Genomic DNA, 72,089 nt, shown 5'->3' on the forward strand with positions numbered 1-72,089 from the left:
GACGATGACCAAGCTCGGGAGGATCGGGGTCAAGACGTCGGCCACCGGCGTCGAGATACGCCAGGACTGTCGATTCCTAAACTAGTCGCTACTTAATCTCGCCGGCAGTGCTGCCGCGACGCATTGAATCCTTGGTTCTGTACCTCTTCCTGCGGTCATACCTACAACAAAACGATGTTAGTTGTACTACACACACCTCTGAATTATAGCTTTGTTATTAATCGATAACGCACCCGTGCAATTCTTGGTTGGTGGAGTAAAGCGGTGGTGGACAGCATGTCATTCTTCCAAACTGTCTATAGACCCTAATGGGCAAGTGAATCTCGACCACATGGAAGAAAATAAGAGGAACGTTACAGCGATACTCATCTGACTCGTCCCTAGTGATAGGACTGAGATAGTACTAGAGCTTCGGAGCATCCCAATGACATTAATGCACCTGAACATTTCGTAATTGAGTTAGGTTGTGATATAGTGTACATCAAACAAGACACATGTATGATAGTAAAGAGAGCGTAACCCGATGATGTGTTAGGACGTTGAGACCGTCCGTGTACTCTCTGTACTTGCGCCTCACATTCCCTCTAACTAGCTCTACTTCCGTCCAGATATACAGAGCTGTAGGGAGTGTATCCTGCCCGTTCCATTGCTGCATTGAACACGATAATGAATTAGCCATTAATAATTTCATCATATGTAACTGCCTCGAAGAATATAGTGAACCGAAGTACTTACCGGTAAACCAGTATTAAGGGGCCTCCCAACGGGCCATCGTTCCCAACACCAAACCTGGAGTAGGTAGGAGCAACCCTTAAGGTTCGCATACCCTAAGTAGGTAGTGATTTAGGATAGCTAGGGTTAGTGATTTAGGATAGTTAGGTTAGTGAATTTGTTTGTGATTTAGGTAGGTAGTTTTTAGGTTTGAGGTTGTGTTGTAGTATACCTAAATCACATCTTAGGGTATGCGAACCTTGGGGGCTGCTCCTACCTACTCCAGGTTTGGTGTTGGGAACAATGGCACGTTGGGAGGCCCCTTAATACTGGTTTACCGGTAAGTACTTCAGTTCACTATATTCTTTGAGGCAGTTACATATGATAAAATTATTAATGGCTAATTTATTATCGTGTTCAATGCAGCAATGGAACGGGCAGGATACACTCCCTACAACTCTATATATCTGGACGGAAGCAGAGCTAGTTAGAGGGAATGCGAGGCGTAAGTACAGGGAGTACACGGACGGTCTCGACATCCTGACACAGCACCAGGTTACGCTCTCTTTACTATCATACATGTGTCTTGTTCGATGTACACTATATCACAACCTAACTCATTTATGAAATGTTTAGGTGCATTGATGTCCTTGGGATGCTCCGGAGCTCCAATACTATCTCAGTCCTGTCACTAGAGACGAGTCAGACGAGTATCGCTGCAACGTCTCTCTTATTTTCTTCTATGTGGTCGAGATTCACTTGCCCATTAGGGTCTGTAGACAGTTTAGAAGAATGACAGGCTGCCCACCACCACTTTACTCCACCAAACAAGAATTGCATGGGTGCGTTATCGATTAATAACAAAGCTATAATTCAGAGGTGTGTGTGATACAACTAACATCATTTTGTTGCAGGTATGACCACAGGAAGAGGTATAGGACCAAGGATTGACGTGTGACACACAACGCGCACATCCACTTGTGGCAGAACAGGGAACGGCAGCCGATCCATGCGGGTCCTCCACATGACTAGCACACCTTCGACGAGTACCTATGGTGGCTTCACAGGTCTACATGGTGGTTAACCGTATTATGAAAGACGAAAAAGATCATTGGCTTATCAAATTCTCTATCAAGCCGTGAAAAAGATTCAACAAAAGACAGAAACAAATCCACTATTGGTTTTACGTCAAGCAATACGTAGAGTAACTACTAATATAGGAGTAAAAACAAGACGTAATAAAAAAAGATCGACGCGGAAAGTTCTGAATCAAATAGGATCTAAACCGTCCAGGTACTGCCGTGCCATGCGCCGTGACGTGTCACTGCCGCGCCAAGATCGGTGGCGTGGCAGACCCTGCCATGTCACCGGTCAGTAGCCCCGGTCGTCGCCATGTTAGCCTCCTGCCGCTCCACTATGCATGGCGCGGCATAGGTATTTTATCGCGCCATGACAATAGGCGCAGCCAAAAGTGTTAGTTTTGAAAAAAAAAACAAGGTTAGATTTAAAATTAGTTTACAAAAAGTGTTAAAAATAAAAAAATTTCTCCTCCTCTAGACCCGGCCGAACGAGCCCTGCTGCTGCTCCTCCACTCCACCCCACCGGCCGACGACACCACGCGTGTAACACCCTCGGTGCTACACTGTACAATCTTTTGCAAAAATAATGCATGTGCATCATGTTTATGTGATAATGTATGAATTATAGAATGTAAATAAATTCCTGTCACTTGAAACGTTCATCGGAAACGCGAAACGAATGTTATGTTTCATGTCGCGTTATATCGCTTAGAGTTCTAAATGAATTTTTATTGAACGAAAATGCTATAGAACGCATACCCGGTACTTTAATAAAGTTTGTAGTATGAACTTCGTAGGTGGCGGTGAAATACTTGTGATCGAGAAAGGAATTCCCTAGCTAGCATGGTTGGTAGCTTGGAAATCGAAGTTGACGCAAATCCGAGCGAGACGTAATCAAATTTCTTAAGTTAGAAAACGGTGTGATGAGGCTACATTTGGGAATTTTTATTGGAGAATCGGGTTAAGCAGTGGCATGGTCTTAGGGTTTATTTTAGTAGCTTGACATACCATCTCGAGCGCTAAATAGTTGGTTTAGCAATTGGATTATTGAGTTAGATTTTTGAGCAGCTTTAAAAATCGTGCATGGCACGTTCTGGCCGGTGTCAGCGTCTGGACGCGGTCCCTGTGTCGGTTTGGCTTGGCGTCGTGGCTCTGCCTTGCCTAGGCGTGCACCTACCCCACCGTTGTCGTGCCCTGGCGTGCACACCCGCACCACCACTTCCACGCTCATGCACGCATGCGTACGCCGCGACCGGCGACCTAGCGGCTCGGCCACCAACGCCGGCGTCGCGGCCCTGCTGCTTTGGCTCGGCCACTGCCACTGCTTCGCCATGTCGCTGACCCCGCACGTCGCGTCACTGCGGTGCTGCTAGCCACGGCCGCTTGCGCGAAGTCACCCCATCGCCATGTAGCCGTACGCGTTTGTGCACCGATTGATAGCCGCGTCCCGCCACGGCAATGCCACGCCACGCCATGCCGACCGTCCCCTGTTCCTCTGTCGCCTTGGTCATCGGTCCGCGCTTGCAATTCAACATGGTGGAGCCGCCTTGGCCCAATTAACTCTGTCCATAGCTTCGCGGCATAGTCAGCCAACCACCCGAGCCCAGCTCATAGTGAGCATTGCTGTGCCACGCTCTAATTTGGAGTTTTCCTCCCGCCGGGTCGTTAAGACCGTCGTGGCACGCGTCGAAGGCAAAGCCCCACTCCAGTGCTGCTCGTGTCCAATTCGTTGCACTGCCTGCTTCGCCTCCACCTGTTAATCACCCTACGCACCTTTGCTTAATCGCTACCACCTCCTAGTCGTCCCTGACGTAGCCTTGCCACCGCCGTGCACCGCTGCACCGTCCAAGCGTATGCGGCCAACTCGGCTTAGGCTGTCTCTGGCCGAACCACTGCGTCGTCTGTGTTCATGGTGAGTTCCTTGAGCTCACTCGCTACCCCAAGTTCTCCGACGTTGTTGTAGCTCACCGGAACGTCATCATTTCAGTGCAGGAGCTCCACCGCCATGGACTGGCCTTACTACGGTGTCCCAGCTCATGCTTCCTTCACCCAGTGCTTTGTGTTCAAGCCTAGTAAGGTATCGGCTCCATAGATAGAGCAGGGAGGGACTGGTGTGGTTGGCGTAACCGCCTAGTGCCAGTGCCGCCGCGCTGGTACGTGCGCGGGAGGGCGAGGGTGTGCGCGTTGTGTGTCACACGCCAATCCTTTGTGACCAAGGATTGGCGTGTGACACACAACGCGCACATCCACTTGTGGCAGAACATGGAACGACAGCCGATCCATGCGGGTCCTCCACATGACTAGCACACCTTCGACGAGTACCTATGGTGGCTTCACAGGTCTACATGGTGGTTAACCGTATTATGAAAGACGAAAAAGATCATTGGCTTATCAAATTCTCTATCAAGCCGTGAAAAAGATTCAACAAAAGACAGAAACAAATCCACTATTGGTTTTACGTCAAGCAATACGTAGAGTAACTACTAATATAGGAGTAAAAACAAGACGTAATAAAAAAAGATCGACGCGGAAAGTTCTGAATCAAATAGGATCTAAACCGTCCAGGTACTGCCGTGCCATGCGCCGTGACGTGTCACTGCCGCGCCAAGATCGGTGGCGTGGCAGACCCTGCCATGTCACCGGTCAGTAGCCCCGGTCGTCGCCATGTTAGCCTCCTGCCGCTCCACTATGCATGGCGCGGCATAGGTATTTTATCGCGCCATGACAATAAGCGCAGCCAAAAGTGTTAGTTTTGAAAAAAAAAACAAGGTTAGATTTAAAATTAGTTTACAAAAAGTGTTAAAAATAAAAAAAAATTCTCCTCCTCTAGATCCGGCCGAACGAGCCCTGCTGCTGCTCCTCCACTCCACCCCACCGGCCGACGACACCACGCGTGTAACACCCTCGGTGCTACACTATACAATCTTTTGCAAAAACAATGCATGTGCATCATGTTTATGCGATAATGTATGAATTATAGAATGTAAATAAATTCCTGTCACTTGAAACGTTCATCGGAAACGCGAAACGAATGTTATGTTTCATGTCGCGTTATATCGCTTAGAGTTCTAAATGAATTTTTATTGAACGAAAATGCTATAGAACGCATACCCGGTACTTTAATAAAGTTTGTAGTATGAACTTCGTAGGTGGCGGTGAAATACTTGTGATCGAGAAAGGAATTCCCTAGCTAGCATGGTTGGTAGCTTGGAAATCGAAGTTGACGCAAATCCGAGCGAGACGTAATCAAATTTCTTAAGTTAGAAAACGGTGTGATGAGGCTACGTTTGGGAATTTTTATTGGAGAATCGGGTTAAGCAGTGGCATGGTCTTAGGGTTTATTTTAGTAGCTTGACATACCATCTCGAGCGCTAAATAGTTGGTTTAGCAATTGGATTATTGAGTTAGATTTTTGAGCAGCTTTAAAAATCGTGCATGGCACGTTCTGGCTGGTGTCAGCATCTGGACACGGTCCCTGTGTCGGTTTGGCTTGGCGCCGTGGCTCTGCCTTGCCTAGGCGTGCACCTACCCCACCGTTGTGGTGCCCTGGCGTGCACACCCGCACCACCACTTCCACGCTCATGCACGCATGCGTACGCCGCGACCGGCGACCTGGCGGCTTGGCCACCAACGCCGGCATCGCGGCCCTGCTGCTTTGGCTCGGCCACTGCCACTGCTTCGCCATGTCGCTGACCCCGCACGTCGCGTCACTGCGGTGCTGCTAGCCACGGCCGCTTGCGCGAAGTCACCCCATCGCCATGTAGCCGTACGCGTTTGTGCACCGATTGATAGCCGCGTCCCGCCACGGCAATGCCACGCCACGCCATGCCGACCGTCCCCTGTTCCTCTGTCGCCTTGGTCATCGGTCCGCGCTTGCAATTCAACATGGTGGAGCCGCCTTGGCCCAATTAACTCTGTCCATAGCTTCGCGGCATAGTCAGCCAACCACCCGAGCCCAGCTCATAGTGAGCATTGCTGTGCCACGCTCTAATTTGGAGTTTTCCTCCCGCCGGGTCATTAAGACCGTCGTGGCATGCGTCGAAGGCAAAGCCCCACTCCAGTGCTGCTCGTGTCCAATTCGTTGCACTGCCTGCTTCGCCTCCACCTGTTAATCACCATGCGCACCTTTGCTTAATCGCTACCACCTCCTAGTCGTCCCTGACGTAGCCTTGCCACCGCCGTGCACCGCTGCACCGTCCACGCGTATGCGGCCAACTCGGCTTAGGCTGTCTCTGGCCGAACCACTGCGTCGTCTGTGTTCATGGTGAGTTCCTTGAGCTCACTCGCTACCCCAAGTTCTCCGACGTTGTTGTAGCTCATCGAAACGTCATCATTTTAGTGCAGGAGCTCCACCGCCATGGACCGGCCTTACTACGGTGTCCCAGCTCATGCTTCCTTCACCCAGTGCTTTGTGTTCAAGCCTGGTAAGGTATCGGCTCCATAGATAGAGCAGGGAGGGACTGGTGTGGTTGGCGTAACCGCCTGGTGCCAGTGCCGCCGCGCCGGTACGTGCGCGGGAGGGCGAGGGTATGGCCATGGTAAAGAAGAAAAGGGGGAGGGGTGGGATTGTAAGTTAGCTGACTATTAGAATAGTGCGCTTAGTGCTCATGCTATTACTGGGTAGTCCGAGGGCATTTTCGCAAGATGACCGGTGCGCGCGGGCCTCCCCGTCGCGGGCCGTCGTCGCCCGGCTGGGTCGCGACCCCGCATGGGCCACGCCGTGTGTCGCGTGTGCGTGCGCATTGCGTTGAACTGGGCCAGGCCACTCGCGTTTTGGGCCGCGCGGTCGAATTAGGTTTTTCATTTTCCAGTAAGGTAATAAATGTTTATTCAATTTGGTTTTGAGCTAAACTTTGATAATTTGTAGTAAATCTTATAGATGTCCAAAAATAGTGAAACAAAATTTGTTAGGTTCATAAAAATGCTATCTATCTATTGGTGTAGTTAGTTTACAGTTAGCTATGATCATGATAGGTTCATAAATTCAATTTAGAGAGCTTAGTAGTATTTAGCTTAATATTTGTAGGAATTTTTGTGGCAAATTGATGATAGTTTTAGCTATAAAATTTTTACAGTAGAATCATTAGATTATTATGTACTCACTGTAATTTTTGTAGCCCTAGAGTAGGTTGTTAAATAGAGTAGCTAGTACCCTTGTTTTATCATATATAGAGTAAATCGGTAAGAGTAAGAATACATTTAGTTGCTAAGATAATATATGACATGCTTCATACTTGTTAGTGATAACAGTAGGTAACTTAGCACCTTAGTCGGTAGAACTAGCTTATTAGCTTGATAGATGTATTTTATTTTAAGAGTTGCTGTTGCCGTATTACTATGTGTTGCATCATCATTTCATGCATGTAGATCACGAGTTGGTAGAGTTCGTGTCTGTGGACGAACATGACTATAAGGAGGTCATTGAGAAGTACGAGGAGGAGATTCTCATACAGGAGGGAGCCCTAGAGCCGTTCGGTGCTGACTTTGTTGACCCACCGCCTGCCCAAGGCAAGCCCCGGTGCATAACCCATATTTTTGAATGATTACTAAATATATATGATGTGTATTTACGTTACAGGCATTTTATGAAAACTACATGCATAAATATATCTACCTATGTGTCCTTCTAGTATAGGTCGAGTAGCTGCTATGCTCAGGGTATCGGTAGCGTGAGTAACCTGCCGTTACTCACGATAGGTGATAATTATGATCACTCATGATAAAGTGGTGGAAAGGAAAAATGGTGATCGAGTAGGAATATGGTTTGGGTACTGGTGGGTGTAAGAGGTTGTGTCCTGTGGCCAACAGGGTAGAGCTTGTTTACACTTTTTCCCTATCTGTGTCGGTTAAGGACCGGTCGTTGCATAAGTCTCGAGGCAAGTCACAGATTTATTATCCTAAGCACATACTTGGGTATGGACGCAGGGAAGACTTGTTGCTCTCTTATCGTGGGTTTCGGCTCTTTCCGGACCAACTGATTGGAGGCGGTGATGGTAGAGGTCCTTGCACCACACTAAGTCCAGGACTTAGGAGTGGGGGCTTGGAGTCCAAGTTTAGACGGGGACCTGGACCTCATGATAGGAGGGTGATGGGTTGGTCCTGCTTGTGCCTGGGGTACAAGCGGGGCGTGTGTTTTCGGGGTACCCAACTGGGGGCATTGATTCGTGAATCGCTGGGCAATCCAGTACGGCTTGTTTTGGGTCTAGCATCATAGTAAGAACTGAAAGATGGAAGGTGATGAAATGGAACTGATTGCTCAACTCTTGCTTAAAAGTAGAACATGTGCTTACATAGAATGGCTAGATAATAAATTAATCATGGTTACTAATAATAACATAAATAAGGACTCACTATTAGTATTGCTTTCTACAAAAAGAAACCCAGCAAACCATAAAGCTTTGCATATCCCTTGGAGTCGGGAAACTATTCTCACCAGTCGGATAAGTCTTGCGAGTACATTGTGTACTCAGGGTTTATTTACCCCTGTTGCAGGTAATGCTTGAGGAGTACCATTGTGTGAAGAATTCTTCTGGTGGACATAGACGGATCCTTGTTTCTTGTCGATAGATGTTTATTTACACTGCACTATTTAATATTCCGCACTCTGATATTTGGCAATGTAATAATAAATTTCTAAGAACTCTGGATGTGTGAAATGTATTAAGTATTGTAACTCATTCTTATTATTGGATCCTTGGGGAAAAATATGGATCTTTCGGGCTCTTCCTTAGGGTGTGCCCGACGGATACCGTCCGCTGTAGCTTGCTTTCGGGGTGCTTAGTGTCTGGTGGAAGACAAGCATCTCCATAAGTGTGTTATTTCAGGCGGTTCTGCCACAACGTGTGCGCACCAACTTCCCATCGATGCCGACCCGTCCGCCACCGCCTCCCCGTCGTTCCTCTCCGCGGCGCTCGTCGAGAAGCTTGCACCAGTTCGACCGGGTGTCCGTGCAGGCCACACAGCGGCAGAGGGAGGCTGCGGCGTCGGCGTTCGTGACAGCTGACTCGTCTGCGACGCCGTCGTCGGGCACGCAGTGGGGCGACGCGACCTACCTAGCGCCCCTGTCACCGCGCTCTGCATAGTACAACTCGCAGCTCAGGTGCATAGTAGCCCAGGTGGTGTCGCCGTGCTCGTTCGCTGGCGGAGGTGGTGTCGCGCGGCTGCCGGCTCGTGTGGAGGAGGTCTCGTGCTGACCGGTGGAGGAGGACGAATCGCCGCCTGCTGCCTTGCTCGCCGAGGGGCCTTCGACCTAAGTACTCAGAGAGCTAAACTTATCGATTGGTAGAAGAGGTGATGCTATGCAAACTAAACCAGGCAACTAAATACACTGATTCTTAGTCAGGCTTAGGTACTACAGGCAACCAAACATATGCTGCTTGCACTGGCTAAAGTTGGATAAAACTAGTCTGTCTTAGTTTTGCTAGCCAGGCTTAACGAGGAAGTGAACCAAAGACACCCCTTATCTCCCAAGCGACTCCAGAATCCAGTCAAATAGCAAGCGACAGAAGACGGGAGATCCATAACAAATGCATTTTTTCCAAATAAAAATAAAATAAAATACCACGCTACTAGAGCAAAAGATTTTCAGAGGCGGACAACAAACATATCAATGATAGGATGACCGCCTTGGTTAATGGTCTTAATCCAACTTTATATAAGAAAGTTATGGATTTTTTTTTGTACAAGTATTTTTAGAGTTGAGCCTCTTAAAATATCCATCTTTGTTGATCTATTTCCGGAGGCAGAGCCTTAGAATACTTGTCTTTGAAAATGGTTAAGAGAGGTGGGCTTTTACCCGAAGGCCACTGATAATTTACGGAGATGGTTCCTAAATTGTCCAGTTTCTCTCTTAAATTCATTTTATTCTAGTACTGCCGCATCGTCGCGTTTTGAGGTGAGCCTCCGTCGCCTTGGCCTTTTGGTACCAACTGGGGGTGGCACGCCGGAGTACTTGCCCATGGCAAGGTCGGCACACTGTGTGGGGTGTTGGCAATGACTCTTTAGAACGGAGGTTCTTCCTCCCGTGCGCCGCTCGTATGCAGTGCTCTGGCGCCGTGGTCGTGTCTCAAAGCTCGTGCCTCTCCTCCCGTTTCGTGCCGTGGCACGGTGGCAGCACCGACGCACCAGTGCTACTTCCGCCACTCACCAGTCACCTCCCTACTTGGAATCCTAAGAAAGACACCTGAAGGTTGAAAGAAGCAGAGAACAGGAAACAACACAGTTGTGTGAGCGGAACTGCGGAACGCTTCTTTCAACTTCCAAGCTCGGAGCCTGCGAGTGTTTCGCGTTTGAATTTATTTCGCTTATAAGTTATACTTTTTTCAGTTAACAAACAGTATTTTTCTTTCATACTAAATCAGCCAATAATATTTTTAGCCATAACTTATTAACCAAACAAGTTCAAACGAACATGACTTTTATCCGGGACATGAGGGGCCAAGTTCAAATTTCGCCATAATAACTAAACATACAATTTCATTTTCTGTCATGTTATCCGCATTTAATGAGGAGAGATTATTTCTCATTAGATAGTGTCGTGTCCACGCTCAGAAAAAATTATCACGCTCAAAAAAGATAGTGTCATGTCAGCGTTTTTATGACAAGGCAAAGAGAAGAAGGTGAGGCACAAAAAAAAAAGAGTGCACTTTCCACTATAGCAAAATGTTGGCCTAACATTTAGTTTCGACCTCTCGGCTAGCAAAATGATTTCAAAATCACCCCGTGCTGGTTTATTTCATCTGCGTTTTTTTCAATAATAACTGGCAACCAAGCCACATCTGTAGTGTTACAAACAGCAACAGCAGCAGATGTTAATAGGCTTTGTTGATTCCTTGCACAAGTATTACTGAATTTGTTTATTCATAGCACATCTAACTGATGAGATGATCCTACTGGTGTAGTAATGTGTGCAAACCACCAAATAAAGAATACAGTTTCATTCAGCCTTGTTTAGTTGGCGAAATTTTTTAGGAAATGGTACTGTAGCATTTTCGTTGTTATTTGGCGATTAGTGTCCGATCATAGTTTAATTAGGCTTAAAAGATTCGTCTCGTGAATTTCGTCTAAACTGTGTAAATAGTTTTATTTTTTATTTATATTTAATGCTTCATACATGCGTCCAAAGATTCGATGTGACGGAGAATCTTAAAAAATTTTGCAAAATTTTAGGAACTAAACAGGCACTCAATCAGCAAAACATGCCGAATCAACAACCTGCATGGTTGTCACACCATGAGATGAGATACCCCAAACAGTCCAATCGTCCAGCAACACTTTCAAATTCCTTGAATCCAGAAGAGACACGAGCAACACGCTCAAAGATGCGTACCCAGTATAGAGAGCTTCCGCTCTATATGGGGTCTGAGAAAGGGTGTCAATAGCAAGTCTTACCTTCGTCTGTGCAATGCGAGGAGACCACGACTCGACCCCGGAACCTTCCGATCACAGTTGTATCTTCCAACGCACTAAAAGATGCAACTGTACATATTAGTAATACAGACGAAACTACATGTTTATCCGGACGTAGATGTTTATATTAGAGACACATAAGTTATTAGACTGGTGCAACAGGGAACAGGAGGGGAAGCATGCACCAACAGGTTTGCAGTTTTGCGCAGCCAGAAAAGATTAGCACTTCTAGAAACGCAGCTGCTTGCAATGCGACGCCACAGCCCCCGAGGGGCAGTTGAAGGGCCTCGAGCTGCTTTCGACAGCTTCATGATGGACTGCTTGGAGACATAATGTCCACGAGGCATCCAATTGGCCCCGTTCGGCTTACCTCATATCTGACTTATTTGATTTTCTTTTTCAGTCGGAACAATGTTTTTCTCTCGCAATATTTCAATAAAAATAGTATTTTTCAGCTAATTTCAGCCAAGATTCAGCAAGTCAAACGGGATATTGGGGGGTTGTCGTCACTGGACTGCTCCCCGAGCGCCGGGTACACAAAGACAGTGATACTGGAATTCTGGCCTGATGTCTAGGGGACAGGGAGCTGCTTCATAATTTGCCACTCCTGCTTCTTCGCAGCCCTGACTTGCGTCAGCTTCAGCAGAGTTGGTAGAACTTGAAAACCAGGTGATACTGCAACACTCAGTGGGCTCTCCCTAGACTAGCCCAGAAGGCTACAGAATTGATGGGTGAGCTCCTCAGCTAGCTTCTCCCAATGCATGGATGACATTAAGGCTGTGTTTAGTTCCCAAAAAGTTTTTCAAAAAATGTTACAGAAGCCATCACATCGAATCTTGCGATACGTGCATGGAGCATTAAATGTAGACGAAAAAAAAATTAATTGCACAGTTTGGTCGAAAATCGCGAGACGAACGTTTTGAGTCTAATTAGTCCATGATTGAACACTAATTGTCAAATAAAAACGAAAGTGCTACAGTAATCAAATTTCTAAATTTCACGAACTAAACACAGCCTAACTCAGAACATGGGATTGATCCAGCCGGCCAACCCATAGAAGGCAAGCCATTAGCTTGTGAATTCTTCCTTGTGCACGGCTGCAAAGGGGACCAAGTGAGTTAGTCCTAGCATATAAAAGAGCCTCATCTTTGGCCTCACCCCTTCTTCCTTTGTACAGTATTTCAACAAACTGAAGCTGCTAAAGCTTGAACTACAGCATAGACCCATTCTGCAACAACTGCTCATGGTTTTTGGCAGCCCAACTGAGGACAGGCTCGAGGCTTCTTGCTTTCATGGCTTCAAGCCTGAAATGGCAGCTTCAAGGAAGCTCCACCTAATTCCCCACACTCATGCACGAACATGTCACCAAGAACAAAGAGGCCTTGGCGGTAGAAATGATTCGCTATGAGATTGTTTACTGTATGAACCTCAAAATCCACATTTCTGTATGCCTTAGATATATCTGGATTGAAAGACTTCTCAAGGAGCATGAGATATTTGCTTAGGGAAGCATTGAGCTCCTTTTGGCTGCCTTCAAGTTGGTTTTGTGGTGCCATTTCCCGAATTTTTTGTTTTTTCGCCCTTTTTTATGAATTTTTTTTCACAAATATGCTTCTAGACGTATGCTTTCAAAATCTGGACCCTTAGCTCGGTGCCATCATTAGTGGCGCCGAGCTTACACATCTCGGTGTCATAGATTTTAGCGTCTAGGTCTCAGACTCGGCGCAAACGTGGCGGTGACTTGGCAGGCACCTTGGCGCCATAGATCTTGGCGCCATGGTTATTGGCGCCAAGCTTGGCGCCGAAAACGGCGACGCCGAGGTGGTGTTTTAACCCGACGCCCAACCTTCCTACTCGAGCCTTCTTCCTCTTCTTTCTCCTCCCTCTCGGGTTTTTTTCTCTCCCCACTTCGCCCTACCTCACGAATCGGCATATTGGACCTTGGAAACTTTGATTTGATCCGTAGATCTTCGAGAGCAAGGTATCCTCGCTCTCTCCTAGTTTTTTTTTCAAATCAATTCGGTATATACTAGTCAGATTTTTTAACTTAAGAATCATCATTACTTAGGGTTTCATGCAATTTTAATATTTATATTATACAACCGTAGGATGTTAAGGCGTGAAAAAGCTACCAAACTAAGGTAAACTCAGCGCACGTTGTTATGATATTGGTGAATTGCTTTTGGTTCTTAGAACGAAAATGGCTAAATTGTAGTTATGGCCGGATGACCGAAAATTCCTTCGACCCATTGCCTCTGTCTAGTGGTGTTCCAGTGCCCATGTGCTTTTGCGGTGATCCTTGCAAGGTAGCCAAGTCCGATGAAGAGGACACGTATAGGCAGAGGCATTGGATGTGTTCCAATTTTGCATTTGAGCCTACACTTCATCAGCGCCACATTAACAAGATGGTGAGAAATTGATGTTTGTGTCATATGACATCTTGCATGATTTTTTTTGTTTTGTAACAATTGCATTTTTTTCAGACCCCTCCACCGCTCTGTGATTTTGAGCAATGGATCGACACTGAGATCAAGCCTGAAGACAAGGAATGGACGCAGAACTATTGAGGTGGGAGGCTGAGGACAAGGAGATGATGGAGAAGAGACGCGAAGAGGAGGCTGCAAAAAAGGAGCACAAGGAAGATGAGGAAAGGAGGCGTGTTGCTGGGTATAGGGAGGAGAGGGAGAAGAAGCTTGAGCGTGCACGTCGAGTGAAAACAGCGATGGAAGAGAATCCCGATGCCCTGAGGAAGGAAAAGTGGCCTCGTTGCACTCAGTAGTCTCCATTACTTACTAGTTCTATGTACTTTTCATTGTGTTGTCATGTAATGCACTTTAAGTATGGGCATGCTTAGGTCATGTACTGCGTTATTTAGTTTGTCAGCACGTACTTCTAGTATTATTGTGTTGTTTAATATGTCATAGTATTGGACTTTTTATTATGTAGTTGTTTTCATTATTTGTGGTCATAATATTCAGTTTAATATTGTGGACGTAGTGAAATGTGATCACGTGCTGTAAATAAAACCTAACGAAGTAGGGTATTATATAATTCAACACACAAAACATATGAAATAGCATGTGAGAACATGTACTAAACTAGGGTACAGAGGTCATGAACTAAATCTAACATGCCTTAGGTAATTGAAGCGAACAACAAGCACAAGAAATGGCATGTAAGAACATGTACCAACAAGGATACATAGTTCCTTCGACTAAACCTAACATGCCTTAGATAATTACACCAAACAACAAACGTATGGATGTGCCATGTGAATAAGATAGGGTCGTTCTAGTAGTGTGGCCACATAGCAAATTATGTTGCACCTTCTCCACAGTAGTCTTCCATTGTTGTTGGTGGTGGCGGGAGTGAAAGGTCCTAGTATGGCTAGAGGGGTGGTGAATAGCCTATTTAAAAATCTACAAATCAACTAGAGCAATTTGATTAGTATGACAAATAGCGAAAAACAAACTTGCTCTAGCTCTACAAGGATTGCAAGCCACCTATCCAACAATTCTAGTTACTACGATCACTAGACACACAATTTACTAAGTCACTACTCACTAAGAGCTCTCACACTTGTTACACTAAAGAGCTCCACTAGATAAACTTAAACTACAAACAAGCTCTCAATTCTAGCTACACTAAAAAGCTTGCTACAACTAGTTTGTGGGTATGTAAATGAGTATGTAAGATGATTATACCGCCGTGTAGAGGAGTGAACCAATCATAAGATGAATACTAACTCAATCACCGGGAGAATACCAAAGGGCAAGAGACAACCAATTTTTTTCCCGAGGTTCACGTGCTTGTCAACACGCTACGTCCCCGTTGTGTCGACCAACACTTGGTGGTTCGGTGGCTAAGAGGTGTTGCATAAACCTTGTTCACACAATTGGATACCGCAAAAACCTACCCACAAATAAGGTAACTCAGTGACACAAGCAATCTACTAGGTTTACCTTTTGGCGCTCCACCGGAAAAGGCACAAGTCTCCTCACAATCACCAAGAGATTGTCACGAACAATCACCAACTCATGTCAATCCTCCCCTGCTGCACCAAGCCATCTAGGTGGTGGCAACCACCAAGAGCAACAAGCGAATCCGGCAGCGAAACACAAACACCAAGTGCCTCTAGATGCAATCACTCAAGCAATGCACTTGGATTCTCTCCCAATTTCATAAAGATGATGAATCAATGATGGAGATGTGTGTGAGGGCTTTGACTAAGCTCACAAGGTTGCTATATCAATACAAATGGCCAAGAGGGTGAGCTTGAGTCGACCATGGGGCTTAAATAGAGAGCCCCCACGAATAGAGCCATTGGCTCTTTGTTCCCTGAAAAATCGGGGCGACCGGATGCGCCAGTCGTATTGACCGAATGCAAGACCCCAACGTCCGATCGCGCGATGCACGCCACATGGCCCCTACTTCAAATGCTGATCGTCGATCTCAACGGTCATCAGTACATTTAAGTTATGACCGAAAGCACTATAGTGTAGGACCGGACGCACAGTTGTCTAGCGTCCGGTCACTTCTAGTAAGGTTCCAGTCACGATCGGACACGTCCGGTCATGCCCGACCAGACTCGCCCATCATCTGATCACTCACGGTCTTCACTATGCATCGCCACATCTGTAGGACCAGACGCTGAACAATGTTCAGCCAGAGTCCGGTCGCTTGCGTCCGGTCTCAGGCCGAAAGTACCACCTTCTTTTATAATTGACCGGACGTTGCTCCCCAGAGTCCGGTCACCACGTGACCACCAGCGTCCGTTCACTGTTTGACAGTGAAAAACATCTCCTTCGATTCACTAACTTCTCCACCCTTGCTTAAATATGCTAACCACCAAGTGTATTACCTTGTGCACATGTGTTAGCATATTTTTACAAATATTTCCAAGGGTGTTAGCACTTAACACTCAACTAGATCCTAAATGCATATGCAATGAGTTAGAGCATCTAGTGGCACTTTGATAACCGTATTTCGATACGAGTTTCACTCCTCTTAATAGTACGACTATCGATTCTAAATGTGATCACACTCACTAAGTGTCTCGATCACCAAAACAAAAAATCTCCTATCAAGTTTCACCTTTGCCTTGGGCTTTTTGTTTTTTCTTTCTTCTTTTTCAAGTCCAAGCATTTGATCATCACCATGCCATCACCATCATCATCATGTCATGACCTTTATTTGCTTAAACACTTAGAGTAGTGCTACCTATCTCATAATCACTTTGATAAACTAGATTAGCACTTAGGGTTTCATCAATTTACCAAAACCAAACTAAAGCTTTCAATCTCTCCCTTTTTGGTAATTGATAACAACCCTTACATAAAGATATGAATTAAAATTTAATTGAATCCATGTAGCTTGCCCAAGCATATTTACCATATGTAAAAGGATATTGACAAGTTTCATGAATCCCATATGGTAGCCCCAGGGGATGACGGCGAGGGCCCCTTGCTCTTGTGATTAGAGCAGGTGCAATATGGATCATTGCAGAGTGCCTCATGTGAACTTGCACCATTGTTGTTGTCATCATCTTCGTCGTCCTTATAGCCACTGCTAACTTCCCTTTGTAGATCGAAGATTTGGTCCTGCAGGTAGTAGATGTACTGCTGATGTGGATAAATTGGTCTAGGATCGACCCACTTAGTGAACCCATAGTTTTCTTCAGACTTAGAAGACTACGATAAGTATGTTCTGTGAGTTATAAGAGTATTTGAGAAACATATTTAACAAACGAAATGTAATAGCAATTACCCATGCTCGCGGGCATTTGAAGAAGCGACGACCTCTGTCGACCCCCTCGGTGAACATCTACACTAAGCAGTCCTCATCATGCATGCATTTTGACCAATCTTTCTTCCTGTTATCGTATCCTCTAAGAGGGCACTCTTGAGTGAAATCACTCTCGCTCTCGGAGGGGAACTGATACCACTGAGAGGTGACATGACAAATCACTGTAAAGGTTATTTCTCCTAGATTCCATGACTGAAAAGCCTATTCGATTTTAGATATCAATCACTATTTTGAACCAAAAAACTGATGTCGCTGATTAATACGTACTTTAGGCAAAAAAATTTTGCCATAATTTCCTCTATTTTTTATGCCATCCATACACAATATGAGATGAATATTTAAGCTCAATACAACATGTACAAACATACAAATATATGCCACATTCATCTGAAACCATATACATGAGCATATTAATAGTCCACATAGTCCATAATTATAGTCCATAGTAGTTCATATTCGATAATAATAGTCCATACAGTCCACAATAGTTCATAATGAAAGTCCATAATACTACATAATAACATCTACCACAAACCCTTCCTAGTCTTACCCTTACCCTTGTGACCAAGAGCATCGGTGCCTGGAGTGTAAGGGTCAGGTTGTCCATCTGGTAGTTCAAACAAAAACTGAAATACATTTCGTTTAGTCCAAAGTTGCTGCTATATAGTACCTCTCTAATAGATACTAACCAACTATACCCTAAATAACTATGTCACTAGCTATCTAACTATATTTATCTCACTAACTAAATCAACTAGCTATCTTATAACTATATCTATGTACCTATGTCACTAGCTATCTAACTATATCTATCTCACTAACTAAATCAACTACCTATATCATCAAATTTACTAGAAAGTACCAAATAATCATAGTAGCACTACAATTCAAGCTAACTAAGTACCTACATTGCATATTCAAAAATTTTACCTGTCTAAGTCAATGCAACGATGCGACGCGGACGTGGACGCCGGGACCAGAGTAGGACGTGGACGTGGAGGACGGGATCGATGGCGAGGTCGCGACACGCTGGGAGCAAGGGCCGTATCACAGCCAGAGTCACCGGAGGGAGCGCCTATGCGTGCGGCGGACGCGGCGAGCCAGGACGGACAAGGCTGCGTGGGCCGGGACGGCCGACGCTTCGCGTGGCGAGGCGACGCGAGCGGGCTAGGGCCGTGGGCGACCGACACGGCGGGGGCCGACGTGAACGCGGTGGCCAACGCGGGCGCGGGGGTGCGACAGCGCTGGCGATGCCCTGGCTCAGGAGCAGTAGAGAGAGAGGAAGAGAGAAAGGAAGGGCCCATATGTAAAACAGGGCTTAGCGCCAATAACCACGGCGCCAAGCTCTACAACGCTAAGGTGCCTACCAAGTCACCGCCACGTCTGCGCCGAGCCCAAGACCTAGGCGCCAAATCTATGGCGCCGAGACGTGTAAGCTCAGCGCCACCAACGATGGCACCGAGTTAAGGGTCTAGATTTTGAAAGCATACCTCCAGGGGCATATTTGTGAAATTTTTTTCAAAAAAAGGGCTGAAAAACAAAAAATTTGGTGCCATTTCGTTTAGCTTAGCTTTCAGTTCTGCAAGGATGGATGGGTGGTCAACATTCCCAGCAGAATCTGTATTCATCATCTACAGCTTCACAATAGCCTGCTCAACTTCAATCACTATTTGATAGCTTCTAGAGCTTTAGCAGAAGATAATGCACGTTTCTCAGCAACTCAATCAAATCCTTCTCTGAGGCTGTCGATCTCCATTAGCAGCTACCTGGATATGACCAAAAACATCATGCAACCAATCATTTCATTGAGAAAATCACTATCAAGAACATTAGAAAGATGCATCACATGAAATCAAACTGTTAGTAGATCACTATACTTTTGAAATAAAAAATCATAGCATAGGTTCAACATTTAAGAATTACATATGATACTTGAAAAGGATCAAAATGCACATGGAGGCCAGCCCAATGCATGACTCACCTCGAGTGTATCTATAAATGTCAGCAGATAGGATAGCATACAAGAATACGGTTTGCAATTTAAACAGCAGATAAGTTTGCAAATCACATTAATGCATGAACAGGAGTGAATCAGAAACTAGAGTTATAGTGGAAGACTTTAGAGTCTAAAGGTTTTAGACCCAGTAGAACTAAAGCTGAGTATATGAGATGTGACTTCGGCACTACTACTCGGGAGGAGGAAGATATTAGTTTGGAAGGTCAAGTAGTGCCTAGGAAGGATACCTTTCGATATTTAGGATCAATGCTACAGAGAGACGGGGATATTGATGAAGATGTTAGCCATAGAATCAAAGCAGGGTGGATGAAGTGACGCCAAGCATCTAGTGTCCTATGTGACAAAAGGGTACCACAGAAGCTAAAAGGCAAAATTTATAGGACAACAATTAGACCTGCTATGTCGTATGGTGCAGAATATTGGACTACGAAAAGACGACATGTTCAACAGATAAGTGTCACAAAAATACGTATGTTGCGTTGAATTTGCGGTCATACAAGAAGGGATCGAGTTCGGAACGATGATATACGTGATAGATTAGGGGTAGCACCAATTGAAGAAAAGCTTATCCAACACCGGTTGAGACGGTTTGGACATGTCCATTGGAGACCTCTAGAGGCACCGGTGCGTAGTGGAATCCTAAGCCAGGATAGTAACGTGAAGAGAGACAGAGGAAGACCAAAGTTGACTTAGGTAGAGGCAATAAAATGAGACTTGAAAGGATAGAATATACCCAAAGACTTAGCTTTAGATAGGAGTGCTTGGAAAACAGTTATTCACGTGCCTGAACCTTGATTGGTTCTGCTAGGTTTCAACTCTAGCCTACCTCAACTTGTTTGGGACTTAAAGACTTTGTTGTTGTTGTTGTGATTAACGCAGGAACTAATATGTTTTCATGAAGAATATTTCAGAGCTACATGAATATTCCAATGGTCTTAAGGTTGGCAAAGCAAGAAATGGTAACAAATGCCTACGTGACACCATACACATCATAAGAAACAACAAAATAGAAGCAGAGGGAGGAGGAAGAGAAAGGAGAAGGAAAATTAGAAGCAGAAAAGTGAAATGGCTTGCTTGGGACTGAATGGCTTTGTTACTGCAGTAGTAAAAAGAGAAGGGGGAAGGAGAAGAGATGGGGCTGGCCCAGACAATACTGTTAACAATAATATTGTGGTGCATGAATGTGTCCAGGTTCAGCAAGTGTCTAGGTTATTTGGTATTAGTGCTACCTAGATTTCAGCTTATAGATAATGGGTAGATCATAAAGGCATTGAATGCATTAATTAGGAGATTATTATACCATACTTGAATGTAACATTCAACTCTATATAAATACAGAAGAAAACAGAAAAGCTGCAGGTATTCCACCACCAACAATCCAATGTCTGTTTGTGTCTTGTGTGAGTGTCCTGGGCATACTCTCGGAGGGCTACGTATCAAATACACCCCTTCACCTACAGTAGATATGCAGTCAGTTAGCTGGTTGGTTTCTGGGCTGATAAGCTCGACTGGTGCTGGTTTGTTATGAGAGGAAAATACTATACCATGGCTAATAAGCCCTGACTGAAACCAACAAGCAAACATGCTGATGATGTAGGCCCCGACCTTCATGCAGCGCTTTTACTACCTCAATGCCATACAGCGCCACCGCACCACCACTCCCCTCCTCACCCCGACAGTCAGACCATCACTCATTTTCCTGTCCCCCCTGCTTTGGCAAAGTATCAGGGACACACCCAGGCTTGTAGGAGAGCCTTATCGCCTAGGGAACAACACCTTTAAGAATAGTGATAAACACCAACCGATTCCTAAAATGGCCAAATAAGAGGTTGTAACAGAAATAAATTCCAAACAAATCACCGATTAGCTGTATACCCACCCAGTTAGCAGTACTTAATAGCACGGGACTAGAGATTCACTGAATAATTAGTAGGCCATTGCATGCACAACCTTCTAAAACAGAATCACTACTGAACTTTCAAAACAGAAAACTCGTAATTTTAGCGCGACTTATTTTTGCCATAACTACCAATACTTCAAAAGCTTAACTTAAGGCGTGGAAAAAAGAAAAATAAAAAAACTCACATAAGATAATGGGCATTCCTATAGTATCTGTTGATGTACCTAGCCTGCAGAAAACAATAAGTACAAAGTTAAATCTATTCAGTTATGCTTTAACTGAGGAATGCTTAACAACAGCATTGCATACCTTTACATTGTTTACATCAGGCGTGTCTGGGGTTTTCACAGGATAAAATTTGTAAAATTTGATATTCTCGAATGCCTCTTTCATCTTAGGATCCATGTCATCAATAGCTTTCTTCCTGGCTTCTTTAGCCTACATAAGTTTGTGGAAACATTGAATACTAATGCAACAAATCTCTTGTGAATAAAATAAATAGTTCCCATGATTGTGAACCTGTTTCAGCTCTCTCTTCCTTTCTCTAACCTTCTCCTTCAGGAACTCCTATCAAATAAATGTGCCAGCAAAATGTAAGTTTAAGACACAAATGTAACCAATTCCTGAAGATTAGCTTAGCCACAGATTAAGCACAAAATAAATGCAGTACCTTGAATTTTTCTTTCTCACCCTCTGGCAGGCCTTCTTGAACTTTCTGATCTGCAAAATCCTGCATTGCAAGACAAAAATCAACCCAAAAATCAACCCGGATGCACTTTTCATGGGTAGCAACTCTAGCATATTGAGCGGAACAAAACACATTTCAACACAAACCTCGTAATCATCCATTTCCCAGTCAAACTCGTCTACTATCTACAGCAAGCAGCACAAAGTAAACACAGTGATTCATGACAACAATCTACAACTATATGAAATCAAAACTCATGCATAAATTAGGAATCTTACCAGGGGTTCTAGAGGATATAAGAAATTGATAACTGTGTCATCTTCGTCTTCAAGAGGTTGCAGTGGCATATAATCTACAGAGATGATAGACAAATTTCATACATAGATGACAATACTACTCACGAAAAAAATCATAAAACCAGATAATACCATAAATATTTAAACTGACTTATTGACTTATAATTAATTAGTAGAATAGTTCGAGGATGTCTGAATCAATATTACCAAGTCGTCCGACTAATCGCGATTAGTCAAGATGATCAGTGCCATGGCGATCAGTTATGCACTAAGATTAGTCGTGATTAGTCAGACTGATCAGTGCCATGGCAACTAGAATCAATTAGACGATTTGATAATAGTGGTGTGAATATACCAGGGCATAGGTAGGGCTGTATAAGGGTTCAGTGCGAATGTTAGGTTATTTCCAATGATTGCCTGTGCTGTTTTAGAAGGTGTTGACCTCAGCCACCTAGACGGTTCCTAAGCACCACTGTCCTAGCTAGCTTATGATTTATGCCTAGGTTTAGGTGGTCATTGCGCGCTATGTGACACCTCAACGCTTGCCTAGGGATTTTTATAACAAAACATGCTTGGACACTAGACAACATGACTACAAAACGAGTACAGCACTCATGTTACAAAAGTTAATTTCAAGCCATAAACAGCACAACAATTAGGCAACTAAATAGATACTAGAGAGTTCAGAAGACACTATGTTTCTTCGCGGCCATGTTATTCAACTGCCATTCCAATGAATTAACTAACATAGAGTTGCTTTGCGGCCATTTAACTAAGATATAGCTGCAGCATCATAGAATATTATGCACAAAAGTCAATTAAGCTTACAAGGCATGCAGTAGTCAAACTTCTTGACTCTCTCAATTTTGAGATGCTTCAGTGTAGACCTACAAAAGGTATAAACCAGAGATTTTGTAACTTGAACCAGTGGTAACAAGAGTGCTTGAAAAAGAAAGGAAATATAACACTACAATGGATGAGCACAAATATGCTGTGTAAACAAATAAACAATAGAAATAAAAATATAAAGCCTAAAGCATGAAATTCCAGAACCATAAATTGGTATTACAAACCTTCGCTGCGTGCATCCGAGAGTGAATATTTTTGTTTTCAAACTGTCAATCCTGCTAAGCCTACAGACAAAGCAAAGCCAAAGTTAGAAAAATAAGTTGCAATGACTTAGGAGAAAAGGTACACATATATATATATAATGAAAACAACAAGCAGCAAATATCGTTCAACATGACAATACAGAAGTACCAGTGCTCAAGGGGAACATAAGGCACCCATGCCATCTTCATAGCCTTCATTGGCACTATTTCCTCATTTTCCCTTTGGACAGAGTTTATCCCAATTTTATCTGAAGGAGGGAAAGGACAGTCTACCTGCAAAATTGACTTCAAGTGTTAAATGAGTCCCACCACCCAGAGATAGATAGCAAAATATTTGGCCCATAAACAAATTGTTTGATCAAGCCATCATAAACTACAAATATAAAAAACACTTGTCACTTCATTTTAGAGTCAAAACACCAATGAAAAGGAAAAGATCACATGCCAAAAACCTTTATCTGGACAGCATCAATATTATTATATAAAGAACAAAATGATATAAGGTATTAAATTTGCCTACCAAAGTATAGTTACCTTGGTAATATCAATGGACAAGCTAGATTAAGTCTCTTGCCTTTTTTTTTACTTTCAAAATGTTTGTGACAACTTTTAATCTTAAAGACTGACATATTTCCAATGCTGTGCAGTTGATAGTACTAAATAAAAATTGCAAGCAACACCCACCCACCAGAGATGGTATGCATTGTTGACTGATGCAAAAGTACAGACATAATTGCTTAATTGTTTAGCTGGCATAGCCATGACCTAGATGAATAGATTTTCATGTCCAGCGGTTGTGTGGTTTGCTTCTATGGCTAGCAGCTAGCTGGTATCCCCAGCAAGTGTATGGTGAACCTTATTTGCTTTCAATAAAAGCAGAGTTATCCCAAGAGGGACATGTTTATCATAAGATGACGTGGAACTACAGGGGTTGTTTTCAATAGCGCATGTTTCCAATAACATGTTTTGGAAGTTGGAACTCAAAATCGTGGAGTAAATATACACAGGGTAATGTCGAGCCAAGAGCGTAGACAAGAACTTACAGCAACTACAATTGGGATAAGCACTATCTTTGATTCGCCATTAACATCCAATAGCTGGGCTGCATGACAACAAGAGCCAATTAGTCTTGCATGGAACAATAATCAACAGCCTCATAAAACTAGTAAACAAATGAAACAGATGGCCTATACTAAAATCCACTTTACAAATCCAGCACATAAATAGTGTTCCACATATAGAATTGTTGAATTTACTAAACAAATAGCTCTTCAAGATAAAATTGAGAATAATTAGCCCAGATAGCTCTGGTGTGAAATATTACAAGATTAACAAACATTCAAACTAGCGGAAAACGGAGTGCACATACGCTCGGTGCTTCCAAACATATAAACTGTCTTTCCATGAAGCTCTCCCCCTTCTTCTAAGGCTTTCTGTTCACCAACAACAACCACATATCATCGTGAAGGGGGAACTAAACACTCAAAAAGCAAAATGGATTAAAAGGTTAACTTTGATCACCATACCTCTAAATTTTCGAAGCTCCAGTTGAACTCCTTTACCTTATCAATGTTTTCCCACTGCACATGATATGGCAAGTCATAAGTTGTTAAGGAAAAGATGAGAGCTATGTCCAAATGTGGATCACTAGCATACACACTACTACAAATTAAAGGAGGTAGGGATGGGAGCAAACCTCAGTGCCAACAGGGAAAGCAGATAACCATAGATCCTCCTGAACATAGCAAAAAATCATTAGTCCAAATGCACATAAAGTAAATAGCAAAGTCTTCATATAAGGCAGCCAAACACAATATAAATGGTTAAGGTAATTTCAAAAATAAACCTGTTCGAGCAAACATGCAAGAAAATGCTTCTAAAGCCATCACGTTCTAATTTACCTTAAACACCTTTCCATGAGATGGGTGCTCGTGCCTTTGGCCTTTGCGTGTGCGCTCGGTGGGCTGCAGTGGCCGTTGAGGCTTCCTCGCGTAAAAATTACTCCTATCCATGAGATGTTTACACACATACATATATTATTAAATATAGACTAAAATAATTAATTACATAGATTATAACTAATTTGCTAGATGTTGATAATATGGTGCTACAGTAAACATATACTAATAACAAATTAAATAGGTTTAATAAATTCGTCTTGCGGATTACTGAGGACTTTTGTAATTTATTTTATTATTACTATCCGAACACTTTCATATAATAATTTGATGGGATACCCGATGTAACATCCTAAATTTTATTCTCTGAATTTAAACACCACCTGAATGGAACATGCACCCTAATTTTCGGCCGTCCAATGAGGCAATGACTGGTGTGGTTTGTCAAGAGGGTGCGGGATGAGGGAGACACTAGAGAGAGAGAGCACGCGTGGAGAAAATGTTTTTTTTTGGCACTGCTCGAGATTCAAATTAAGTGCGGATAACATGTGGGCTCCATCTATTACTGATCTCGATTCACCGGTTTAGATCTTACTAAAAAAATACGGCACGGCTTTGCCGCCCTTCCTGGATGTGTCAGTTGTAGGTTGGTGTTGCTCCACAACATTTGTACGGTGATAATTGGATTATGTTGAATAGAATTAATCACTGAACCATTATTTTATACAAATGGTATAGAAGTTAGTGATAAAGCTATTTTTTTGATTATATATAACCAAAAGAATAAACGGAGACAAAATGCATCGAAGGATTGCATAACTATTTTTTCTCATAGTTCACCTGCTTTTTTACTTAACACCCCGTTTTGATGTAGATATTGAAGCTGGAATTCAAAATTGGCATTGGATGTCTTCGATACCTGTTTGGATGTTCTTGGTATTGGAATTGGAAATCTCATCCAATACCGAGAGGTATTGGGCCTTCAGCCGCACCCCTCCCTCAATTCAGACCCCTTCCCCTCCGTATTCATGGGCATTAGCACTCGTCTCGTCTCCGTCTTGCATCCCCCGCTGCACCGCCGGCGAGCCATGCAGCTCCCACTGAGCAAGGGTGCAGGCCTACAACCTTGCCTTATCTCTTCGCTTCGTCCGTCGTCCCCAAGCCCAGCGCATCCCCACTGCCGCACCCGTCCTCCACTTCTCCTCAGTCCCACACGGAGGCGCCCCCCACCCTCCTCTGTTCCGCGTGTGGCACCATGGTGGAGGCCGGCGGCATTGAGGTGGAGCAGGCCGACGGCGACGCGGACTGGAGCAGAGCAGTCGAGGCGGATCGACCAGCGCGGAGGTGGAGCAGCCCGACGTCAAGGCAAATCCGGCGGCGCATCACGAGCAGGCTCCGTCCCTTCCCTTTTTCCCCATCCCCATCAAGAGCCACCGCCGCCGCTCACGGGCACCTCTGGTCGAGGAGGAGGCGCAAGCGCCGGTCGTCCGGTCGCAGCCGCGTCATGGAGGTCCGCCATCACCGGTGTTGGGAGAGGCCTCCGGCGAGGACGGGGATGGTCACGGGCTCCACGCCAGCTGCCAGGCATCTCCTCTCTCTCCATCTCGACATGCTCGCATGCACCTCCTCTTCACGTCTTCGTTCGTATCTGGATGGGGATGGAATGCCCAGGTGCTGGATCTGGATGGGGATGGAAGGAAATGGGAGGAGAGGGGAGACAGAGCATATAGGACGGGGATGGCGCTGGATCTCGACATGCTCGCCGGCGAGCCATGCAGCTCCCACGCCACGCGCCGCTCCAGTGCCCATTCGGCGAGGCGCGGGACCCACGAGTCGTGGGTGGCGCAAGAAAGCGCCGCCGCCAGTGTGGTCCCGTGTGGAGAGGAGGAGAAGATGATCAATTCTCAAATGCCATGGTATGAACATCCAAACACGAATCGGTATTCACTAGCTCCTTACGACCCCATCTAGCAATTTTATCTACATCCAAACAATGGTTTTGGTATTGTAACCCAATACCAATACTACTCTGATTTGGTATTGAAGCCAATTCAATGCCAAGGTCTCCAATATCGACATCCAAACTGAGCCTAATAGAAATTCTATTTGTTTTGATAAGCACCAAACAATTTACGCCATGTTCGCTTGACTTATAAGCCGTACTTTTTTAGCCAACGAATAATATTTTTTTCTTACAACAAATCAATCAAGTCATGGCTTATCAGCCAAGCGAACAGAGCATTAATTAGTAAGCATACGATGAGGCCGATATGTGGTTACATTTGATTCAAAGATAAATAGATATTCTATGCTTATTTAATCCAAATAAGGTGCACCAAAAAATCATCACACGATTATATGATAGCTTTAGGAAGTATAACCGTTTACAGGTATGGAAACGGACAACTTTCTCAACATATATATTCATATACATTATCATAGTTGTTTTCTCTTTTCGTTGCCGATCCAAATGGAGCTGCAATCTGTACCAAGTTAGCAATCTCCTGTTGGTGACTGTGAAATCCTAGCTTGCAATCTGTACCAAGTTAACATCGACTCTGAAAATTTATGCTGCTGTACCTTAGTAAGGTATGGGGTTGAACATCACAGGAAAATTACATGAATAATTAGTAAAAAAGTATACATAATTTTTTATTAGTTTAGCCTTACATAATGTAAATTAGACAGTGCCAAATGTTTTCAGTTGTCAGGAAAAAGGATCAAACCCTGCTATCATTAACGCATAAGCTATCAAATATAAGGTTTACAAATGTTGAGAATTGACAGTTTTCATTAGTGATGATGCCAGGAATACTACTCTTTTTAACCCCTATTACAGAAGTAGTTACAAATTAGAGCAAAGGAACTATGATGAGAGTAGAATTGTATATGTGTGGCAATAGGGTGGAAACTTATTGGTTTTAGTCCCAGGCAGCTACATAAACTCTGCAAAAATATCTTCAGGACCATTTCGTGTGTGTCCCTTATCCTATAATAGATTGACACAGCTTGACAAATAGACTGTTTGTAGAATCTAAAATATCTTCATTTGATATATCTGTTTGAACACATGGATAATGTCAACAAGGTCTATATTTGACATTTACATGGGCAGTGCAAATGAGACTAGTATAAAAAATATGAGATGAAATGGAAGAGGTGATTTTCTAACTCGAATTGTATACCACTGAGCAATAGAGGCAGACGTGGAGATAGCCTTTAAGAAGCTAAATTGGTTTCTGTAAAAATGAGGCAACAAGATTGTATTTGAGAAATTAAATTGTGCAATGTATTATAGAGAGGATATGTATTACCTTTTTGCCTCTCATGTAATGTTCCCCTGTTTAGTATAAAGAGAGACTTTGTTGGTCTTCTACTCTTCTTTTCCCTTTTTTTCTTCAGATAAGATGGTGGAGGGAGGGGAGGGGGGGGGGGGGGGGGGGGGGAGATAAGTTGAGTATCCTGTGTAAGTACAAAACAATGGCCTACAAATTATTAAGTCTTTATTACATATTAAACTAGTTAGCTTTTTTGAAGTGAGTTTACCATTGACCTTCTCGAGCAAGTTGTCATAGATTTAAATTAGTTAGTATCATGGGTTGTATACATCATTATTCTGCTATATAATTAGGATTGAGGTCATTTCCACTGAAAACGAACAGTATCCGAGCCAGAGTAATAACATGTATAACAGTCACTGAGCTCTTGATGCCACAGAACATCATGCTAATAGAGGAATTGAATCACTTTGAAACTGAATGCAGCTTAACCATGGGTTTTGCTTACACAGTAGGATATTCTTTTCTACTTTAGCATTATGCATCTCAGGGATTGCCAGACCGAAAGAAGAAATACTTGTCGAAGCATTCTGGTATGTTTTGAGCAAAACAACATGATTTTCTAGTGGTCTGAATTCTCTAAAAGGCAAAATAGTGGCATGAGACTGACTTTTTTTTGCTGTTGTATATTCAGATTTTCCATATATCTGATTGCTAAATTTCCAAATCACTTACTAAATAGGATAGTTAAAAGAAGATTTTCGGACTTGACTTGTTTCTTGTTCTTTTATACACAGGTGGACAACTAATGATAGCCACAACTCTATAACCTTGTTGCTTATATATTATCATGCATTCATATATTTGTAAGAAATGTGGAGCTAGTATAAAAATCTAGAAATGATTTTTTTGGTGGTAAAAAAATATTGAACCTCTAAATTTTGGAATTTTATAGCAGTATATAGTATTTCTAAATTTACAAATTCCTTACTAAACAAATCTAGATATCAGTGTTGATTTCAATTGGCATGGACAACCTGCACACTCATTGAAATATCCAATAAAAAAGGAATTTTAGAATTGAAACTTGCAAAAGAATCTGCAATACACATCAAGCATGCCTCTCTTTTTGTAAAGTTGCCTTGAACATGTATTGCATGTCTTTTGTCAACGTGCTGGATATCTCGTGAAGACCTTAAGAACTGTGGCGTCTCCTTTGTTGTTTGCTCGGAGGACCTACGTTCTAGCACATGGAAAAAGGAAAGCCACAGACAAACGAAAGGAGGAGTGCCTAGCAGAAGTTGCATAGCCGATGAGATCCGGCGTCTGCTCATTCTGTCGAACACATTGTTTCAGTACAACTTGTTTGAGTATGTGCTAATTAACACGGTCATGGATCCAGGCAACGGCAATAGAGAAAACCAATTGCTTAAGAACCATTATTCTCAGAGTCACAGTATCACCCTCTCGGCCTCTCCTTACGACGCAGAGGGATGGTCGTTGAGGAAGCCGAGTAGCAGGTCGTTGACCTGCTCCTGCACCAAGTGGCTCCCCTCCGGGATGTAGGTGATCTTGAGGTCCGGCATGAAGTTCTTCATGATGCCGCTGCGCATGGCGGTCTTGAACCCCGGGAACTTGAAGCAGTAGTCCTTCTCCCCCATCACCATGAACACCGGCACCTGGAACTTAGCGTCAGCTTGTTCGGTTGGCTGGTTCGTATCGTTGCTGGTTCGTGAAGAAGTGCTGCTGGCTGGTTTGTGTGAGAGAAAAAAACTATTTCGGTTGAAAATTTACGATCGTTTACGACAAGCCAAAGCCAAACGAACAGACTGCTGGTGTATAGCTCTGCCCAATCAGTTTTCCATGGAAGCAAAAAAAAAAGAAAAAGCAAGGAACATTTCAGTCTTTTCAGTCTCCAGTCTTTGTCGTTTGGCTGCCGAGAGGAGTGCGGTGGCGCGCGCCTACCTGTACGGCATCTTGAGCGGGTAGCCGAAACCGGACTTCTCGTAGAGCTTGGCGTAGGCGTCCAGGTCCTCGGTGAACCAGTCCGGGAGGGGCGTCGACAGGTCGGCCAGGTCCATGATCTCCTGCCCTTCCTTGGCGGTCGGGATCTCGGTGCCGGAGAAGAGCACGTAGACGGTGCGCACCACGCGCCTCACGTCGAACCGGCCGACGTCGGCCTCCGCCCTGCCCGGCTCCTGCGGAAGAGAAGCAAAAGGAACACCAGCTGCAGAGTGTCGTGTCGATTTCGATAAGAAGAAGAGTTCAATTGATGCGGTCAGTCAGTGCTACGCACGCGCCAGCGCCGGATGTACAAGCCTTCGGGCATGGCGTCCAAGGACATGGGCATCGGGCTCAGCGGGTGCGGTCCGGGTGCTGCAGCGCGAACTCGTACGCAGGCATGGCGCCGAAGTCTTTGCCCACCAAGAACGCCTGCATGCACGCGCGCGCGGCAATAACTCAGTTGTTGGAATTGGATGGTCCGTCCATCCTTTCGGTGAGCTGTTGCTGACCTTCGGGACGCTGAGGGCGTCGAGGATGCCGAGCACGTCGGCGACGAGGTCGTCAAGGGAGGCCGCCTCGTGCTCCGGCGGCTGGTCTGCCTGCCACGTGTCTGCTATGCCTTGGACTTGTCGTTTGGGCCCTTCCGCGGTTCCGCTGGTTGGACGTAGGAGTACATCAGCTTGCAACTTGGTGTTTTCCGAAGACGGGGCGAGGACAAACACTGGACAGGCAGGAACCATATAATCCATCGATCAGCGTCACTGCACCAGTGGCGTGCAACTCCTTTTGCACCGAGCAGGACTGAAAACCTCCGCGAAGGCAGCTGTACTTGAAAAAGATGCACGTCTCGTTTTTTTTTAAAAGCAATCAATTTTAAATTAGACTAGATTTATAAAAAAATAGTAAATAAATGTACTATACAAATATATAATATGACTAATCTAATACTATCTTTCTCGTTTGAGTTCTGATATTGATATCCCAAATATCGCTTTTGGAGCGAAAGCCCACCCACCACCAATTGAGCCCGATCTGACCTGGATGCGCGCCACGGCTACATCAGCCCGAATTTTGCATGTTCTTCTGTCAGCTAGGTTTGCTTGGGAACTGGCGACTGTCTGACTGTGCTGGTTCTGTTCGATGCAATGTCTTGAGTTTTGTTCCACAAATTGAGAATGAGACCTCGTTTAGTTCTAAAAAATTTTCCTAACGAGTGTTACAGTAGCCATCACATTGAATCTTACGATACGTGCATGGAGCATTAAATGTAGATGAAAAAAAACTAATTGCACAGTTTGGTTGGAAATCGCGAGACGAACGTTTTGAGCCTAATTAGTCCATGATTAAATACTAATTGCTAAATAAAAATGAAAGTGCTACAATAACCAAAATCCCAAATTTCGCCCAACTAAACAAGGGGATTGCAAATTTGCAATGTCTCGAGTTTCGTTCCACAAATTGAGACAATCGGCCTGTTCGTTTGTTGGTTTCTGGGCTGATTTGGGCTGGCTGGTGCTAGTTTATTGTGAGAGAAAAACACTGTTGGCTGACTGATTTGGGCTGGCTGAAACCAATAAGCGAACAGGCCGAATAATGGCTCGGGGTAGTACTGTCTACGGGAGACTAGTGCAAGTGGGTCGATCCTAAGCAGGACTGTAGGACCTACGGATGCCGGTGAAGCTGATGGCAAGAAAGAGCAGGAAGCCAAGTTTTTATTTTATTAAGGGCCGGCAGGAGTTCTGCCCGGCATATATTAGACTGCCCACAATGTATCGTTTTACCGGTGCTTGAAGAGGAGAGAGAAGGTCCAAGCACCGGTGCCGACCATTGCGAGCGATGTTGAGTTCCCACAAAAATTGGGCACCGAGTCATGTAGAAGCATCGATGCTTCAAACTTCTCTCTGGCAACATGCATGTACATGAGAGAGAAAAATATGCACAAGAGAGAGAAAAGCTGTCTAGTTGTTGCTTTTTACTGTTTAGTGGGTCCTACACGATGCCTGCCCATTGTAGCTTATCTCCATCGATGCTGAGTTTCTACTTTTAGTTTTGGGCATCGATGCACACACTGTGGCCAGTCTTAGTAAGAGATGTTTTACTGTACTTGGAGGAACCGGTAGTTCCTCCTAGGTACCGTTTAGTTCTATTTCATTTTGCAAAATTTTTTAAGATTTCTCGTCACATCGAATCTTTGGACGCATGCATGAAGCATTAAATATAAATAAAAAATAAAACTAATTATACAGTTTAGACGAAATTCACGAGACGAATCTTTTAAGCCTAATTAGACTATGATTGGACACTAATTGCCAAATAACAACGAAAGTGCTACGGTACCATTTTTCAAAAATTTTCGCCAACTAAACAAGCCCTTACATTTTTTTTTCCAGCTGTCTTGTGTAAAAGTAATTAATTAAGGATAGTTTAGCCATTTCACTAGTATACGGAACGCACACATGCATCAGTGACGGAGACAGTTAGGCGGCTTGCCGCCGCCGCCGCTAGCCTGCACGAGGCACACTGGTGCCGGCGTCTGTCTTGCCCAGGCTCACCATCGCTCGCCTGCAAGGGATAGTTTAGCCATTTCACTAGTATACGGAACGCACACATGCATCAGTGTCGGAGACAGTTAGGCGGCTTGCCGCCGCCGCCGCTAGCCTGCACGAGGCACACTGGTGCCGGCGTCTGTCTTGCCCAGGCTCACCATCGCTCGCCTGCAAGGGCTTGCGACTTTGCCGGCGAGCCGCAAGGGATCGACACTGCCCGGCGCTCGCCTGAAAGGGCCTGCCGCCGGCCGCTGCAGGGGATCGACGACTCCGAGCTTTGCAGGGGTCGCTCGCCTGCTCTCCCAAGGGCTCACCGGCAATGAGATTCCCATCCTCATGACCTCATCCAAGTAGAAGAAGTATAGGAGGTGGCAGCTGATGATAATTGCATTGCGGATCAAGCAGTGTGATTTTGCATTCTTGAGATGTTCAACACAGGCAGAGTAAAAAATTACTAAAGTCAATACAACAGTCCTGAATTCTGATTCTCTAAGGGCCTGTTTAGTTCCCCTCCAAAACGCAAAATTTTTTAAGATTTTCGGTCACATCGAATCTTTGGACGCATGCATGAAGTATTAAATATAAATAAAAAATAAAACTAATTACATAGTTTAGACGAAATCCACGAGACAAATCTTTTAAACCTAATTAGACTATAATTGGACACTAATTGCCAAATAACAACGAAAATGCTACAGTGTCGTTTTGCCAAAATTTTCGGCAACTAAACTGGGCCTAAGCAGAATAGCAAAATCTAGGATCTCGGGGGCAGATTGTTAATACATAGTCTTCCTTTTCCAAAGTGACATTTAGCATTACATGTTTGTTCAGTTGAATTTTCTGTTTATTCACAAATGCAGATTGTTTATCATTGCCTCAAAAGACTGTTTATGTTCTTCTCTGGTGTACGCTTCTATGCCTGCACCTTGCTCGTCGGTGTTTCGAGTTGCCATCGACAAGTAAATTTTTAATATTACGTGTCTGGCTCGGATGATGTGTTTAGAGGACACAAGGTTTATACTGGTTCAGGCAGAATATCTCTACGTTCAGTTCGTTGCTGCTGCTCATGTTACTAGCACTGAAAGTTCGTAATAGAGGTTACAAACGGACGAGACAGGGACCGGTCCCAAGTCTCTGATGAAAGGAGTAAACGGGTGCTGAGAGAACTCAGTTGCTACTCGGCCGTGTGTTCGGGGTTCGATAGGTTCGTGATGATTCGATCGAATCTAGCCTGAATCGATATGATGTGTTGCGATGCCTCTTATGGGACGCACTGCTTTCCTTTTATAGGCCAAGGAAAAGCATGGGTTACAGCAGAGGAAAAAGAAGAACGAGAGAGAGAGCCGAAGGCCTTTAGGATCGTTGGGTCATTCTTCTCCTTCATACGGGTCCCGTCGACCCTATAGATGTGAACAGGTACGGCTTCGCGTCGCGGTCCTATCCGTCACTAGCGCTATGCGCAGACGTCATATGCTGGTCATGGCGCTCCACTCCGTCCTAGCGAACGTCGTGGTGAACTAACGCGCCCGTCAGTGTTCGTACAGGGGTTAGGTAGAACAACACCGATACGCCCGACGTTGTTCTTGATATGAATCCTCTGGTATGGCCCATCAATGCCACGGGTTACATCGAGGCGTGCTAGTCTCTTCCCTGGTATCAGAGCTTTGACTCAGGCCCATACGCTTGGACCTGGAGTGGTTGACGGCAGCATGGGTCTCCATCGGGTGAGGCGGGGCCCATGGCCTTGGGGTCGGGCGAGGCGAAGTCCTCCCCTAGAGGCTGGACGAGGTGGAGCGCAGACCCAAGGGTCGGGCGAGGCGGAGCCCATGGCCTCAGGGTCGGCCGGTCGGGCGAGGCGGAGTCCTCCCATAGAGGTCTGGCGAGGCGAAGCGTAGATCCAAGGGTCGTGTGAGGCAGAGCCCGCGACCTCGGGGTTGGGTGAGGCAGAGTCCTTCTCTAGGGTCGGGCGAGGCGGAGTGCAGGCCCAAGGGTCGGGCGAGGCAGAGCCTACGACCTTGGGGTCGGGCAAGGCGGAGTCCTCCCCAGAGGCCGGGCGAGGCAAAGCGCAGAACCAAGGGTCGAGCGAGGCAGTGCCCTCTCCCAGAGGCCAGACGAAGAGGAGCTTGCGCTCCGGGGGTTCGGTTGGAGCTATAATCGTGCTCTTGACTATTTGGATGAGTCAATATTAATGGTCATTAGCTCCTCCTCTTTGGGTACCCTAGTATTGGTCCCCGATAGTAGTCCCCGAGCCTACGGAGGAGTAGAAAACTCCTTTAGAGGTTTTTCCGAGCGGGAGGACCCTGATGGCCTTGGCCTCATTTTGTCGCCCACGGCGTGACCTGGGGATGGTGATTCCCTTTCGCCGAGATCGAACCCCTCGAGGGTATAGTCGTGAGGTTTGGTGGGTCGAAAAAATGTCCTTCCCTAATTTCGACCCCTTTAGGGGTTTGTCGTTCTACGACCGTGCGTTCGGTCACCTTGCGAGCCCAACTTTCCTCGAGCCCCCACACGTAGCGGGGGTCCGGTCGAGGATTGGCTTATCTTTGTGATCATCACCTTGTCCATGGTTTCCACAACCGGAGGGCCTAAGCCGTACCGTGATTTTCCTCTATGGACGAGCCACAGTGCTCGGTGAGTTGTTAGCTGGCTAGTCTAAGTGGGGCCCCGACGTCCCGTTCATGGGGATCTGGCTCGGGTCAACTAGTGACCGACCCCAGACCCTCAGCGGTCAATCCATATAGTTCTCGGGTCCGTTCGACCAGTCTCGAGGGCCTTCTGCCTTTCTTTTGAGGAAAAAAACCATGGATCGTATCCCGCTGAGACTCGAACATGAGCCGAGATGCTTGCGGTGCTCGTGCACCTGGGTATTGGCCGCTAGCAGGCCCATCCCTTTCCTCCCCTCACTTCAAAAAAGCGCTCGGAGCAGTTGTCGAACCCGTCGGTGGGGCAACCTTCGAACTCTTGGGCCTAGACGGGCCGTAGTAGAGTTTTTAGGTCTGTATCCTTTACCTGTGATGGGTCGTGGCCTATCTGGAGAGGTGAAACGTTGGTGAATTTTTCGACGGAATGGACAGAGATTTTGTGCACGCGTCCCATGGTGAGACGTGGTGGTAGATTATGGTAGGCGTGGAGATCTAGGCGGGTGCTTGGTTTCCTCGCACCTGGGTTCCATACCTTGCATCCTTGCCTCCACAGCCATGACCACCGCCGCCAATCGCTTAGGTTTCTTGTCTCCACATCCCCATCACCGTCGAGCCCGCATCCGTCCGCCCCCACCTCCAATGGATCTATGGTGTCGCTTCGACATCACCTTCCTACGCATGGAAGGCCTCGTCCATCGCGGTCTTCTCCGCACGCGGACCTCGACCGAGGAGTGGCTGCTGTCCGGTGAGGAGGATCTGCCATCACCGCTCGACGGCTATGTGGTGTCATTCACCCACTTCCATGAGCGTGGGTTCACGACCCCCGCCCATAAATTTCTTCAGGGCTACTGCACTATTACAAGATTGAGCTATAGCATCTCAACTCCAACAGGATCCAGCACATGGTGGCGTTCATCGCCCTATGCGAGGGGTTCCTAGGGATCAACCCCCACTTTGATCTGTGGAGGTACTTCTTCGCTGTCACCCTCCAGAAGAAGAGGGAGAAGAGCGGCAGGCAGGAGCTGCATATGCCATTGGGGTGCGCCGACATCTAGCTCTAGAACAATCGGGTCGACGAGTACACGCCCATGTGGCTCTCAACATCCAACAAGGGGTGACACTCTTAGTGGTTCTACCTCAAGCGCGCTAGATAGGGGGGTATGCGTACTGCTCTCTAGGCGAACAAGATGGTCATCATCCCCGGTTCCATGGCTATGCCGAACGGCCTCACATTCACCATCGACCAGATCACCTGGACCACTGGCTCCGATGACTTCATCGCCATGACCCCAGAGGAGGCACAGGTTCAATCTGCATCGACCACTGCTTCACCTACATCGGCTATGGCTCCGACCATGGTGGATCTGGCTCCGACCACGCCAGCATCGTCTTCAGCCACGCCGACAACCCATCGTCTGCTTCCCCGCTACAAAGGGAGGCAGATCGACAACACCGACCTACTCAACTCCATCGATCGGGTCAGCACCAAACTTGCCAAAACCCTGGCTCTGGTAAGTTCGATTCAAAGTCAACCTAATGAGCAGGTAACTATGACCCACAACAGATCTACCCGACCAGCTCGGGCCAGTTGTCCTGCACGACTCGGTATGGATCTCGTGGTCACATCTACTCCTGAAGGGCGCTTTGTTCATCGCCGGCCAGCCCCTGTGATGGGTCTCTGCCTCTCTGAGTACGAAGCCTCGACGGAGAACCACCAGGCCTAGCCCTACGGCCTGCGCAACTTTGTCAACATGGTCTAGATTGAGGATTATCAAGAAGGATCGGTCCACACAGTTCAAGAGGGTGGCTCAAGCTCCTCGTCCGGCATCGCATCTAATGCCTCCGTCCACACCGAGCTCTAGCATCATGACGATGAAGGCGTTGAATACGATCTGGATATCTTAGACCATGCCCCGGGATTCCCACCATTCCCATTCTTCCCACCAAGGCGAGGAGACTTGATCAATGTTGTCAGTAATGATGAATCACCGGCAGTCGGCGAAACAAAACAAGAAAGGCTAGCATGCGAAGCACGCAATATTGACTGGTTTAATCACCGACAAATCGAAGTCGAGGCAGAAGAGGAGGCCCGACGCATAAGGGTCCAGCCATGCGACCTTAACAATGCCTTTGACAGGGTGGGGGACAAGCAGGTCTTCAGGACTCCAAGCGCCAACGTAGCTGTTGCTATGGCAACAATGCAACGACTACCCAATACCCTAGAAACACAGGCAGTTCATGATGATATACAAGCTTACCTGACGGCTGCTATGGCCCAGACCGCAGAGATTGTAAATCAAGCCCGGGCTCCATCCGTCTCAGTCAAATCAAGCCACAGCCACTAGTACTCAAGTCACTCACAGCCACCCAACCAACGTGGCTCGCGCAACAACGACCCATCAGACAACCGTCAAGGTAGAAACGGTGGCCATGATGGTGGTCGGGACGACAACTGTTGTCGAGATGACAACCGCCGCGACTATCGGGACAACAACTATCGAGACAACCATGATAATCGCCGCGATAACCACAGTCACAGGATTAATAAGGGTGGCAACCGGGATCGCCGTGATGGCAATAACGATCTCCGCCATTACCTCGGAGAACGCGATCCGCGCGATCGCATTAACCAAAGAGCCAACGATCGTGCATCCCACGAAAGCTATCACCGTATGGAATATGATACTGCCCATGGCCCTCTGGGTTTGAAGCAGTTTACTCCGCACCTTCGCCAAGTCATATGGCCCAAGAACTTCAAGCTCGAAAAACTTTAGAAGTACGACAGCAAGGAGAACCCCGAATTATGGGTCATGCTCTACGAAACCGTGCACAGATCAGCCATGGCTAACAAGCACGTCATGTCTAACTACTTCCCAGTCGTTGTCGGCCTTGCAGGCCACCAATGGCTGGTCAGCTTGCTGGCGAACTACTTTGATTCCTAGCAAGAGCTCAAGCAAGCTTTTATCGACAACTTCATTGCTACTTGCGAGTGTAACAGAACCGACCAATTATACGAAATTAAGTAAGAAAATCATCCGCCAGAGCAGACGATTTAGCAAACTTAAGCCCGTATAACCCGGTAGTCCATGAAATCATGAATGATTTCAAACCAACTCACATATCAGCCAAGATCGTAATAAGTTTAGCGGTTACCATCACATATTACATAAAAGTTCGCATCACATGTACATCAGAGTTTAAACATAGTTATTACAAAACGAGTTCAAATAGAAGTAGCGGAAGCCATTTGTTCAAAACCACACACACTCACACGGAGTTTAAATACAGTGCCAGCTAATGATCATCTCCAACAAAAGCATCAGACGAGACATAAGGAATGACCATGCCCATGGTCCTAAGCATCACCCATCGCATGATAAAGGCAGTTGATACAGTAGCCGTAATACATCTGCCCATCTGCAACAAGTGGGAATAAAACCCTGAGTACGAGAAGGTACTCAGCTAGACTTACCCGACATAACCGAAAATAAAGTGACACCAAGGATTATGAAGGGCTTTATAGTAGGGTAGCTGACTCATTGCAAAAAGGGGCATTTTTAGTATTTGAAGAACCTTTCCAAAAGCATTATTGTCAAGTTAATTATTATTAGCCTGTCGACTACATTTGCACCTATACTAGAGCAAACATGTGATTAAACAAATAATGATAACCAATGATCATTAACAACTTTCATAATGTCATATTCATTATAACTGTCCAAGTGTTCCATCAACATTACTACGATGAAGTCACTCAAGTCAAGTGCTCACTATCCAGGAGCGATGGATATTCGAATCGATTCCTAACCAGCTGGTGATTTATTCCTTACACAAACCTCACTCACCCGCTAAAATGAGGTATCGGTCACCGAGTCAACTATCCAGGAATCTTGAGTTTGCCAGGAACCACATGTACCCAGGGGCTGACCGACTGCCCTTTGGTCTTATCATCGCACCCCCGTGTCCTACCACACCTACTTCGATATAGTGCGCTGCGGGCAATCTACTCGGCCCGAATAATCTCCCAGCTTCATGGTCGAAAGGTACTTTATTCGGCCAGCTAAATGTAAGGTATGCGTTCAACATGACTCGAGGCCCAACAACGGTCGGTCCTTAATCGACACAGACGGAAAGCACTACAGTCCAAAACTCTATAAGTCTCCGTCCGGTCTCAACTTCAATTAACACTTAGTTATACCATGACTACCTAGTTATCCAAGCAGATCTAGGTAACCACCTATAGCTCATAGGTGACAGGAAATCACCTGACTTCTACTGGTCTAAGCCAGCTAAGCATTGACTCGACTACGAATACCAGGGTAACAAGGATATAGTATAACAAAGATAGACAAGGTATAATGCAGCAACGGTTGCAAACAACTCCTGAACGTAATGCATCAATTAAAGTAAAGCATTTAATTAATAATTGCAAACTAGGGAGAAAAATGCTTCGGGGCTTGCCTCTCTCGAAGGAGCTCGGGCGGTGATCGGGGCACTCTAGAAGTTCCTCAACGTCCTCCTCGTCTGCTTCGGTCACTTCCTGCGGCTGCACCTCGAGCTGCTCCTCGGGCTCCTCGGGTATGATGACTGGGTTCTTGGTTTGTGATCCTATATGATGCGTGTGCGTAAGTGCTTATGCAAAAGGTGCATCGGATGAAATGAGCACAATGGATATGCTTGAATGCAAGGTAGTCAACATCATCCAAGAACATGTACTACAAGCACATGTCATCTACTACATTCTCTTCTACTACTAATATGCTAAGTCAACACATCTCATTAAATGCTTCAAAGATACACCAAAGCTTCACTAATTTCTTAATCATGCATAAAGCAACATTTGATTAAACCCTAATGAATAATAGGTTTGAATAGCAACATCTATTTTTATAGCTTAGAAAAATCTTAGAAAATTACCATAGCACAGTACTACCCTAAGTAGTCTATCATCAGATTTTTATGGCATTTGGATAAGTAGAATAGCCTACACAAAAATGACAAGCTTGGACCTAATTATGAGCATGAAAATACTTTGTATTATGAAAGGTGTCAAACAATAGATTTAGTATTTTTCCTAAGTTCTAAATAGTAAATAATCACTGTACAAAAATTATCACATGCATGTTTTATACAAATTTTGCTCTCTAGCAAAAATAACAAAAATCAGCCATTAAAGGCACTTGAACTACACCTCACAATTTTTCTACAGGACATGCATGACATATATTTTTCCTAGGAAGTACATTACACAAGAAGAGTAACAAACTTGGAAGCATATTTTTCTGATACATATAGGTTTTAATACACATTTTACAAGATATCAGCAATACCAAGAATTAAATAATGCTCTACATAAAAGTATCTAAAAAATGACATGCAATATTTTTATCATGTAGATCTAGTGACATGGAACCTAGTAAAATTTGTTTCAACAAATTTGAAGCCAAAATGAGTACACAAACATTTTCCAAAGTATTTATCTTCCCAAATAATAAAAGAAAAACTGAAACCAATTTTCCTATTACTACTGGGCCGGCCCATGGAAACGACTGGCCCACGGCCACTTTCGGCCAGCGCAAACCGAGCGGAGGGAAGGGCGATGGCTCGGCTCGGGGTTCTGGCCCAAAGCCGTCCTGGCCCAGCTCGGCCGAGGCGAGACGCCACGCCACGCCGGCGTTATGGTGGTGCGGCCGCTGCCAGCGGGCCGGCGGCCGTTGCCGACCACGACCGGGCAAACAGGCAGGCGCGCTGGGTCTGCAGGAAGATGACGAACCCGAGCAGGCTACTCAAAGGGATGGAGAAGGGACAGAGGAAGCTCTTCCACGGCGAGGCCAAGCGCGGCGGCGCCATGACCGACGGCGGCGAAAACGCGCAAGGCCGTTATACCTTGCTCAAATGGTGTCCCTGCAGTGAGCACCAGCTGCCGGGGAGCGAGGCAGAGCGACGTGTGCTCGATTGCGGGCAATGGTGGACCACCGGCGGCCAATTTTGCTGGTGGGGCTGCGGTGGCGATGACGGCGCGAGCAGAGCTCGGTGCGGGGCGAGGCAGAGACGCAGCGTAGGAGAGGAAATGAGGAGTGTAGGGAGAAGCGGAGCTGCAGTGGCTTGAAAATGGCAAGGTGTGCTTGCTTGCGGGGGCCACCGGACGCCACCCGACCGGCGTCACCGGCATGCGCTTGCCACGCGGCGCGGCGTGCCTGACGCGGTCGGACGTGTACGCGCGCGTGGGGGAAGAAGGAAGCCATCGCGCGAGGTGGGCTGGGCCGAGGCGAAGGCGTGGCGTGGGGTGGATCGTTGGGCTGGCTTCGGCTGGCGGGCCAGAAGTGAGGCGGCGGCCCGCTAACAGAGAGAAACAAATTTTCAAATTCTATTTTCAATGAATTTTCAAATATTAGTTTTCAAGTACCCTTTTGAGCAAGAAAATGACTTCTTTTGAAAATGGCCCAAAAATAAAAGTTGCTTAGAATTTAATCCTCTACAACTTTGCTTTAGGGACCAACTAAAAATTTTGCATAGATTTTGAATTGGGAAGCAAAAGCTAAATAGGGAGGATTTTGACCATTTTCAATAAAAATTTCAAATGCATATTTTGTCAAAAGTTTGAATACAAACTTTGCTCTAAAAATTATGCTAAATAATTCTAGATGATTTACAATTATAGCCAAACATGTTTTACTAACCTAGCAAGCATAATTAGGGCAAAAACAACTCTAAACAAGTGTATGCAATATTCATGTTTCATGAGCATGTTTCATACGTTTCGAAGCATGGTTTCAGTTATTATTTACATGATTAGGCATGGATACTTAGGATGCTTGATGATGCACAATATGCATGATTTGCGGTGCCTAAATGCTGGCATAACACCGGGGTGTTACAGCCCTCACCCCTTATAAAAATCTCGTCCCGAGATTTGAGTTATGAACCATTTGTTATAAAAATCTTCATAAGCTTTTTGTAGATATTCTCCTGTTTCCCAAGTTGCATCTCCCTCATCATGGTGATTCCACTGTATCTTGTATGTTTTCACCACACTATTCCAAGTAGCATGTTCTTTAGTGTCTAGCGCATAGACCGGTTGCTAACGATACACCAAATCTGATTTGAGTTGGATGCCCCGAGGTTCTATTCTTTCCTCCGGAACACGCAAACACTTCTTGAGTTGCGATACATGGAAAACTAGGAAGATGGTACTCATTGTCTCAGGTAACTCTAACTTATAAGCTACTGGACCTCTTCTTTCCAAGATCTTGTACGGTTCTACGAATCTAGCAGCAAGTTTTCTCCGGACTCCAAACTGTTTCTTCTTCATTGGCGTGACCTTCAAATAAACATAGTCACCAACTTTAAACACAAGGGGTCTCCTTCTGTCTGCATAACTTTTCTGACACGATTGGGCCGCCTTCATGTTTTGTTGAATAATATGAACTTTCTTCTCAGCCTCTTCTACAAAGTCAATGCCATAATACCTTCTATCTCTTGGCTCGACCCAATTCAGTGGTGTTCTACATTTTCTGCCATACAAAGCTTCGAATGGAGACATCTTGATGCTTTCTTGATAACTGTTATTGTAAGCAAACTCAGCTAATGGTAACCATGACTCCCATGATCCCCTAGAAGACAACACACAAGCTCTTAACATATCCTCAAGAACAGCATTCACTTGTTCAGTCTAACCATCTGTCTGAGGATGATAAGCGGTACTACGAATCAAACTAGTTCCCAAGCCTTTGTGCAAATGTTCCCAAAAGTGAGCCATGAACTGTGGCCCTCTATCAGATACTATAGTCTTTGGTATACCATGCAACCTCATAATTTCTGCAATATACTTCTCAGCATATTGAGGTGGTCGATAAGTTGTCTTGACAGGTAGGAAATGAGCGGTCTTGGTAAGACGATCCACAATCACCCAAATTGAATCATGTCCCTTTTGAGTAGTGGGCAAACCCGAGATAAAATCTATACTTATATCATCCTACTTCCAACTAGGTATGGACAAAGGTTGCAACAAACCAGCAGGTTTCATATGAATAGCTTTCACTCTATAACACGTGTCACATCTGGCAACATAGGCTGTAACTTCTTTCTTCATCTTGGTCCACCAATAATGAGGTCTCAGTTCTTGATACATCTTACTACTTCCCAGATGGATAGATAGCTTAGAAAGGTGAGCTTCATCCATGAGTTTATTCCTAAGCTCTCGATCCTTGGGAACCACAAGACGATCGTCAAACCACAACACGCCCTGTTCATCCACTCTAAAATGCTTAGACAACTTTTCTTTTATTTTCTCTTTGATGTGGAATATTCTCTTGTCAGTTTTTTGGCCTTCTATTATCTTGCTCTCCAACGAGCAACTAATCTAAATACTATGTAACACAGCAGGATGCATCAGATCGAATCCATCTTCAAGTAATGGCTGCACATTCAAGCAATGTGACTTTCTACTCAAGGCATCTGCCACTACATTGGCCTTTCTAGGATGATATTGCACATTCAAGTTGTAATCTTTGATCAATTCCAACCATCTTCGCTGTCTCATGTTTAGCTCTGGTTGGGTAAAGATGTACTTGAGACTCTTGTGATCTGTGAAAATATTGCACACATTACCAAGTAGATAATGTCTCCAAATTTTTAGGGCATGCACAACTGCAGCAAGTTCAAGATCATGTGTTGGATAGTTGCCCTCGTGCTTTCTCAATTGACGTGAGGCATAAGTAATGACTCTTCCTTCTTGCATAAGAACATAGCCCAAACCAGTTTTTGATGCGTCGCAAAACACATCAAATGGTTTCTCAATGTCCGATTGTGCTAGAACAGGAGCAGTGGTCAATAGTTTCCGCAAGGTGTGGAAAGCTACTTCACACTCCTCTATCCACATGAACTTGTGATCTTTTTATAGTAGACTTGTCATTGGCTTGGCAATCTTTGAGAAGTCCAGTATAAAACGATGATAGTAACCGGCTAATCCTAAGAAACTTCTAACCTCAGGAACTGTGGTCGATGCCTTCCAATTCATAACCTCTTGCACCTTACTTGGATCGACTGAAACTCTGTTTTCTGATAGAATGTGACCAAGGAAAGGAACTTTCTTCAACCAGAATTCGCATTTGCTAATCTTAGCATATAGCTTATGATCTCTAAGTCTGGTCAAGACAATTCTTAGATGCTCTTCATGATCCTTCTCGTTCTCGAAGTACACCAGAATGTCATCAATGAACATAACCATGAACTTATCCAATTCTGGCATGAAAACTGTATTCATCAAAAACATAAAGTATGCAGGAGCATTTGTCAAGCCAAAGAACATGACAAGATACTCATACAACCCATATCTGGTGGAAAATGCAGTTTTCGGTATATCTTGTGGCCTAATCTTGATCTGATGATAACCGAATCTCAAATCTATTTTTGAGAACACCTTAGCCTTGGCTAATTGGTCAAACAAAACATCAATATGAGGCAAGGGATACTTATTCTTGATGGTTACAGCATTAAGTGGCCTATAATCCATGCACATTCTCAACGTGTCCTCTTTCTTCTTCTTCACAAACAAGGCGGGACATCCCCATTCAGACTTGCTTGGCCGGATAAACCCCTTTTTCAATAACTCTTCTAGTTGCTTTTTTAGCTCAACTAATTCATCTGGAGGCATCCGATAGGGTCTCCTTGAAATCAGAGCTGTTCCGGGGATTAACTCAATTCCAAACTCAATATCCCTATCTGGCGGAAGACCAGGTAGCTTATCCGGGAATACATCCAGAAACTCACATACTACCGGAATTTGATGAATAGGAATAACTTCAGTAGCACATGTCACACTTATAAGGTCTATTCTCCGAGGCAATGGTACTTGAAAAGTACCCTCACCCAAGGGATCCTTAAGGGTAAGTACCCGACTTCCTATATCTATAACTGCTCCCCAATCCTTCATCCAATTCATACCTATAATGACATCTAGAACTAGTTTAGGCATAACTATCAAGTTCACTCGAAACTTTCTGCTACCTAATTCAAGGGTTGCCCCTCGAACCATCCGATTGGTCAAAACATCAGCCCCTGCTGAACTTATACGGTAACCATAACCAAATTCTGTGCATAGTTGTTCATATTTCTGTGCAAATGCTTGACTCATAAAAGAATGCGATGATCCAGAATGAAATAGAACAACTGTAGGGTTTTCGTTGATAGGAAACTTACCAGCGGTTACGGGCTCTCCCTCAGGAATCTCATCCACGGTCATACTATGCACCCGAGCATTATAGGTCTGCTGCTTCTTCTTGGGTGGATAAGGACAGAACGTTAAGAAGTGGCCAGGTTGGTCACAATTGTAGCAGGGCCCTCTTACTGTACCAGCAAATCCCACAGCTTCCTTAGAACTGCCCTGTACCGCAGTTGTGGCTGTCTTGTTAGACTGTACTGCCATCTTGTAAGGCTTCTGGGGTCCCCGGAAATTCTGACCTCTCTGCTGTGGTGGCCTGAACCTAGCGCCAAGTGCAGATGGACGATAGGGAGGATGACCTCTCGCAGGTGCTCTTGCTTGGGATGGACCACCTTCTAGGGCTCTCTTGCGAGTCTTAGCTGCCGTGCTGGTGTTGTTGTTCTTTTCCTGCTTCAGACAATCACTAATAAAGTCATTGAATCTAGCGTGGGTGTTGGAACCCACATGCTTCATCATCTTTGGATTGAGTCCTCTCTTGAAACTAGCGATTCTCTTAGCATCAGTGTCAACCATGTTGGGAGCATAACGACACAAGTTGTTGAAGGCATGCAAATATTGCGTCACGGTTTAGGTGCCCTAATTCAACGCCAAGAACTCTCCCAACTTCATCTCGGTCAACCCGGGTGGAATATAAACTCCACGGAAGGCCTCAGCGAACTCTCTCCGCGTAATCTGAGCATTTGGAGGGAAGGTGGTGCGATGGTGCTTCCACCACATTCCCGCTGGTCCTTGCAACTGATGTGCAGCATACTCGATTTTCAATACCTCAGTCATCCTCAACACACATAATTTATCTTCCATAGTGTTGATCCATTCTTCAACATCGAGTGGTTCTATTGCTTCCTTGAATATTGGCGGCCTGGTGTCTATAAAATCTTTGAAGCTGCTATACTAATTCACCCCAATGCCACCACCCTGATTGTTACCGCGTTGAACATTATTGGCGATAGTACGCAAAAAATCCTCCATGTTCTTCTGGAATTGTTCCGTGTTGCACTGACTCCCGAGCAACTGTGCGAGGAACACCTCTGGGGTGAGCGGGGGAGGAGGTGGCAAATGCGGTTCATGGGGGGCTCATTGTTGTTGCCGTGGTTCCCACCACCACCACCGGTCCTAGCACCATTAGCACTGGTCTCAGCGGCCTCATAAGTGGTATGGCGAGTATTTGTCGTCTGCATATTTCAGCAACAAGTAATGATTGAGTGAAGCTGTAATAATTGTGAGTGAAGGAAAAATTATGCCGTACTGAATTTACTGGAGAGAATAAATTCATACAATAAAACAGAGGCACAATAATCGCATCCCAATTAAAACAACATCACTAATTAAATTACTTCAACAGCAAACATCGCGTCCATACAACCAAATTGCCAGCATACATACATTGGACTTTTATGCGTTCAGATGTCGCATTACTAGCCAAGTTCCAATCACATGCCAAGTCTCATAAGTTTGAAGCAAGATACATTAGGTTGCATGCCAACAAAAGAAAGGTCATCGTGATAGGACCTAAACACTAGTGCAAGGCAACTAGCCGACTCCTCGAGGCCGTCGTCGGGGTCGGAGACGTCACCATCGCCCCCAGGTGAAACTACAGGCTCATCCTCGTCGTCGTCATCGTCGATGTCCATGCTAGCGGCGTCTAGAGGAGCATATGGGCCAACCCCATTATAGAGCGCGTGAAACTCCTCGTGCAGGTTGACATTGTACTCCTCTAGCTCATCGACCCTCTGCAACAGAAGGTCCCTCTCGTCCGAGGCTTCATTCCTTTCCTGAACCAACTGTCCAATTATACGGTCTACATTGTTGTTGGCTTGAGTCAACGTATGTACCCGCTGCATAGCTCTATCACCTCTCTCTACCGCCTGGTTTTGCTGTAAGCTCATATCAGCCAACTGCTCCTGCAAACTAGCTATAGCACGTGCCTGCTTCTTCTTCTGCTTTCTCACCTTGAGCTTATCATGACTACGTAAGCCAGTCAAAGTCTAGTAGGTACTCTCAAGACCCTCATACGCTCTGATGGCGGCGAACATAGCACTCATAGCATGGTTGTCGCTAGCCTATCCCTCAGCTAGACCTCTGACCAAGGCACTTCTCTGAGGCTGTACCCAAATAGCATCACGAGGATCATCCCTAGGAAAGGTGCCAGCTAGAGCTGCTGCAAGCTCACTGGGAAATCTGCTCATGATGTCCCTGATGACACGGAAAGCTGCTCCCTCTACACCCTCAATAGGAGTGCGACCCTCAAACTCCAAGTGCCAACCATCCCATTCTGGAGCATCACCAAGGGCAGGAACTGTGATCTCTACCACTGCAAGTCCATCCTCTGCTAACTGGCTCTCATTCCAAGAGTACACTAGCTCTTGACCCTCTGGGTACCCCACATCATGGAGCACTCTCCAAAGCAAGGTCGGCATGCCAAACTCGCTCAAGAAGGTGTCCATGGTGCGGTGCTCCCTCAGGGCCAATGGACATCGAGGTGCTCTTCCTTCGGTGGACTTACGGGCGGTCTGCTTTGTGCGGGCCATCTGTAGCAAAATTTCTTTTATTACCTCGTGGGAACATATTTTAGGTGATACAACTTTTATCAAAATGAGATAATCAATTTATAAGGGGAGGAATGCATGACATGAATGAAATGCACAAGTAATATGATGTATGTACGTGCCGTACGTTCTCACAAACTTATGAAATAAATACTTTCTAGCGACGAATTCGGTGGCATACAAACGATCTCTCAACACGTATCTAATACATTCTATACGATAACGTTGTTATGTACCTATAGAAGATTCATTTTAGCCCAATTCCCAATGAATGCATAAAAGCAGTTTTTATCTACACGCTCTACATGAATCCCCAGATACGTGTACAATGGTAGTAACTACCCGAACCATCGTCCTATTGACGGCATCGCCTCAACGGACAGAATACCCATACATGAGATACCTTTGTAAAACATGTGTAGAACATGTAATTACTCTAGCATTATATAAGCATTTACATTAGATCGGTGGTGTATCCGATCATGCTATCACAACTCACACTTACCGAGGCGTAGAGGCAAATGATCCATACACTACCACTCAAGCAAGTGGCACTCATACAATAGCACGTCGTATGAGCAATGAAAGAGAAATATGATAAGACCCCAAGTCAGTACTTAATTAAGCCACCTAGAGTTCTTAACTAGGCATAAAGGATATGACTACTGGCACACTTTTTAGTTTGGAAATCATGTTTTTCAAATGCCTTTTTGTTTTAAATACACTTGTAAACAGTAACACACTAAACCATGCTCTGATACCAGCTGTAACAGAACCGACCAATTATATGAAATTAAGTAAGAAAATCATCCGCCAGAGTAGATGATTTAGCAAACTTAAGCTCGTATAACCCGGTAGTCCGTGAAATCACTAAGGATTTCAAACCAACTCACATACCAGCCAAGATCGTAATAAGTTTAGCGGTCACCATCACATATTACATAAAAGTTCGCATCACAGGTACATCAGAGTTTAAACATAGTTATTACAAAACGAGTTCAAATAGAAGTAGCGAAAGCCATTTGTTCTAAACCACACACACTCACACGGAGTTCAAATACAGTGCCAGCTAATGATCATCTCCAACAAAAGCATCAGACGAGACATAAGGAATGACCATGCCCATGGTCCTAAGCATCACCCATCGCAGGATAAAGGCAGTTGATACAGTAGCCGTAATACATCTGCCCATCTGCAACAAGTGGGAATAAAACCCTGAGTACGAGAAGGTACTCAGCTAGACTTACCCGACATAACCGAAAATAAAGTGACACCAAGGATTATGAAGGGCTTTATAGTAGGGTAGCTGACTCATTGCAAAAAGGGGCATTTTTAGTATTTGAAGAACCTTTCCAAAAGCATTATTGTCAAGTTAATTATTATTAGCCTGTCGACTATATTTGCACCTATACTAGAGCAAACATGTGATTAAACAAATAATGATAACCAATGATCATTAACAACTTTCATAACATCAACATTACTACGATGAAGTCACTCAAGTCAAGTGCTCACTATCCAGGAGCGATGGCGATTCGAATCGATTCCTAACCAGCTGGTGATTTATTCCTTACAAAAACCTCACTCACCCGCTAAAGTGAGGTATCGGTCACCGAGTCAACTATCCAGGAATCTCGAGTTTGCTAGGAACCACATGTACCCGGGGGCCAACCGAATGCCCTTTGGTCTTATCATCGCGCCCCTATGTCCTACCACACCTGCTCCGGTACAGTGCGCTGTAGGCAATCTACTCAGCCCGAATAATCTCCCAGCTTCGTGGTCGAAAGGTACTTTATTCGGCCAGCTAAATGTAAAGCATGCATTCAACATGACTCGAGGCCCAACAACGGTAGGTCCTTAATCGACACAGACGGAAAGCACTACAGTCTAAAACTCTGTAAGTCTCCGTCCAGTCTCAACTTCAATTAACACTTAGTTATACCATGACTACCTAGTTATCCAAGCAGATCCAGGTAACCACCTATAGCTCGCAGGTGACAAAAAATCACCCGACTTCTATCGGTCTAAGCCAGCTAAGCATTGACTCGACTGCGGATACCAGGGTAACAAGGATATAGTATAACAAAGGTAGACAAGGTATAATGTAGCAACGATTGCAAACAACTCCTGAACGTAATGCATCAATTAAAGTAAAGCATTTAATTAATAATTGCAAACCAGGGAGAAAAATGCTCCGGGGCTTGCCTCTCTCGAAGGAGTTCGGGCGGTGATCGGGGCACTCCGGAAGTTCCTGAACGTCCTCCTCGTCTGCTTCAGTCACTTCCTGCGGCTGCACCTCGAGCTGCTCCTCAGGCTCCTCGGGTATGACGACTGGGTTCTCGGTTTGCGATCCTGTATGATGCGTGTGCGTAAGTGCTTATGCAAAAGGTGCATAGAATGGAATGAGCACAATGGATATGCTTGAATGCAAGGTAGTCAACATCATCCAAGAACATGTACTACAAGCACATGTCATCTACTGCATTCTCTTCTACTACTAATATGCTAAGTCAACACATCTCATTAAATGCTTAAAAGATACACCAAAGCTTCACTAATTTCTTAATCATGCATAAAGCAATATTTGATTAAACCCTAATGAATAATAGGTTTGAATAGCAACATCTATTTTTATAGCTTAGAAAAATCTTAGAAAATTACCATAGCACAGTACTACCCTAAGTAGTCTACCATCAGATTTTTATGGCATTTGGATAAGTGGAATAGCCTACACAAAAATGACAAGCTTGGACCTAATTATGAGCATGAAAATACTTTGTATTATGAAAGGTGTCATAAACAGTAAATAATCACTGTACAAAAATTATCACATGCATGTTTTATACAAATTTTGCTCTCTAGCAAAAATAACAAAAATCAGCCATTAAAGGCACTTGAACTACACCTCACAATTTTTCTACATGACATGCATGGCATATATTTTTTCTAGGAAGTACATTACACAAGAAGAGTAACAAACTTGGAAGCATATTTTTCTGATACATATAGGTTTTACTACACATTTTACAAGATATCAGCAATATCAAGAATTAAATAAAGCTCTACAGAAAAGTATCTCAAAAATGACATGCAATATTTTTATCATGTAGATCTGGTGATAGGGAACCTAGCAAAATTTGTTTCAACAAATTTGGAGCCAAAATGAGTACTCAAACATTTTCCAAAGTATTTCTCTTCCCAAATAATAAAAGAAAAACTAAAACCAATTTTCCTATTACTACTGGGCCGGCCCATGGAAACGACTGGCCCACGGCCGCTTTCGGCCAGCGCAAACCGAGCGGAGGGGAGGGCGATGGCCTGGCTCGGGGTTCCGGCCCAAAGCCATCCTGGCCCAGCTCGGCCGAGGCGAGACGCCACGCCACGCCAGCGGTGCGGCCGCTACCAGCGGGCCAGCGGCCGTTGCCGACCATGACCGGGCAAACAGGCAGGCGCGCTGGGTCTGCAGGAAGATGGCAAACCTGAGCAGGCTACTCAAAGGGATGGAGAAGGGACAGAGGAAGCTCTTCCACGGCGAGGCCAAGCGCGGCGGCGCCATGATCGACGACGGCGAAAACGCGCAAGGCCGCTATACCTTGCTCAAATGGTGTCCCTGCAGCGAGCACCAGGTGCCGGGGAGCGAGGCGGAGCAACATGTGCTCGATTGCGGGCAATGGTGGACCACCGGCGGCCAATTTTGCCGGCGGGGCTGCGGTGGCGATGACGGCACGAGCAGAGCTCGGTGCGTAGCGAGGCAGAGACACAGCGCGGGAAAGGAAATGAGGAATGCAAGGAGAAGCGGAGCTACGGTGGCTTGAAAACGTCAAGGCGCGCTTGCTTGCGGGGGCCACGGGACGCCACCCGGCTGGCATCACCGGCATGCGCTCGCCACGCGGCGCGGCGTGCCTAACGCGGTCGGACACGTACGCGTGCGTGGGGGAAGAAGGAAGCCATCGCGCGAGGTGGGCTGGGCCGAGGCGAAGGCGCGGCGCGGGGTGGATTGTTGGGCCAGCTTCGGCTTGTGGGCCAGAAGTGAGGCGGCGGCCCGTTAACAGAGAGAAACAATTTTTCAAATTCTATTTTCAATGAATTTTCAAATATCAGTTTTCAAGTACCCTTTTGAGCAAGAAAATGACTTCTTTTGAAAATGGCCCAAAAATAAAAGTTGCTTAGAATTTAATCCTCTACAACTTTGCTTTAGGGACCAACTAAAAATTTTGCATAGATTTTGAATTGGGAAGAAAAAGCTAAATAGGGAGGATTTTTGACCATTTTCAATAAAAATTTCAAATGCATATTTTGTCAAAAGTTTGAATATAAACTTTGCTCCAAAAATTGTGCTAAATAATTCTAGATGATTTACAATTATAGCCAAACATGTTTTACTAACGTAGCAAGCATAATTAGGGCAAAAACTACTCTAAACAAGTGTATGCAACTTTCATGTTTCACGAGCATGTTTCATACGTTTCGAAGCATGGTTTCAGTTATTATTTACATGATTAGGCATGGATACTTAGGATGCTTGATGATGCACAATATGCATGATTTGCGGTGCCTAAATACTGGCATAACACCGGGGTGTTACAGCGAGCAACCCGGCAACAAATATGATCTGCAGCGGATTCGAGATCGGAAAGATGAGCCACTACACGAGTACGTCCGGCGTTTCTCGGAGATGCGCATCAAGGTCCCGTCAATCTCCGACAACGAGGCAATTGAGGCTTTCATCACTGGTCTCCGCTTCCACGATGCCCTACGGGACAAGCTCCTCCACAAGAGACCTAAATTAGTCACCGCGCTCCTGGCCACTGCCAAGAAATATGCGGATGCCGACGATGCTAAAAAGATAATCATCGAAGAAGCAGCAAGGGTTCCACGCTCCGACCACCCCCCACACCGCGACGACTACCACAGCAATCATGGTCGGAACAACAATTTTGATCGCCGCAACTAGCGCAATGACCCCCGCGACCACCACGACCAGCATAATCAGCGGCGTAATCGCCATGACGATTACAGGGGCAAGCGTGCTCGGGAAGACGATGGCGAGGTCAACACCATTAAGAAAGGTGGCGGACATCGCAACTACGAAGAAGACTACGCCAACGCATTGAAAGGACCTTGCTAGCTCCACCCCAAGTCAAACCATACCATGGAGAATTGCCGCATTCTCAAGTCTATCTACACGCATCAACAGGCTCTGGATACGTCCAACAAGCCTAACGACACAGGGGAACAGCGCAACGAGGACAACGATGATGAAGACACAGATCCCCATCACAAGTACATCAAGCCAACCGATCGCATCCACACCATCATTGGAGGCAAAGTGTCCATCAAGACCAAACAAGAACGCAAGCTGCTCGCTCGTGCCTGCTTGAACGTGGCCAACACCGACAACCTCATCGCCGATCTGTGGCTCCCTTCTTGGTCTCACCGTGATATCTCCTTTAGTAGAAAGGACCAATGGGCTACAATACCTGAGCCAGGATGTTTTCCCCTGGTCCTCGATCCTTGTATCAACAAGGTTTAGTTCGATAGAGTGCTGATTGACGGCGGTAGTTCCATCGATATACTATTCAAGAATAGTCTGGCAGCCCTGAAGATAACCCAGGCGGATCTCAAGCCATATGAGGCACAGTTCTGGGGTGTTCTCCCTAGATAGGCTCTACACCTCTCGGGTAGATCACGCTACCTGTGCAATTTGGTACCCCAGACCACTTCCGCACTGACTACGTCAACTTCATGGTCGCCGACTTCGAAGGCACCTACCATGCTATCCTTGGTCGACCAGTGCTCACCAAGTTCATGGCTATACCTCACTATAGGTATTTGGTGCTCAAGATGCCTACTGAGAAGGGGGTTCTAACTCTCAAGGGCAACGTGTACGCATCTTACACCTGCGAGGATGACAGCTTTAAAATAGCAGAGGCTCATGACCTCTCTATTCGCATGGCCGAGACCACGCTCGATGCCAAGAAGACCCCAGCCGACCACCTGGAGATCCTAGAGCTTGAGGCCCCATGCAAGAACGTCAAGTCCAAAGAGCACAAAGTGATCCAGCTAGTCGATGGTGATCCCAGCAAAACATCCCTTATCGGGGCCAACCTGGATCCTAAATAGGAAGACGCGCTCATCAGGTTCTTGAGGAGCAACGTGAGCGTGTTCGCATGGAAACCTGCTGACATGCCCAGTGTACCTCGGAACTTGATCGAACACTCCTTAAATGTCGACAACAAGGCCAAACCTATCAAGCAGAAGCTACAACGGTTCGCTCATGACAAAAAGGAGGCTATTAGGGTAGAAGTTACACAGCTTTTGGTAGCCGGATTTATTAAAGAAGTGTATCATCCGGAGTGGCTAGCCAACCCGGTTCTTGTACGCAAAAAGAATAATGAATGGAGAATGTGCGTTGATTACACTAATCTCAACAAACACTGTCCTAAAGACCCCTTTGGCTTACCTCGCATAGACGAGGTTGTAGATTCAACTGCCAGTTGTGAGCTGCTTTCCTTTCTCGATTGCTACTCTGGTTATCACCAGATCGCTCTCAAAAAGGACGACCAGATCAAGACATCCTTCATCATGCCTTTTGGCGCTTACTACTACACAACCATGTCGTTCGGGCTCAAGAACGCCGGGGCTACCTACCAACGCGCCATACAGACCTGCCTCAAAGACAAGATAAAAGACGACCTTGTCGAGGCTTACGTTGATGATGTAGTTGTCAAAACCAAGGAAGCGTATACCCTTGTTGACAACCTGGGACACACCTTTGCAGCCCTTAATACATTCCAATGGAAATTAAACCCAAAGAAGTGCATCTTTGGCGTTCCTTCTGGCATACTACTTGGCAACGTCGTCAGTCACGATGGCATACACCCTAACCCAGAGAAAGTCAAAGCTGTCTTGGACATGAAGCTGCCCAAAAAGGTGAAGGATGTTTAGAAGCTTACCGGATGCATGGCTGCCCTCAGTCATTTCATATCAAGATTAGACGAAAAAGGACTACCATTTTTTAAGCTGCTCAAAGCATCCGAGAAGTTTGAGTAGTCGGAGGAAGCAGACGCTGCCTTCACACAGCTGAAACAATACCTTACATCACCTTCGGTCCTCACTACTCCCAGAGAAGACGAAACACTCCTGCTTTACATTGCGGCAACCACGCGGCCTCGAGAACGTTGATTGGCAAGGCTTTCCGAGCAGAGTTCTATTGGCCATCAGCCGTAGCTGATGCAGAGAAGCTAGTCCGCCATTGTGAGGGTTATCAGTTCTTCGCCAAGAGAATCCACGTACCAGCACATGAGATTTAGACAATACCAGCCTCTTGGCCCTTCGCATGCTAGGGACTGGATATGATCGGGCCCTTCAAGCCAGCTCCTGGGAAATTTACATGTGTCTTTGTGCTGATCGATAAATTTTCTAAGTGGATAGAGTACATGCCTCTGGTACAGGCATCTTCAGAAAAGGCTGTCACGTTCATCGACCAGGTCATCCACCGCTTTGGCATACCCAACAGCATCATCACTGATCTAGGTACTTAGTTCACCGAGAACGCTTTTTGGGACTTTTGCGATGAAAGGAGCATAGTAGTAAAATACATCTCGGTGGCACACCCTAGAGCTAATTGACAGGTCGAGCGGGCGAATGGTATGATCTTGGACGCACTTAAGAAGAGGATGTACAAAGAAAATGACAAAGCTCCCAGAAGATGGCTTAAAGAGTTACCAGCCATGGTTTGGGGCCTCAGAACCCAGCCCAGTTGCAATACCGGCGTATCACCATACTTTATGGTTTACAGCGCTGAGGCAGTGCTCCCAGCAGATATAGCCTTCAGATCAGCACGGGTAGAGAACTTCGACAAAGACAAGGCCAATGAAGCGCGGGAGCTGGAAGTGAATAGTGCATAAGAGAAGCGGCTCAATTCTTGCATACGTACAGCCAAATACCTTGCTGTTTTGCGTAGGTACTACAACAAGAACGTTAAGGAGTGGTTCTTCGTGGTTGGGGACCTAGTCCTAAAGTGGAAGACGAATCAGGCTGGTGTCCACAAACTAGCGACTCCATAGGAAGGGCCCTTCATGATCAAGGAGGTTACATGACCAACATCTTACAGGTTAGCTCACCTGGACGGTACAGACGTACCCAATTCATGGCACATCGACAAGCTTAGGCATTTCTATGCTTAACTACTAAGATATGTACTCCTCTTGTAGTTTTGATTTAATTCAATAAAGCCATTATGATTTCTCTGACCACTCTAATGTGTCACTTTGAAGTCTATTGTTATTCTAACTCAACCAGTCAAAATCGACCACCATTCCTTCCCAGGTTTTCGGAGCAGGCCCTGTCTCCGGTTCCTCCCAACGCGTGCATGGGATCTGCTCTCTACGCTACGGGTGATCGGTAGGTCCCCTCTGGTTTGACTTGTGTGCGTCTACATGTGCACAGGCTACGCACCTCACACTCCAACCATAGGGCAAACCAGGGCCATACAAACCTTTCAGGATGATGTGTTGACTAAACTGGTACAACTAAACAGAACGCTAACATGTTCTCACTTAGTTACACCAACATGAGATCCAAGCTTAAATACGTTTTCTACAAAACAAACAAGCTTATGCAGATATACAGTTACGTTATTACAAGCTTGCCTGAAAAGGTCCAAGTTTACAATAACACAACTACATCTTCTCCTACAGCTATAGCCTATACTATTGGCTGGTCGGGTCACGCGGCACCTGCTGCTCGCTGGGCCTAACATCGTGCTCGAGTCTCGGGGACTCTTGTACTGGTCAAGCTGAAGAAGATGGCCTCGCCGATGCCTGGCTGGTCGAGACCACAGGCTTCACCGGTTGGCTTAAAAATGACGGCTCTTCTAGCTGACTTATTGATGGCGTACCCTGTACAGGTGCTGTCCTGCCTCCACAGAGGTTAATATCACCAATTATTTTTGCCGACAAGTCCAGCTGGGTCATCCGAAGCTCCTCAGCCTTGTCTGGATGTACCTCCTTTGGGTATCCAGCTTCTAGGCGCTTGAGATCGATCAAGGGGTAGTGAGCACGTACCATGCTTAGCACATGTGCGCCTGTGTACTCACCTGCCACCTTCACAAACTCCTAGAACCATCCCCATGCCTTTTGGCATCTATCGACCAGTCCAAGCTATGGCGTCCTTGGCACGTCCTCTGTAAGCGCTGGATCGATGAGGTTAAGGACCAGCAAAATGCCCGTTGCCACCTCTTGGCACCGGTTTTTCCATGTGTCCCAATCCTTGGTGATCTCTTGGCACTGCGCCTTCCAGCCATCACGGTCTTTTATCATGGCCTCCAGATGCTTCTTGGCATTGACTTTTAAAACTAGAAACCGCACAAGCTATTAAAACGTCATACCATGACAAGATAAGGTGGGCAACAAAAGTGAGCAAAGGGGTTTGGAAAACTTACTTTTCAGTTCCTCTTTCATCTTGGTCGTGTGGTCTCAGAGCTACGACTAGTCGTGCGCTAGCTTTCTGTTGTCCTCCTTCAGGTGATCACACTCCACGACCGCACGACTATTCTCCTCTCGGAGATGGACCACTTCAGCTTCTAAGCCTGCACTACAGCTGTTACCACCAACAAATGCAACAACACTTGTCATGCACTCGTTGTGATAAAGTGACTACTTACTTGTTCTTTCCTGCTCTTTGTTACTGAGCTAGATGACCAGGTTCTGGTTCTGGGACTCTTGCTCCATCCTCTTATGGTTGGCGGCTTCAAGTTGGTGGCGCAAGCGTTCCACTTCCGCTGTCAGCTCTTTATTGCTTGCTGTGATCCCCTTGATCTGGTCGAAGCATTTCTTACGGTACCTTGCGGTCTTCATTAAGTCCTGTGTGCAAAAAGATAAGTAAGAAAGTTTGACTAGACAACAAAATCAGGTGGTGAAGCAAAGCATACCTAGACCTCCGTCACTAGTTGTTTCGCCGCTCGTTCAACTTTCTTGGTCTCTTCGACCTCTGGGATTTCCTCATGAACAACCCATTGGTCGTTCTGCCAACGTGACACATACACATGTTGTCGCTTGTCCTATGGACGGCCTAGGACCTCCTCTACTTCGTCCTCTTCAGGCTCTTCTTCAGGTATCGGTGCTGGTTTAGAGTTAGCAACTTCTGCGATCACTATGGCCTTCCCAAGGGCTGCAGCATCGACAAATGTGCTCTATGCTCTCACCTCCGACCGTTGCTCCTCGGTCTGTTCCGTTACCCTTGGTGCTGAGGTGTTGTCCTCAGCAGGGTTAGTGCTTGGAGCACTTGTGCTTGGCTCAGCTCTTCCCTCGACCCCCTGCTCGGGGACTGTTGTCTGACTGCTTGTTTGTTGAGGTCCCGATGGACCTTCTGCCATGGGTTCCTCGATGGCCGGCTGCTGGGCAGTCTTCTCTGAAATAGCTGGTGGAGCCACGCCGCTCCCGACTAGTTTGTCCGAATTTTCGGTGGACGCCGAACTAGTACATCCGAGATAAGTTCAGAAGGCAACCATATTCAATACAAATTGCTAGCTTATATCAAGGTTACAAATACTTACATGTTGGAAGCACGGAATGATGTGGTGAAGGCGCGTCTCTTTGGCCGTGCTTGCTCCACGTGCTGTGCGGGTGGCACCTGGTCTCCCTCTACATCTAGCACCACCGTTGGGCCTTAGTGCTTGACCCCTCCGCTGCTTGTCTTTCACGCTGCAGTGGTCCACGATGTAGGCCCCACCAGCACAGAGGAGCTGCCTTGCTCCATCGACTCCAGTTGCCTCCTCCTCTTTCGAGGGACGAGTCAAAAGATGTCTACATCCTCTCCCTCCTCTGTGTCATCGTCCGACAAAGTAAAGATCGCCTGACGACGCTTGCTGGCCACCGATCGCTTACCAGCAGCTTTGGCCGCTGCCTCCTCTCCAACTCTAAGCATGGCCCAGTCGACGTCCTCGACCCCGACGCTGGCCTGGGTGGTTGGGTCAGCAACTTGTGGCCAATCTACACTAGGGGGTGGCGACACAAACACTGTTGCTCTATCCCAACCATTAATCTGGGAAACAAATAGGAGATAACACAGTAAGTTTCTACTACAATATAAGACTATGGGTACAAGGCAAGATGAGTTACCTTTGGGGGAGGTCGGGCGAGCTTGAAAGCGCGCTCGATGTCGCTCAATCTAACATAATTTGGATCAGCTAAGTTAAATAGCTCTCCAATTCTGGCTCTAACTTCGTTCTTGTCAAGCGCCTCCTGCCTTGTCCTTGTCGGGTCTCCGCTACCTTGGTACTCGTAGCCAGGATGTACCCTCCTCTGGCAGGGCTGGATCCGTCGGCTGATGAAGCTCCCGACCATGCTCAGACCATCCAGTTTCTTCCATGGGATCATCTCCAATATTTCTAGAATCTGTTCCAGGTGCTCGGGCTTCTCTGACCAGCTTGACCTCTTCTCCAGAATGAACCCCATGTCGAATGTAGAACCATTTCTTGTACCAGTCGTCAAGCGACGTGTTCCATGGGCAGTGCAGGTACTGGGGCTTCATTCCGTCATGGAGGTTGAGGTACACACCTCCAGCTATCTTCAAGCCATCGCTTCCCTTCTTCCATAGACAGAAAAGATGGCAAAAAAAATCAAAATGGGGCTGGAAGCCGCCATATGCTTCGCAAAGATGAATGAAGGTGGCGACAAGGAGGATCGAGTTGGGATGCAGATTGCAAATCCCAATCTCATAGTACAGACAGAGCCCCTAAAGGAAAGGATGTACCGGAACCCCAAATCCCCGCTTAAAGAAGTCTTCGAACACCACGATCTCACCTGGTTGTGGATCGGGGTACCCTTCGCCCTCCGGCGCACGCCATCCTATGAGCTCCTTGTTGTGGAGTACTCCCATGGCGACGAGGTCTTCAATGGTCTGCTCGTTGCTTCTCGATTTCCACCACTCCTTCGCCATGACTCCTGCTTTCTTCTGTGTGTCACTTTTTGCCATGAATCTAGCCTTGCTGATGAACGAGGAAACTGTGGAGGATTGATTGGTGGTGATTTCGGAGGTATTAGGGTTGGCAAGAGGAAGAAGAAGGCTACGGCTACGAATGGTAATGGGGTTCAGTAAAAAGTAACTTCCAATTCTATACTGTATTTAACCAAGAGTTCTGCCATTTCGTCTGCCCAAGATTCTTGGGAGACGTGCGCATGCGCCGCAGACGGTTGTTTTCACAGCCTCGAGATCTACGCCAATATATGCGCCTCTTCGTTATTAATGTATGCACCTCTTCGTTACCAGTGTGAGAGGGCCCATGCTGATGCACCTACTTACAGGTGCCATGCAATAGTTTGCATGAAAAGACAAGAAGGCAGTATGACGTGCTATACCCGTCTACTTTTTTGACCAGACGTGTCAGATTGGACTTGACAGAAAAAAGAGGTACAAGTGGTATATGGTTTTTTGCCGCACTTCTTGTGCTCAGGGACTGTCCAGACCACCATCATGCTCGGGGACTGTCCAGACCACCATCGTGCTCGGGGACTATCCAGACCACCATCATTCTCGGGGACTGTCTAGACTACTATCGTGCTCGGGGACTGTTCCGATCACTCTCATGCTCGGGGACTGCCCCGACCACTCTTCGAAAATTGCTCAGAGACCCCCCTCCTTGGCTACATGTGATTTGTACTCGCATACAGTCGAGAGGCATTTATTTAGACCTTGCTATAAGGTTGATACCTCGCCTTCCAGCAAGCTCGGGGACTACATCGGTACGATGCACCTGCCGGTGCATCTCATATTGCTTGTACGACGATTGGATTCTTAACTTCAGTGGGAATTCTTTTTAGGACCTTGGCACCACGTGCCTACGTCACCTACTACCAGGCTCAGGGACTAAGTGGGCACACTTCACCTTGCGGTGAATGTGCTTATTTTATCGACCCCTATGCTCTGACTGTTCGCTAGAACTACTATTGTCCAAGGGTCACTTACATTTCTTTTCAGAAATACAAGTGGGCACACTTGATAAGGAAAGAAATCTTTTTCTTTTTTTTTAGAGCACCATGCATTCTTCGGACAACCAGAATCTTTGGCTATAGTCGTGGTCTACTGCTCTCTGTTCTGACCAAAATACTGGCATATTCGATTGGTCAATGTTTCAACCAGTTGGAGATGACATGAAGATAGATCGTATTAGTCGAAGGAGATCGAATGGTGTGTCACAGCATAATACATGGTGCTCGAAGACTAGCTGTGGGGGTATTAACCCCTATACCCTTACGGCTAGGCTTGGGCCAGCCCGGATCAGGGGGTCTGGCCCACTAGAAGACGACGTGCGGCCCGACCAATCTGTTCAGAATCCCGTGCTAGGAATCAAGGCAGATTTGGAGGTGAAGCAAGATTCTAGTCGATTAGAAAAGGAATCCTTATCTGGCCACCTATGACAATTGTAACTAGCTAGGATTAGTTTCTAGATCTGTAACCCTATCCCCCTGGACTATATAAGGTGGGCAGGGGACCCCTTTGAAAAACATCTCTCATTGACACACAACAATACAATCAGACGTAGGACGTAGGTATTACGGCTTTTACGGCGGCCGAACCTAGATAAAATCTCATGTCTATCTTGAGTCACCATCTTGTTTGTAGCTCGCACATCTATCTGCCGATAATCTACTACCTTGGGCATACCCCTAGGTAGACTGCCGACCATATTTTGTCGACACTGCCCCTCTGCCAGAGTCCACCAGAGGCCTGATCAAAGAGGCCCCGGAGTCATGGAGGAAGTAGGGCGTAATGGAGACGGGGATCCCGATCTTCCGTCAGGTGATGGTAACTATCGTTGTGGCGGAGAATGACACACCGATCCGGCTTCAGATCGAAAGATCGAACCCTGCAATCTTAGCACCATAGCTCCTCTGGTTATCAACTGAGTCACGGACCAGGTTGACCTCGCCAAGAAGGCTAATCCCTGCCTGCGCAATGAAGAACACAAGCAAAAACAAGAAAGATCGCAACCAAATTGCAGATGTATGATTAATCTCACGAGTTGGGGTCTCACAAACCGAAGAACGACGAAACTGTTTCTTGACAGAATAATCTAAGCAAAACCCAAACCCTAATGGAGGGGCGGCGGCTGTTTATGAAGACTCTAGGGTCGTGCAAGACCCCTGGACGCGGCCCTAATGGGCCCAAACTCGATACACGGTCCAACGGACCAAAAGACGGTGTCGCAGCACCCTGGCAGATTCTGGACGCTGACTTGTTTCGACGATTCCCGTTGATTCCGAACAGATTTTGACGTGAAACCACTTGTATTGGCTTCCTTATCAAATTAGCTTTCCATCCATATGTGGATCATCGAAAACGGAGTCCGGATGCATCCTGAGCGACCAGTTTAAGGCAGACTGGTCCTGGAGGCCGAGGCAGACTCAAATTCGTGTTGGACTGGGCCTCCGGCTTGTGTTGGACGTCCTTGCTGGTCATCATCACCTCCTCCACGTCCTCTTAGTCCCTCTTGACCCTCTCCAATGTTCCTAAGCAAGATAACATCATTAGGTAGTAATCTATTCTCAAAAGTATGAAAAGGATCGCTTAAGAACGAGCTCACCTGTAAATTGAGTTGACGTATTCGAGCCTGGGTCATTGGACCTTGCATGACGGTTGGAGGATCAGCTGGTACATCCAAAGGAGTGATGTCCTCATCATCCTCCCCCTCTTGAATTGGAGTCATCCTCGACTCAAGCTCATCTTCTTCTCCCAAATAAGGTTTCAAATCTGCAATGTTAAATGTGGGACTAACCCCGAACTCGGGTGGCAACTCAAGTTTGTATGCATTATCATTTATTTTCTCAATAATCTTATAAGGACCAGCTGCTCTTGGCATTAATTTAGACTTACGTAGCTCAGGAAATCTATCTTTTCTTAAATGTAACCAAACCAAATCACCCGGTTCAAGTTTAATCTCTTTTCTACCTTTACTACCAGCAATTCTATACTTTTCATTCATGCTTTCAATATTTGCTTTAGTTGTTTCATGCAACTTACGAATAAAATCAGCACGCTCTCTAGCATCACTATGTATTCTCTCAGTGGTAGGTAAAGGCAAAAGATCAATAGGAGCACGGGGGTTAAAACCATACACTACCTGAAAAGGACTTACCTTGGTGGTGGAATGTTCCGCCCTGTTATATGCAAACTCCACATGCGGCAAACACTCTTCCCACATCTTCAAATTGCGCTTCAAAATGGCTCTTAACATGGTGGACAATGTTCGATTCACAACCTCAGTTTGCCCATCAGTTTGGGGATGACATGTTGTAGAAAACAGCAGCTTGGTCCCCAATTTATTCCACAACGTGCGCCAAAAATGACTCAAGAATTTTGCATCACGATCTGAAATAATAGTAGAAGGCATACCATGCAAGCGAACAATTTCTTGAAAGAAAAGGTCAGCAATATGAACAGCATCGTCGCTCTTATGACAAGGAATAAAATGTGACATCTTAGAAAAATGATCAACCACCACAAAAATACTATCCCTCCCCCTCTTAGTCCTTGGCAATCCCAACACAAAATCCATAGATATATCTGCCCAAGGAGTAGAAGGAATAGGAAGAGGCATATACAAACCATGTGGGTTTAATCGCGACTTAGCTTTTTGACATGTGGCACACCGAGCCACGTACCGCTCCACATCACGCCTCATCCTAGGCCAAAAGAAGTGTGTGGACAACACCTCCTCCGTCTTCTTGGCACCAAAATGTCCCATCAATCCGCCTCCATGTGCCTCCTGCAACAACAAAAGACGAACAGAACCAACTGGAATGCATAGGCGGTTAGCTCTAAACAAAAAACCATCACTGATCATAAACTTATTCCATGTGCGTCCCTCTCTACAATTAAGCAACACATCCTTAAAATCAGGATCAAGCGCATATTGTTCTTTAATGGATTGAAGACCAAAAATCCGGCAATCAAGTTGAGACAGCAATGTATATCTTCTAGACAAAGCATCAGCAATCACATTATCCTTCCCTTTCTTGTGTTTGATAATATAAGGAAAAGACTCAATAAATTCAACCCATTTAGCATGCCTACGATTTAGATTACTTTGAGAGCGAAGATACTTAAGCGATTCATGATCAGAATGAATAACAAATTCTTTAGGCCACAAATAATGACGCCACATCTCTAAAGAATGGACAAGTGCATACAATTCTTTATCATACGTGGAATAATTAAGAACAGGACCATGTAATTTTTCACTAAAGTAAGCAACAGGTTTACCATCTTGCATCAAAACACCACCAATGCCAAGTCCACTAGCATCACATTCTAGCTCAAAAGTCTTACCAAAATTTGGAAGTTGCAGCAATGGTGCATGTGTAAGCTTGTCCTTCAAAGTGTCAAAGGACTCCTCATGTGCCTCTCCCCAATGAAACACCACTCCTTTCTTCGTCAACTCATGCAATGGGGCAGCAATGGTGCTGAAATCTTTGACGAAGCGGTGGTAGAATCCTACAAGACCAAGAAAACTCCTCACCTGTGTGATGGTTTGGGGAACCGGCCAGCTCTTTATGGCTTCAATTTTCATCTTGTCCACCTCAATTCCCTGTGGAGTTACAACATAGCCAAGAAAAGAAACTCGATCCGTGCAAAAGATGCACTTCTCAAGGTTACCAAATAAACGTGCATCACGTAAGGCATTAAAAACAGCACGTAAGTGATCCATATGTTCATCAAAAGACTTGCTGTAAATCAATATATCATCAAAGTAAACTACCACAAAATGACCAATAAAAACTCTTAAAACCTCATTCATTAAGCGCATGAAAGTGCTAGGTGCATTTGTCAAACCAAAAGGCATAACTAACCACTCATACAACCCAAATTTGGTTTTAAATGCAGTTTTCCATTCATCTCCAAGTTTCATTCTAATTTGGTGGTAGCCACTTCGCAAGTCAATCTTAGTGAAAATTACAGAACCACACAACTCATCAAGCATGTCGTCTAGCCTAGGAATAGGATGATGATACCAAATAGTAATATTATTGATGGCTCTACAATCAACACACATACGCCAACTTCCATCTTTCTTAGGAACCAAAAGTACAGGAACGGCACAAGGACTAAGGCTTTCACGTACATACCCGCGGTCCAAAAGGTCTTGGACTTGCCGCTGAATTTCCTTAGTCTCCTCAGGATTGGTTCGATATGCAGCTCGGTTGGGCAAGGTCGCTCCCGGAATCAAATCGATTTGATGCTCTATCCCTCTCATAGGTGGCAGCCCCGGGGGTATCTCAGCTGGAAAAATGTCCTCATACTCCTGCAAAAGGTTAGTGATAGCAGGAGGTACCGAGCTAACAATATCATCAAGTGAAAACATAGCTCGTTTGCATACCAAAGCATAGCAAATATCATCATCAGAAATTTCAGCAAAGTCACATTTTGTTGCAAGCATAACACCACCCTTCAATTTAATTCCCTCAGCCTTAGAAATAGATGTAGACTTATCCTTTTTAGGTGGGAAAATAGAATTAGCAACTTGCTGATTTTTAGATTGAACATCATTCAAACTAGCAGAGCGTTCTCTATCAGCTTGTACAATTTGAGCAGGGGTCAAAGGTACCAAAGTAATTTTCTTTCCTTTATGCACAAAAGTGTATTTATTACTTCTACCATGGTGTGTAGCATCATTATCATGTTCCCAAGGACGACCCAATAAAAGTGAACAAGCTTGCATATGTACCACATCACAATCAACAGAATCAACATAAGAACCAATGGAAAATGAAACTCTGCAAGTTTGTGTTACCTTTGCTTTACCAGAATCATTTAGCCACTGAATATGATATGGACGTGGGTGTGGGCATGTGGTCAAGCTAAGCTTCTTGACCAAATCAGAACTCACCAAATTGTTGCAGCTACCTCCATCAATAATGACACGTGCTCGACGGTCGCTGATGACGAAGAAAATCTGGAACAAGTTATGGCGTTGTAGCTTCTCAGGTTGCTGCACTTGTGAGCTGAGCACCCGCTGTACAATAATGCTCCTATAGGACGCCGTGGCCTCGTCGCCAAGGACTTCGCCGTCCTCCTCATCTGCATCTTGGTCTTCTTCATCCTCAATGTCAGAGGTGCTGATGTAACCATCTTCTGTAGCAATATATGCCCGCTGACTTGGGCAGTCCTTCTGCACATGGCCAATGCCATGGTAGCGGTGGCACTGAATACCCGAAGTGCGTCCCGTCGATGCAACGGATGAGGAACTCTTGGTAGGCACCTGCAAAAAAATTTTACCTAAATCTGAAGGTCGTGTGGGTGGTGTCTTAGGTGTAGTGGAAACTCTAGAGGCTGTTGGTCGCTTGCTCACTGGTGGAGGCGTCCGAAAAGTGGATGGCTTGGTCAGCCCCGAAGATGGGGCCGAGCGTGGCGTGTATGTGCTGGTGCTGACCTTGCTCTTGCCCTGCTGTTCATGCCCCTACAATTCCTTTTTTGCAAGCATAGCAAACTGAAACAACTGGTTGATAGTGTTAAATTCTTTATAATCAACAATGTCCTGAATGTCACGCCTCAAACCAGAGTAAAAACGACAAATGGCATCTTCGTTTCCCTCTACAACACTACAGCGCATCAATCCCTTTTGGAGCTCACCATAGTAATCCTGTACAGATTTATCTCCTTGTTCTAAACGCATCAATTTCTTACGCAAGTCTCTATGATAAGAAGGAGGAACAAAACGATCACGCATAGCTACCTTAAGTTCTTCCCATGTACCAGGTAAAGCATCCTGTGTAGCTAGCCCATTCCACCAAATAATGGCAAAATCCTTAAACTCACTAGTAGCTTGTCTAACTCTATGCTGCTCAGGTACAAGGTGGGCACTAAACTTTTGTTCTTCCGTCATCTCCCAATCAAGATATCCCTCAGCATCATAATGACCCGAAAAAGATGGTATTGTGAACTTAATCTTAGCATAAGGATTATCGGGCACACGGTGATTATTACCTTGACGGTGGTGGTGGTGGACACCACCCATACCTGTCGTGTTGCGGCAAAGACGTTGCCGTAATCTCTCTTGTCGGATAGCTGCTCGACCTATGTTTCTAGCGGCATCATGCACCATGTCTTGACCATCGGTGTTGCTGCCAGAAACATCGTTGTTGCCCGCCACAAAGGTTTCCAACTCAGTAACCTTGTCGGTTAGCGTAGAAATTTGCTTGTCCAATCTCTCCATGCTATTGCCAATGTTGAGTTCAATGAGTGCGTCAGTGATGGCCTTCCTAACAGCCTCATTCATCCTTTTTTGGGCATCCTCTACAATAGCTTGTAGTTGCTCTTGGCTGACACACTCGTTGAAACCCTTAGGATTGTTATCTCCAGTCTGTTCACCTCCTGCCATTGAAAACACAAAAACAGGAACAAACAGGTGAAAGTTATCCCTACCAAATGACTACGTGGTTGGAGTGGTGTCACTTTTCACAGCAAGTGGAAGCGTCTTACCAAGCTCTTACCAAGTTCTTACCACGCAAGCAGTGGGTGGTACAACCAGTGGCTGGTTCGTGATACCTGTGAGATAGTGGTACCGAGATTGCAAGGCCCCTTGTCTGTACTGATCTGAAGAATTTGTGGAGCTTGGAAGGCAAACAAAGAGTAATATGTATATCTGGCACACAAGTCAGTAACAGAAAGTAATGCTGAATTATAGTCCAAAGTACTTGTTCTCGTTGCTGGTCTAAAGTGTTGCAAGTACCAGGTTGTGACAAAAGTATAGTGGATAGCAAGGTGATAGGTATGAGAAAAACAAGTATGGTGGATAGAAACATCAACACAAACAAGGAAACAGACAGCACACGCAAACACAGCTCACTTTGGGCTTCTCTATGTGCTCCTCTAGATATTGTTCCTCTTTTGCCCCTCTCTTTTTTTTTCTATTTTTTGGGCTGTCGTTGTTTTTTTGGGAAATTTCGACTTTTTTATTTTATTTTTTTGATATTTTTCCTTTACTTAGGAGCACAAAAGCAGTAACCACAGAAAATATGAGCTCAAACAAGTGTAAGACGTGGCCTGTGGAATTTTTAGAAAACTGGATGAAAATTGACAAAAACCTTGTGACCACGAAACGAGGATCTTGTGACCACTTTTTAGCCAATCTAAAAATCCCGAACCCTAGCAAAGCTGGGGATGGACGGATCCGAAATTTTTTTCTGATCGATTTGCATATATGGAATGTCGAAAACGGAGTTTGTATGCGAAAACTAGACCGGTTTTAAGAATTGGCTCCGAATTAGAGGACAAAACGGGAACAATGTGTGCAAAATTGGTCACAACAGCCAAGATTTGATGGAAACGATGGGGGAAAACACACGAACTGGACTCTAACACGACCTAACCAGCAACAAGACCTCGACCAGGACACAAACTCAACACGACGGACTCTGAAACTGAAATATGCAAAGGCTATGGCGCGGAAGGTTCTAGGATAGGAAAAACGAGTATGGCACTGGACTATGGGACGAATACGAAACACTCAAACTAGGGAATAAAAGTGAACCTGACGGTATACCTTAGCTCTGATACCACTTAATGGAGACGGGGATCCCGATCTTCCGTCAGGTGATGGTAACTATCGTTGTGGCGGAGAATGACACACCGATCCGGCTTCAGATCGAAAGATCGAACCCTGCAATCTTAGCACCACAGCTCCTCTGGTTATCAACCGAGTCATGGACCAGGTTGACCTCGCCAAGAAGGCTAATCCCTGCCTGCGCAACGAAGAACACAAGCAAGAACAAGAAAGATCGCAACCAAATTGCAGATGTATGATTAATCTCACGAGTTGGGGTCTCACAAACCGAAGAACGGCGAAACTGTTTCTTGACAGAATAATCTAAGCAAAACCCAAACCCTAATGGAAGGGTGGCGGCTGTTTATGAAGACTCTAGGGTCATGCAAGACCCCTAGACGCGGCCCTAATGGACCCAAACTCGATACACGGTCCAACGGACCAAAAGACGGTGTCGCAGCACCCTGGCAGATTCTGGATGCTGACTTGTTTCGATGATTCCTGTTGATTCCGAACATATTTTGATGTGAAACCACTTGAATTGGCTTCCTTATCAAATTAGCTTTCCATCCATATGTGGATCATCGAAAACGGAGTCCGGATGCGTCCTGGGCGACCAGTTTAAGGCAGACTGGTCCTGGAGGCCGAGGCAGACTCGAATTCGTGTTGGACTGGGCCTCCGGCTTGTGTTGGACGTCCTTGCTGGTCATCATCACCTCCTCCACGTCCTCTTAGTCCCTCTTGACCCTCTCCAATGTTCCTAAGCAAGATAACATCATTAGGTAGTAATCTATTCTCAAAAGTATGAAAAGGATCGCTTAAGAACGAGCTCACCTGTAAATTGAGTTGACGCATTCGAGCCTGGGTCATTGGACCTTGCATGACGGTTGGAGGATCAGCTGGTACATCCAAAGGAGTGATGTCCTCATCAGGGCATCCTAGAGAAGGACAAGAAGAAGATCCGGGACCACATCAACGCCATCCACATCCTAAAAGAGAATGGCTTGAAGGGGTCGAGCGTCATTAGGGCCTTCCACGCAAGAAGGGTGGCGCCGTTGATGACGCGTGCGCTCCTGCTATATGCGATGGCACTTGAGGTATCGTTCTATGGAATGGTGCTCACCGAGGGGTTGCTCCCCAACTTCGAGATCACACAACGCATCAAGGAGGCAATGGAGTCCTCATAGGATGATGTAGGTGCCCCTCTTGATTTTGTCTTCTTGGTGCCGGGACATCATCCGATGCGGCCGGAATCAGGCCATGTCATCTTTGTAAGTTTCCCCTTCGCCTTCTCTTCAATTGATTTCTAAACCCCTTGATACTAACTTTGAAAGGGGCAGCGCCAGCCGAGGGATCTTATCCTCACGGATCACCTGGTGCCGTTGCCGAGGGATTCGGCCATGAGGATGGTGAATCGCACCGAGGATGAGCGGCTAAGGAAGGTGAAGGAGGATAGGAATAGGAAGAAATAGCAGAAGCTGCAGGCGTGGGAATGAGTGGAGGACACTGATACTGATGATGATGATGATAACACCGACGACGAGGTAGCTAACGACATTGAGTGGGACGACCTGGAGAAAGAGGATGCGCTGACAGGTATTGGTTCATCCTTGTAGGCGTCAGGACCCTTCCCATTCCACGGAGGGGAGGGTACATTCGGGGAGCCACACGGAGACGGGCCATACCATTGGTCTACCCTAGGAGCTAATAGGGGCGGATGGCTCTACTGCCACGCCCGAGGTGCTAGCATAGACGGGTGGCTCCACCGTCGCACCCCAAGAGCCAAGGGGAGTGAGCCTCTGTGCCCAGGAGCAGGGGGCGGGCTCAAAACGACCTGGTTTCGATGAGTCGACTAAAGGTCGGGGGGTTCACCCCCAAACGCATCTATCGCCCAACGACGTTGAGGTGAGTTGTTAGTTCCTCTATTTTTTCCTATTTTAGTCGGATTTCATCGTAAATTATGCTTTTTGCCCCTTACAGCGTCGGCAAGCAGCACAATCCTTTGGCGCTGGCATTGAAGAAGAGCATCACCCTCTAATTGAGGCGGCAACCATCGGCTGGTGGCACGCCCATTTCGAGGGGGAGCAGCACCATTGTAACCGTGTCATTGGCCAGTCAGACACTGCCCATGGTGGCACGGGTGGACATGGGGGCTCAAAGGGCGTCTTTGAAGGTCATAGAGCAGCCGGCGATAGCTGCGATACCGCTGTCAATGATGGGGCGGGCGAGGCTGCCAACTGCGCTCGTGGTGCCGACCATGGCAGGCATGACGTAGCTGGTCATGACCCCACCAATGTAGGTGGAGGTGGCGGTGGCCATGACAGACAGGTCACAACCGGGCGCAACCGCAGTGGCGCCTAAGGCACCGGTGTGACCCACGCCGTCGGCAGCCCAAGCGATGGTGCCTAGCATGGGTTGGATGGAGGGGGACAAGGTCGAGGGGTCCTCAGGAGTCATGGTGGTGGCAGACAGGTTGGCGTCCACACCGCTAACCCCTTCTATCGCTAGAGGGGGTCCCTCGGTGGGGACATCACGGCGAGAGGGGTCAACAGCGCTTGGGACTGGCGGGAAATCATCCCTGGCCCTGATGTCAGTAGGTAGCGACTCACCTAGGTGGGGTGAGCCCTTGCTCTAGTGGACAAATCCACAGGATCCAGCATCGACGCTCTTCACCCTCGACGTCACCGTCAAGAGCATAGAGTAGGAGAGCCTCGACATGGGGATCACGTCCGTGCTGGAAGCCTTGGACCACACTAGGGGTGCCTTGCACGACATTGTCGTTCCCTTCAGACAGGTATTTGCCTAATCCTACTTCTTGCCCTTTTCTTTCTCAATATACTTTTTGTATTCTAACCTTCATTTCCCTGCAGTCCCTCATAGCTTGTAGCCAGGGGAAGTCTTGGTTCCTTCATCAATAGAAGGAGACCTAGGACCGCTTCATTGAGGAGGCATGGCTATGCGGGGAGATGATTGCTCAACTTGTTGCTACCCAACAGAGGGTGGCCGAGCTGACTCCCCTCACCGAGGAAGTAGACAGTCTTCGAGCGCGGGTGGCTGAGGCCCGTCAGGACACTGATAAGGCCGAGAAGGCGTTCGTGGCCCTTTCGGTGAGGTCGCGAAGGGATGACAAGGAGGCCGCCAAGGTCAAGAAGGAGTGAGACAAGCTACTCTAGAAGGACACTGAGACCCGCCAGTGGATCCTTGACCTTCTGGCCGAGGTTGAGAAGGAAAGGGAGGTGAAGCTAGGGGCCGAGAAGAAGCTCGCGGCCCTGGAGAAGAGGGAGAGCCTAGATGCCGTGGCGGTCACCTAGCTACGCAAGGAGCAGGATGAGCTACTCCAAACCACGAAGAGGCTCCGCTCAAAGCATGGCGCGGCTCACGAGGAGCATGAC

General features: G+C 46.0%; 1 protein-coding gene and 2 pseudogenes across 1 annotated transcript; all 3 read right to left on the bottom strand.

Annotated features, from left to right (window-relative positions):
- Positions 1-11,426: 11,426 nt before the first annotated feature.
- Positions 11,427-18,759, bottom strand: LOC136538933 (protein RMD5 homolog; annotated as a pseudogene).
- Positions 18,760-21,101: 2,342 nt separating this feature from the next.
- LOC136538934 (protein HEAT INTOLERANT 4-like) lies at positions 21,102-24,745 on the bottom strand. The gene is made up of 13 exons (XM_066530857.1): positions 24,713-24,745; positions 24,543-24,596; positions 24,386-24,449; positions 24,060-24,118; positions 23,165-23,289; positions 22,978-23,037; positions 22,733-22,791; positions 21,887-21,960; positions 21,755-21,793; positions 21,591-21,650; positions 21,440-21,487; positions 21,230-21,358; positions 21,102-21,149 (listed from the first exon to the last, which is right to left on the bottom strand). Exons 3-13 carry the CDS (start codon positions 24,402-24,404, stop codon positions 21,102-21,104), a joined length of 720 nt encoding a protein of 239 aa, XP_066386954.1. The 5' UTR covers positions 24,405-24,449; positions 24,543-24,596; positions 24,713-24,745.
- A 4,925-nt stretch (positions 24,746-29,670) lies between these two features.
- LOC136538935 (uncharacterized) lies at positions 29,671-30,610 on the bottom strand (annotated as a pseudogene).
- Between the last annotated feature and the right edge of the window lie 41,479 nt (positions 30,611-72,089).

Source organism: Miscanthus floridulus, chromosome 2 (genome assembly GCF_019320115.1).
Source record: "Miscanthus floridulus cultivar M001 chromosome 2, ASM1932011v1, whole genome shotgun sequence".
NCBI lineage: Eukaryota > Viridiplantae > Streptophyta > Magnoliopsida > Poales > Poaceae > Miscanthus > Miscanthus floridulus.

Coding starts and splice junctions, on each gene's coding strand:
- LOC136538934 (XM_066530857.1), bottom strand. Junction 21,651..21,754: donor GGGAAATGGATGATTACGAG/GTTTGTGTTGAA, acceptor CTTGCAATGCAG/GATTTTGCAGATCAGAAAGT. Junction 21,359..21,439: donor GGAAGAGAGAGCTGAAACAG/GTTCACAATCAT, acceptor AAACTTATGTAG/GCTAAAGAAGCCAGGAAGAA.